The 72089-nt window shown below is 43.4% G+C and overlaps 2 protein-coding genes across 3 annotated transcripts; both read left to right on the plus strand.

Moving 5' to 3' along the window:
* The first annotated feature begins 1776 nt into the window (after positions 1-1776).
* On the plus strand, positions 1777-12416 carry LOC110485740 (inactive phospholipase D5). Its single transcript, XM_021556896.2, has 10 exons — positions 1777-2125; positions 5885-6021; positions 6302-6485; positions 6755-6863; positions 7835-7962; positions 8637-8834; positions 9925-10076; positions 10404-10569; positions 10903-10993; positions 11243-12416. The coding sequence occupies exons 1-10, from the start codon at positions 2087-2089 to the stop codon at positions 11470-11472; spliced, it is 1434 nt and encodes a 477-aa protein (XP_021412571.2). The 5' UTR covers positions 1777-2086; the 3' UTR covers positions 11473-12416.
* A 1200-nt stretch (positions 12417-13616) lies between these two features.
* Positions 13617-44622, plus strand: LOC110487292 (girdin). 2 transcript variants are annotated; one of them, XM_036940399.1, is made up of 29 exons: positions 13617-14397; positions 14505-14596; positions 16980-17085; positions 19328-19397; positions 20235-20293; positions 20529-20612; positions 22888-23007; positions 23633-23802; positions 25172-25253; positions 26250-26408; positions 26751-26897; positions 27240-27384; positions 27632-27816; positions 27993-28500; positions 28804-29077; positions 30921-31047; positions 31359-31489; positions 31740-31881; positions 32045-32218; positions 33913-34074; positions 34509-34786; positions 36758-36901; positions 37145-37331; positions 38059-38204; positions 39115-39207; positions 39382-39614; positions 41361-41606; positions 41900-41965; positions 42405-44622. In XM_036940399.1, the coding sequence occupies exons 1-29, from the start codon at positions 14335-14337 to the stop codon at positions 43583-43585; spliced, it is 5574 nt and encodes a 1857-aa protein (XP_036796294.1). In that variant the 5' UTR covers positions 13617-14334; the 3' UTR covers positions 43586-44622. The 2 variants fall into 2 exon arrangements, with proteins under 2 accessions (XP_036796294.1, XP_036796295.1); XM_036940400.1 differs by lacking the exon at positions 41361-41606.
* The last annotated feature ends 27467 nt before the right edge of the window (positions 44623-72089 follow it).

Raw genomic sequence — 72089 nt, forward strand, 5'->3', positions numbered from 1 at the left:
TTAGTTTCTGCCCTATACCCAGTGGGTATGTTTCTTTAGTTTCTGCCCTATACCCAGTGGGTATGTTTCTTTAGTTTCTGCCCTATACCCAGTGGGTATGTTTCTTTAGTTTCTGCCCTATACCCAGTGGGTATGTTTCTTTAGTTTCTGCCCTATACCCAGTGGGTATGTTTCTTTAGTTTCTGCCCTATACCCAGTGGGTATATTTCTTTAGTTTCTGCCCTATACCCAGTGGGTATGTTTCTTTAGTTTCTGCCCTATACCCAGTGGGTATGTTTCTTTAGTTTCTGCCCTATACCCAGTGGGTATGTTTCTTTAGTTTCTGCCCTATACCCAGTGGGTATGTTTCTTTAGTTTCTGCCCTATACCCAGTGGGTATATTTCTTTAGTTTCTGCCCTATACCCAGTGGGTATGTTTCTTTAGTTTCCGCCCTATACCCAGTGGGTATGTTTCTTTAGTTTCTGCCCTATACCCAGTGGGTATGTTTCTTTAGTTTCTGCCCTATACCCAGTGGGTATATTTCTTTAGTTTCTGCCCTATACCCAGTGGTATGTTTCTTTAGTTTCTGCCCTATACCCAGTGGGTATGTTTCTTTAGTTTCTGCCCTATACCCAGTGGGTATGTTTCTTTAGTTTCTGCCCTATACCCAGTGGGTATGTTTCTTTAGTTTCTGCCCTATACCCAGTGGGTATGTTTCTTTAGTTTCTGCCCTATACCCAGTGGGTATGTTTCTTTAGTTTCTGCCCTATACCCAGTGGGTATGTTTCTTTAGTTTCTGCCCTATACCCAGTGGGTATGTTTCTTTAGTTTCTGCCCTATACCCAGTGGGTATGTTTCTTTAGTTTCTGCCCTATACCCAGTGGGTATGTTTCTTTAGTTTCTGCCCTATACCCAGTGGGTATATTTCTTTAGTTTCTGCCCTATACCCAGTGGGTATGTTTCTTTAGTTTCTGCCCTATACCCAGTGGGTATGTTTCTTTAGTTTCTGCCCTATACCCAGTGGGTATGTTTCTTTAGTTTCTGCCCTATACCCAGTGGGTATGTTTCTTTAGTTTCTGCCCTATACCCAGTGGGTATATTTCTTTAGTTTCTGCCCTATACCCAGTCGGTATGTTTCTTAAGTTTCTGCCCTATACCCAGTGGGTATATTTCTTTAGTTTCTGCCCTATACCCAGTGGGTATGTTTCTTTAGTTTCTGCCCTATACCCAGTGGGTATGTTTCTTTAGTTTCTGCCCTATACCCAGTGGGTATGTTTCTTTAGTTTCTGCCCTATACCCAGTGGGTATGTTTCTTTAGTTTCTGCCCTATACCCAGTGGGTATGTTTCTTTAGTTTCTGCCCTATACCCAGTCGGTATGTTTCTTAAGTTTCTGCCCTATACCCAGTGGGTATGTTTCTTTAGTTTCTGCCCAGTGGGTATGTGGGTATGTACCCAGTGGGAACGTTTGGGGATTTCATTCTCGTCACTAGCAAGGTCCATTTGCTTTCTGCCGGTTGAGTTTTGCTTCACAGGGCAGGTAGGAAGGAATAAATTAAGGGAGAGGAGCGGGTTGGAAGGAAGAAGAGGGGAGGGAGGGAGGGAGGGAGGGAGGGAGGGAGGGAGGGAGGGAGGGAGGGAGGGAGGGAGGGAGGGAGGGAGGGAGGGAGGGAGGAGGCTCAGCTTGGAGAGAGCTTTCACATTGGATGTTTGGACTGAAGGGGTGGGCACAGTCCTGTTCCTACTCTATCTCTCCCTCTGCTTCTGTCAGTGTGGAGGGGAGTAGAGAGAGCACACACACACATCCAAACACACACACATCGAAACACGCACACTTTCACACTATCACTGTGGACAGAGTAGAAGAACACACAAAGGAAGAGCCAGAGAGGAAGTGGAGAGACCATGTCAGGGCTTACCGGGACAGACCTCGGATTACACCACGCATCACACACACTGTCGGGACCAGAGCAACAGCATTATGAGGACAAGGGGACACTGTGAGGACAGGGTCATGGTTTATTAGGTCACTGAGACTGGAGAATGTCTAATGTGACTAACCATTAGTTGACCGTTAGTTGACCAGGTGTGTGAAGTTTAAAGGACTCATGGCAGCACCAACTACACAGCCACAGGAGCCTATGAAGGTGAGTTTGAGATTGACCAATGATGTACTCCTTCATCACCTTCCTTTTTTATTATTTAGAATGATTTGTGTACATTATTACTCATTATATTGTACAGAATTGGGTGTTAATGTCCTTACAGAACATACTGGCTCATTTCGGCTGAGTAACTTTTCTCACTGAGATTTTAATGCTTGATCATAATGAGATTTGATTGGTTGATTATAATATCCAGAATTGTAGGCTTTACTTGTAATTCGTTGCATACAGATACAATTGGTCACCGAGAATAGTGTTTTTTAAATTATATAATTAAATAACATTTTGCTGTGGAATTAAAAATGATACCAGAAAATGTAATTCTGGGTTTATGCCGGGATAGTGTCTGACAGGTCTGGCTTGTATTTATTGCGGATGAATTTCCCCATGGGTATTAACACCAGCGAAACGTGGCGAGGTCCTTGACTCCGCTAAATTAATTGAAGGGAGGAGCGGTTCCCTCGTTCCCTTGGCGCGACAGACGAGTGCAAAGTGCATCCGGGCTGTTTTTCCTTCGTTCCGCATGAGCGCTCGAGACAGACAGGGAGGAGAGTAGATGATGGCCCGGGTTTGAAATTGACTTGACAATATTTTTCTATGTGGACTGGCCATTCTCAACATGTTATAGCTGAGGAGTGACACTTTTTGTTTCACTAGCTGTCAAAAGTTGTATCGTTTTTTCTGACTTCGACCAGTCTTTGTTTTGCTTCACTGGCAAAAGTTTCATAGGTTGTGAATGATGGTAAATGTCTGACTACTTGAAGTTATAAAAACCTGCTGGAAAAAGGGGGACATTTGCACTGCTCCTTCATCCAAAGGCACTGAACAAGCTGACAAGGGGCCAGAGAGGGATGGTGATGAAAATACTAAATCTAGCTGTCAGAAGTTTTATTGGTTGTAATGGTGGCAAATTCTTGACTACATAGAATCTTTAAAAAACTACAGTTGTGGAAGAAGGGTTCAGGGCAAAGCTCCCTCACCCATAGACAGTAAACAAGCTGGCAGGGGCCAAGGGAGGATGTTGATTCAAATACAAAATGGGAGAAGAAAAGAGAGAAAGATAATACATAATGTGATGGTGACAGCCACAGACAGCGCAACACTGATACAGGCACCGTCAACAGTCGTGCCAAAGGGCCAAACAACCGAGAGAATCAGATTGCAGGAGTGTCGAACTAAGCGAAACAGAACTGCCGGCCTGCACTTTTAAATGAAAAAAAAAAGGGTACTTCTTGAGGATATCTTTCAGAAGAGAGATCTGTAATTCTGACCATTCACCACATTGACTTGGCCCTCAATTAAAGCTACATACATCCAACCCACTAGGAGAAGAAAATGTTCATCTTTACTGTCCCCCAAGGGGATGTGTCGTCACAATACTGTTGTATAAAATAGATGCTTACACTCAGGGGCGCAACTCTCACTGGGGCATGTCCCCCCCCCCAACATTCTGCGTTTGCATTTTTGTCCTCCCAGTTTTATCATTGGAATGTGATACAAAACGAGGCAGCGGCGTACTTTAGGACCATGCGGACGCCTCCGAGTAGGCTGTTTAGAGTGTTTATCGGATTGGGTAAAAAAAATATATGATACAAAATAAATGATGATAATGATGTCCCCCCACTTCTGAAACCAAAGTTCCACCCCTTATACTATTAAACATGTAATTTACATCTACTACATCTACTAACAAACAACAAAAAGACCCCAAAAAGAGGTACACGGTCTCAATACAGCAAAGTAGCCGGTTTAAGGTTGAACAAAATCCTTTCAGCCTGGATGCGCCTGAACAATTCAGGCGGGCGTAGGGCAGCTGTTGAAAGGCCCTACTACATACCTAAGCCCCTGTTCTTTTACTTCAATAGAACAGTGTTTTCCTTCTTTCTTTCCTTTAAACATAGTTTTTCTGTGAATCAAATTTGCCTTCATTTTGGTTTGGAAGTGTAAGGTTCTGTATTTATTTTCTTAGTCAACCTCGTGTTCTGTTTCGTTGTGTTCTTGAACGTAGCCCTGTTTCTTCGTGTTCTTGAACGTAGCCCTGTCTTTCATTTTTGTTCATTGATTTCACCTGTGTTAGTTACTCACCTGGTCTCATCAGCTCCTTATTTAGTTCAGTTCATTCTGTTTGTGCCTTTGTGAGGTATTGTTTGTTCTGACTCTACTAAGCATGCTCCTAGCTCGTTTGTGAGAACCAGTTATAGCCTTCAGTCCTAGTTTTGTTTCTCCTGCCTGTTAATGACCATTGCCTGCCTTTGACCACGATTCCTGCCTTCTACGAAGGCCAAATAAACACCTGCCGTGCTCTGTGTGGGAATCTACACCTTTTCTCCCTGAGTATTCATTACAGGAAGACTGTTCCACTTCACTTGTCCCCTCAGCTTCTTCTTAGCATAAAGTAGGATTTGAGAGATATTGGCCGTGTGTGTGTTGATCCCCAGGGAAAAGGAATCCATGGACCAAACGCACATTTCATCAATGACTTGTGATCCCTACATCCTCATTCAAAACTGACCATATAGTACAAGACCCCTAAAGATGTAGGATCTTCATTTGATCACCCTTTGTGGCTGAGAATTTTTAGGACTACTGTATACTGTACACAGGTCAAGTATTTGAAATTATTTCAACTCAAGAGGAACCAGTTTGCAAAGTGTCGTGACTATCAAAGAGATGGGGCCTAGTTCAGCTGTCCTCAAGTCAAAATGTGACACTATATAAAAATGTTAATAGTTTGTTTTTAAATGCCATGCAATGGAGCGTTATAACAGCCTCTCCAACCTAAACTCAAGTGTTCCACTGCAGCATATACTGTATCGTGTGTTGGAGGATGGCAGGATCTCTAGAATAGGACATCCACCATCAATATTCAATATATTACCATTAGACCGGTAAGCTAGCATCTTCTATTCTCAGCCCATTCATTTGGAATGCCTGGAGCTAGCCACCGGAGGATTGCAGCCGAGGAAATGTGCTTTGCAGCCTCCAATGAGAATTGATTACATCCAATGTCCGGCTCAGACGCACTCAATGCCTGCTTTAAATATGGACCATTACCTTCCTCTGTCACATCTGATGTCTGACTGCACAGTACAATGACGTTCTATTTGGGTTATTGATTCGTAAAATCCTGACTGCTATTCAAATGTATTGATGATTGATATACAAATCTAATGAAGGATGATTTTCTTGTTGTGTAATTCCTGAGACCTAATGGACTTGTCAATAGTTCATCAAGTCAGTTTTGCTTCTTGGCTGAGATTAGTCCTAGTCAGGAAAGAAGAGATTGAGGTGCATTTAATAAATCCATTGAGGTTCCTTTTAAAAAACGGTTTGTTGTCAGTTTTGCTCCCTTGGCTGCATTTCTATTAGTCATGATCTGGGATGTAAACAAATTACCAGGGGACAGATGAGAGGTGCATTTATGGGTTGATGTGGATAATGTTCTTTAGGGCATACGTTTTAAATGATTTTACAATGGAAAACAAGTATTTGTGTCGAATTCACTAGGGCACACCATATCTAAGTATTTGCAACAGAAAACAAACATTACGTCTGTTAACGTCTGTTTGCTGCCATAACGTCTGTTTGCTGCCTAATGAACACAACCCTGATTTGATGTGTTGTGTTTGTCTCTCTGTCTTTCGGTCCCAACAGAAGTCCACTTTAGTCATCCATATTTCATTCTATTTTCTTCCATTTGGTGTCTAATGATCATGATGTGTGTTCCTCCCTGTCTTCCAGTCTCAGCAGAAGTGCATAGCCATCTTTGCTCTGCTGTGCTGCTTCGCTGTGCTGGTGGCTCTCACCTTCTCCGCTGTAGACGTCTGGGGGGAGGACGAGGATGGAATCACAGAAGAGAACTGTAACAGACACTGTCGGTAAGAGGTACAGGAACTATAATAAAGGAACCCAGAACCAAATACTTGCGCTAGCTAAATGAAAGTCATTACAAAGGTCCAAAACAGTCAGCAGGGCTACCTATCTGTAACAAGTAAATCCACACGCCTACAACATTGTTAGAATTGACAGGAGTCAAAATCTTCCAAGGCCCTAAGATGCTTTCATAAACATATGTCTTAGATGTCTGCATCATCGATTTCAGAGATCTGAAATTATGTACATGATTTTTATGATTGAAACTGTATGCTTTCTCAACAGCATTGTCCTTGTGGAGAACATTCCGGAGGACCTCCCCCTTTCCGTAGATGGTACAACCCACGTGCCCCTCTCCACAGGTCTCAACAGCCTGTTGGACCAGGCCAAGCACTCAGTGGAGGTGGTATCTCCCGTCTGGAACCTCAACTCATGGGACCAAGAGACATGGCCCAACTCTGGCAAACAGGTATCATGTAACAATAATGCCACTCCTTCATCTTCATCTTATTCTACTTCTTCTTCTTCTTCATCATCATATATCGCAAACTATAAAACTATGGACCGTTCTACAAATGCTCTACTTTGGCAAAGTGCTATTCCATTATATCAGCATTGCGCCCAGCAGCAGAAATTGATACTAAGCCACACAAAACCTGCAACAGTCTTTGGATAAGGACATTCACCGAGCAGAGGGAATAATAACAGTCATACTGTACATATCCTTTTATGTCTCAGGGCCAGCTCCTGTTCCAGAGACTGCTCAACCTCAAGATTCGGGAGGTTAAATTGAAGATTGCCAGCAGTCTCACAGACTCTGCTGAACTGCAGAAACTAACAGAGCATGGTAAGTGACACTTCATTCATATCACTCCACATAATATTTAAAAACAGCAATGTGTTATTCATTGATGGCCTATAGTACTGTGTTTGCCCAATTATGCATACAGATGTAAGAGCTTAATTGAATAACTATTTTGTTGTGGAGAATTTTCCTGCAGAGCAGAAATGCAAACTTGTAGTGCATTTGAGTTTTTAAAAGGCTTCTAAAATTGATCATTTCCACATTGAAAATTCAGACTTGATTTGGCCTAACAAAAAATATATCAACCCCTACAAAAATGTCCATTAATTATAATCCACATAATGATTCAAATTTCCTCTTGCTGCAGGATTATTTTCCTGCTGTAGCAAACGTCCTCAAATTTAGACCCTACATCTGTAGGCTACAGTGTCTCATATTTATCTTAAGGAAAGCAGATACAGCACTTTATATAACATTTTGTCATACCCGTGGTATACTGTCTGATATACTACCGCTGTCAGCCAATCAGCATTTAGGGTTCGAACCACCCAGTTTATACAACATTTTATACAACATCCATCACTGTATGAGCTCCACTCTCACTCCTTGAGCTCTCCGGCAAACTTGAGTCCACAAGGTCAAACAACATGAATGTGCAAATGGATCCAACTTAACTGCTTCCTTGTCAAATTGCCTCCTGCCTCCAAGGCTGCCTGTATGTCTTTCTGTCAGCCACAGGCCACATTGGCCTTTCTTCTCGAATGTGGCCGTGATTTAAGGGGCCAATAGAAACAGGGCTTTAGAAGCCTAAATGTTTGTCTGGAGGTTGTGCCCTTCAGCAAGGTGCTTTACTGCTCCCTTCTGAACTGCTCCTGGGGTTCTACACTGAGGCCGTCCCTGTGCTTCCAATCCCTTGGAGTTGGGCTGATTAAGCAAAAAGACCCATTTCCATTCTCTCCAAGAAAATGGACAATAAAGTATTCTTCTTCCCTGACTTCATTTTCCCCCTGCAGGTGCCGAGGTTCGCTTTGTGAATATGTCAGCTCTGACCAGAGGCGGACTGCACTCCAATTTCTGGGTTGTTGATAGGAAGCATGTGTTCATTGGCAGTGCCAGCATGGACTGGCGATCACTGTCCAAGGTACCAGTTCTAGACTAGGGTTTCCCAAACTCGGTCCCGGGTCCCCCCTGGGTGCATGTTTTGGTTTTTGCCCTAGCACTACACAGCTGATTCAAATAGCCAACTCATCATCAACCTTTGATTATTTGAATCAGCCGTGTGGTGTTAGGGCAAATACCAAAACGTGCACCCAGGGTGGGCCCCAGGACTGGGTTTGGCAAACCCTGATCTAGTCCATTAGTGATTAGAGAAGTGATTACCTGGCACTTTCATGCCGTAATGCCAGCTGGTGGTAGAACTCCCATTGAATGTAATTAACATATTGGCCAATGAGGAGTCAACACACACACACACACACACACACACACACACACACACACACAGTGCAAGACAACAGAAATCTACACACTCTAGCAGAAATGTCAGCAGAGAACAGAAATTTCTCAAGGTCCTGTACATGCAATAATGAGCTGTCAGCAGTCTTTGTCAGCTGAAATAAACAGGTATATAGTCCACAAACACTGAAACAAACAATGTTTTCATCAGACAAGTATTCACTTATAGTGCACATAACTAGTGTGTTTGAGGAGTCTCTCAGCCGTCCAGTCAACACACTCATTCTCCCTTTAATAACCAGACTGTCAACCACATTGCCTCTTCCTCTCCCTCCGTCTCTTCTCTGCATCTCTCCACAGAGGAAGGAGTTGGGGGTGCTGGTTTATAACTGCAGCTGTCTGGCTATAGACCTCCATAGGGTCTTCTCCTTTTACTGGCAGCTCCAGTACAGAGACTACGTCCCTTCTATCTGGTCTAAGAGAGTCACGGCCCTCTACGGCAAGGACAACCCCGTAACGCTGTACCTCAATGATACAGAGGTTACCGCTTATGTGTCGGTGAGGATTCTTTGTTATGTACTGTGTATTACATAGAGTAGATTAGGGGAGGCTGGTGGAGGGAGGAATCGGAGTACGGGCTGCGTTCCATTTCTTCCATCCCAGGCATTACAATGAGCCTGTCCTCCGATGTATAGTGACACCAGCCACCACTGGTCTACAAACCATAACATTGTCTTGCTATAGGAGTTTTGGAGTTATGTTTTTCACTCTTGTTGAAATGGAGTAGAATAACCCTTACTAACCCTAATCCTAATTTACACTAATTTACCCTAACCATAGCCCTAACTAACCCTAACCAAACCTAACTAGCCCTAACCCTAACCATAACTACCCACAATCAGTTTTACTAGACATATTATTACTTGACCATGCAGCTGATATTTACAAAAGGTTCTTGTACCCTAGAATGTCCTGAACTAGATGGACAAAATCTTTACAAAACGTTATGACACCCATAACAGATTGCTTTATCAATTATTAAACCGACACCCATCCGGGTGATTAATCATGTAAATGTTACGCAGAGAAACAAATGAAACGTCTCCGTTGGACGCGTCAGCGTCTAATTTGACAGTAATGAATCTCTCCATCCCCCTAGGGATGATGTGTTGATCAGCTACAGAGAACACATTCATCATCGTAACAGGAAGTAATGATGGTACGGCGTCCTACTGTGATGCTGCTGTTGGCAAAACCTTGCCCTCCTCCTCTGCCTCCGCTCCCCTCCGCTCCCCTCAGCTCACTTCTGACAATGACGCATGTTGGGGTTATGTCCGTCCTCGTTTCGCCCGCTACTCCCCCCCCCCCCCCACGTCTCAGACTATGTTAAGTATTGATACTGCTTAAAATGTAGGAAATGGGAAATTGGAAAATAACCTTTGTTTTGAAAGTGTGAAATACAGGCTAAAAGGCTGTCACATAGAAGGCAGTAATAAAGTGAAGCTATGAAACGCTGAAGCTCTACTTATTGAAACAGTTGACTGTCTTTAATATAACCTGCAATCAAAACAAGTCAAATTGAATCATTTGAATGTGTGTTCTCATCTTGATTATGATTCCTTTCTTGGTTCCTTCCTTCCCTCCTCAGACCTCTCCTGACCTCTTCTGTCCAAAGGATCGGGCCAAGGACATAGATGTCATACAGCATGTGATGCAGGAGGCCAAGTTGTTCATCTACATCTCTGTCACAGACTACCTTCCCCTACTCACCAGAAGGTCTGGAGGGTCTTTAGTTTCAAGGTGATGCTTCCTAATATCCAATAATGAGCCTATTCATCTTTTCACAATGTGCTCATTATAGTGGGACCAATGACATAATATATGTCATACAAGCTGTAGCTATACCTTCTGCAATCTGCAATCTGAGCGCAGCCGTAGTTTGCATCCGTGCCTTGATTTATGAATTTGAGAGCCCAAACCCTCCGCTTTGTAGCAAACCAAGTGGCAGGGGTGCCATTGGCTGAAACACACATGAAGGATTGTGGCTCAACGTGTTCTTCTAACACCCTGTGGTCCTCTGCTGTGCATCTCATTTCCTGTGACTTTGTGACCCTTCCATCGACACAGATACTGGTCTCCTATCGATGAGATGATACGTGAGGCTGTGGTCCTGCGAGGGGTCAAAGTTCGCATGCTCATTAGTTTCTGGAAGCAGACCCACCCGCTCACCTTTAACTTCGTGATGTCCCTCGAGTCACTGTGCATGGAGCTGGCCAACTGCTCCCTAGAAGTGGTGAGTGAATGAAAAGAAAGACTGTGAAAGGCCTATTAAAGAGATGTACTGTATATTACACTCCAAAATACCACGTACTGTAGCTGGTTTTACACAATCAAGGGTGTGGGTGATTTCATCTCGACATTAGAGTACTTTTGACTACTTCTAAAACTTCTAAAAACATTGATCTTGGACTGTAATATTCCTTTCAGAATAAAGTGGCTCAGGAATTCAGATGCATGATGGCTCATAGAGTTTTAAAGCAACTTGAAGCCGTACAGTGCACTAGCATTGCCTCTGTTGCGGTGGATATCAATTTGGTTTTATGACTTTAATCTTCTATTCCTGCAGAAGTTTTTTAGCAGGAGAGAGCAGATGGCTAATAGTCAACCAGGAGTCAACCACAATAAGTACATGGTGACCGACAGTGCTGTGTACATAGGTCAGTGATCCAGATGTCACTGGGAATCTACTGTATCATTGATTATACAAAAATATTGATACGGAGAAGACATATTATCCTTTACTCTTAAACCCCCTACCCACACACACACACACACACACACACATTTTGGAGATTAGCAAAGGTTCCAACCACAATTCAGCACTCCCTAGAGCTAGTTTGGAATGCAGTACCTTGCTCATGGCACAATGGTATGATATCTGATGTGCGTTGCCTCTATTTCCTCAGGTAATCACGATTGGGTGGGGAGTGAGTTTGTCTATAACGCTGGGACCGGACTCGTCATCAAACCAACACAAACTCTCAAGGAGAGGGGCGCCACATTCCTGGAACAGGTGAAGGCTGTATTCGAGAGAGACTGGCATTCGCGCTACGCTAAAACCCTACAGGCCAGTAACAGGACTCCAGAGGGTAGCAAATACAGGAACCTCCACAACAACCAGAGGTCAAGAGTCTGACGGATAACAAGGAGGGCAAAGAGACCTGGAATGAGTCTAACGACCCCTATTAATAAACTATCAGCACAACTTTCCCTTTAACTTGTCATGAAACAAGGGTGTATTCACTAGGAACTAAACTGACGCAAACAGGCCAAAAGGGGGTGGGACCGAGTTAAAATTGTCCAATATGAAACTCTCGTTTTCGTAGCAAAAATGTTTCTGTTGCAAAACGTTTTGCTGCGGTTTGCTGTGGTGCGTACTAATGAATGCACCCCATGTTTGATGACGGCCAAATATGGATTACCCCGAAGATGCACAAATCTGGTTATGTGGACCATTATATGCACTATTATACGCATGAGCGGCATGGAGGTCGAACATAAACGACTATTCTAATGGTGTCATTTCTTTCAGGACCTCTACATTTACACACACTGAAGTATGTATGCATTTTGTATTGTCTGATTATGCATTCAGTTTGACAAGAATACCTCAGTATTTTAACCTTTTCTAATAATCTATATAACCACTAAAAAAATCATAGTAAACATAAAATGCTTTACCTTAATTATATTTCACATGCTTACATGGAGACGACCTCTCTTTCTAGACTTATTGTCATATAAACAAATTACAATATAACTGGTAGGATGTTACCTGTGTGCAATTGCATGGCATGCCTTTTGGGGGAACTGCCAAAATGCCCAGCGCCCCCCCCCCCCCCCCCCCCCCCCCTCCTCCTTCTCAGTACACATACACGCTCAAGGAGAAGAGGATAATTTAACCTAGAACAGAAGAATATCATTATACAGAAGCCAGTAGGCCTATGCAAGTAGGAATGATTCATTAACATACATGGAATGTACACTATATTTATGATATATTTATGATACAGTTTCGCCTTGTTGATTCATAATATAATGTGAACTTATTTTATACTTGACTGTAATAAAAACGATACCTCATCCTTATTTCCACTGTTCTGAAACAATTCCAACCGGAAGTAGCAGAAAACAAAGGATATAATGGCCACCACTTCGGCCTAGTAAAGGGGAGAAGTGTAGGAAAATGAACCATGGGGCTTACTTTTCCCATCAGGGCTGTTATTCCCATCAGGGCTGTTTTTTTTGTTTGTTTTTTTGGGGGGGGGACAGTTAACTTCATGCCTAAAATCTATGTTTTATAATGCTATTCTACACATTTTGTCATGAGGCTATGAGAAAATGTTGCAGTTTTAAAGTAAATTGCCTACTATTTACACATTTTGCCATGAGGCTGAGAAAGAATTCAGCAGTTTATAGATAATTTCCTGCAATTCTACCGATTTTGCTATCATACGCTCCTCCCCCCCAACAAGAAAAAGTTGTGAATGATAATTTGGTTGGCGGCCCCCTGGAGATCGGGGCCCAGGGCACGTGCCTTGCGTTCGTGCCGGGCACCACATGAAGCAACATCAGGAGTGTGGTAGTACTTATTTTGAACACATGATGGTGCTATAGTATTATATTAGATATCAAATGGCTCTGGGTTGACACTGTGTAAATGGATTCAATGAGAGATGAGGATTACTTTTTCATGTTCAGTTAGTTGTATGTTGACCGCAAAGTTTGATATCAACATTTTTAGTAAGTTTTATTATAGACTATTCAAGTTGAAATTACAGCCTAGGCTTAGTCGTGTGGTAAATTGTTATAAACATGTAATGGGGCCTATCGTTTGATAGTTTTTTCCCCTCAACTTGCATTATACAATGTTTTGCACTTTTTCTGTCCAAATTATATTTTGTTATAAGGGAATAGCCTTTATGTAGCCTATGATGGTGATATGGAATGGGAAACGTGCTTTCCATTCCTGCTTCTTCTAGTGAAGAGTTGCGTGGCTTTAGCATTATCCCTGTGTTGTTTATGGTCGCTTTGTGATGAAAAAGGACCTGCCCCTCCCAGCGATGAGGAGAGGAGGGGATGGAGAGGGTGGGGTGGGCGGGTGCCGTTGTCAGGGCAACAGATTAAGGTCAAAGATATTTTAGACAGCTCTATTAGCACTTTTTGCTCCTGCGGATTAGCACCAACTCAGGATTATTTGACATGGGTGGTGGCATCAGGGATGTGCGATGGTTTGACTGAGGTTAGTGTGTTATCAGTCTCGTTTTGTCATGACACAGATACGGACCGGTGCACAGATACGATGTATTCAGTGAGAGATCATTGTAACTTTTTTTGCACACTTAGTGTAGCTACTTTCCCGGCACTGCGTCACTCGTAGGTTGAGTGTCCCGCAACAGAACGTCAAATTGTAGCTGGTGGATACTGATACGCGCGTGCATGTGTTTTTGTACGGGAAAGAGAGTGAGGAGTGGAGAGAAAGAGGGAGGTAAGGTTAGGTATGTGCCACCTGACTGCCTGCAGATGCCTTTGCAGCAGCAGGGAATGGATCTTCCAAGGGATGTAGGTGACATAATACATTTGCGGGGGAAATGCCAATGGAATTTTTTTTGAACAATGCGTGTCCACGGCTACATATCGACATCTTTTCAAAACAAATGATGTAGCATGTTAGTTTGTGTACTAGCGACAAAAGTGCGTACGGGGTTATTATGCAGTCTCACTGCGGCTGCAGCAGGGAGCTACTTGAATTCTCAAATAGTTTTACTAAAGCGACGGGATCTTTGCCGACCACAAGAAATGCTGCAGGCTTTCCCACGGTGACAGTGGCTGTGTCCTGCGTTTCATTCACCTCTAGGGATAGGACGAATGTTTGAATAAAGAGTGTTCTCTGTTTATCAAGCAAACGATCTCTCTTTTGACGTCTACAGAAGTCATCATCAAATCCAATATGCTTTGCTGAATAAGGATCGATCAATCATCAAGGACACCGATCAAGATGGCAAGCGAGGTTTTTCTTCCCCATCTGGAGCAATTTATGCTCAGCCCGCTTGTCATTTGGGTAAGTACCCTTCTGCATGTTAAAAATGTAGCTATGATAAATGTCCGTGGCGTTGATTTTCCTATTAATAAGCAAATCATTCTGTTTTTTTTTATTTATTTTTTTAGGTGAAGACATTTGGGCAAAACGATGCGAACATGACATTGGATTATTCCGAGTTACTGGATGGGGTCATTTTGAACAAGATCATGATTCAAATGTAAGTTTAGTCTGTTTTTGTTTTGTTTAGTTGCACATTTTGCCCTATGCACTGCAGCCAATAAGGAAGTTGGCTCTATGCCGGCCTGGTGTAGCCTAATCCAAGCCAATGAGCAGCACTGTCCAGATAAAACAGTTAGTGTAGCTGGAATTTGACACATTTTGACCCAGTAGCCCACGTCAATGATTGGCTTATCACCCGCTTCTGTTCATCTGACCGCAAGCTACAGTGTTGCTCACAATGTTGCTGTGATCATCCATGCTAATAAGGAGAGACGTTACATAATAATAGGATATTTAACTTGGTTGTATTTTGACTATAATCTGAGTGCCAGTTTCTCTGCTATCATGCTAACTCCTTGTCAGTAGTGGTCATGTTTGGTGTGACAATGACATCAGTGGAGTTAAGAACAGATCTGGGACCAGGCTGTTTTGACACCATTTTGACTCCATTTTGACTCCATTCTGTACAAAGTGATATAACACTTAACTTGTTTGTACTCCAGTCCTCTCAGAATTTAGCTGCATTTTAGGAATGCTATTTTTAGAACTCTAAGTTGTGCTGGGTCGGTCAGGGTCATTCTGCCTGAAATTTTGTGTTTTCAGAATGAAGTTGTGTTCTTGTCTGTTTCTGCGTGTTGGCTAGTGGATACAGCTGTTACTAATACAGCACAGAGCTGCTGAAGTTCTTGTTAACTAGATGCTGTCACTCACTTGCGCTGAAGGAGTTCATTGTTGTCTGTCTGTCTGTCTCGGTCAAGAATATGTACTGTAACGTTTCTAATTGGTTTCCAGAAAAGGTTGAGTCTGAGTCCCAGATCACTTCGTGCCGTCTTTCCAGGTCCCATTGCTGATGTGACAATGACGGCGACGAAGTTGACAAGACATTACGAAACAGATCTGGGACAAAATAGGTCCATAACCATCAAAGTCTTAAAGGAAGTCTTCAAGAGCTTACTGAGTAGCTTATTGTTGGGGTACCTTATGGCTGGGAGAATTATCATCATCACCCACCTAATCATCACAAACTGATGTCCCCTCTGACAGACAGTCATCAGTGTGGCGGGGGGGGTTTGTTAGACCCAGGCTGTCCAATGAAAAGGCACTATAACCCCATAGAACAGCTTTTATTATGGGTAGACATAGCCTAGTTCTGAACCCGAGGTACATGCCTTTTTGGGTGTGTAATATCCATTTCTAGGACTAATGTGTTTTGTTTGAAGGGACCCAAATAACTAGAGGTTCAAACAAATATACATATCCTGTCTTCTTGGGGATAAGAGCGTCTGTCACAGTCTGGCTAAAAAACAATACACCCCACACACACACACACACACACACACACACACACACACACACACACATACATACATACACACACACACACCACACGCATTAATTACACACACTCACATACACACACACACAATGCTGGGGCATGCCGGTGGGTTAGGTTTAGGATAATCCCTTGGATTGCATGGAGACCCTCTGGATTAGGGGCTTGTTGATAGTGTTTAGTTTTATGTGGAGAGCGAGACAGATGGCAGGGAGGGAGACAGTAGTGGCTCAGAGACCTACAGGAGACTGTGGGGTCATCCTCATTAGGGCTCACAGTAGTGAAACATTTTGCAACGGGAATCGAACATATGTGTTTCTTATTGGACCAGTTCAGGTAGTCCCTCCCTGTTTTGGAATGTTTGCTTCCATTTTCTACCTAATGAATACAGCCATGGACAGATACCAGGGTACATCCTACCTGTCACAGGAGGCTGAGGCCAAATAGGTTTAGGTCACTGTGTCAGTCAGATTGCCAGTCGTTGGGGAAATTGAAATGGCTGGGAAGGGAGTGGATGAGTGAAGGGAGGGCTCTTTTAGGTGCTAGAGTGGAGTGTTGCTAGCCTGGTCCCAGATCTGTTTGTGCTGTCTTTCCAACTCGCACGTGTCAAGGACCATAGGAGTTAGAAAAACTGAGCAAACAGATCTTGGACCAGGCTAGAGTGGAGCAGGCTGATGCTATGGCTAGAGAGCAGCTACCATTTGGCTGTGAATTCATCACGCCATGAGCCTGACAGAGGGAATGATGTAATGGGGCAGAAAAAGAGGGAGAAACAGAGAGAGCTAGAAGCAGGTTTGATGGGAGTTAAAGCCAAATTTAGTCAGATGTACTATATCTTTATAGCACCTGGCTTACCACATAACTCACCACCTCTTTGGCTGTAGAAATAGCATCTAATACATCTTAGAAATAGCATTTATATTTAATGTCATTTCATTTCCTTCAGAAATCACACGGGTAACACTTTACCATCTTTGTGGCTGTAGCTGAAATACGTTGTTGTAATTAAGTTGCTATAACGTTATTATAATGTTTTCATTCTCCTCAGAAATCCCAAAGCGACTCTTCAGAGCGTCAACAAAGTGAACAACGACCCCAGTCAGAGGATTCTGAACCTGACCGTTCTCATCCGTCAAATCAAAACCTATTACCTAGTGAGTTACAGTTATGGATGTTCCCACCATTAAACATTCCTCCCTTTTATACTGTGTGGAACATTTGAGTTTGAAAGATTGGCAAGTCAAACCACATTCATTCTAGGGAAGGGACACGCACACACACACTCACAGTCTCAAGAAATGCATGATGGGAAGGGTTAATACCCTCTAAGTGAGGAGAGCAGCTCTCTGCACATCTGGTCCACGGCCCTGGCCTGATCTGGTCGGCCACCAGGCCACCCACCAGACTGTCAACCAGGCTCTTCTTAAGACGACTGCCCTAAATATCACCACATCCATCATGTAAACATCTGTTCCATCAGTGTGTGTCGTTAGGCAGGCTACAGTAATGCCTGTGCCATCAGTGTGTGTCCTTAGGCAGTCTACAGTAATGCCTGTGCCAGACCTACAAGGCTTTGGAATGACCCATTTGGGGTGGGATCACGACAGAGAGCGAGAGAGTCCCTCTCAGTCACGACTGTCTATCTGTCTAATGCTGCGGTTTGGATGTAAAAACAGAGCAATTATACAGACATAAGATCAGTAGGGATTGGGAAATAGAGAATTAAGGTTTTCTTCCGGTGGGTTAGAATATATAGTACGTTGTGAATGTGTGATAGCCCCGAGACATACTTTATATTGTTATATTTCCAGTATGGAGATCATTTTGAAACCGAATGTATGTAGCTAGTTTGTTTGTATGAAACACAATTATTCTAGTGTGTATTTATTTACAGGGCATGCATTTGTACAAACCCTCATCATACAGCACACACAGTGTGTCATTACAGTACACCATCTAGAAAAATACATGAAGAATGATAGTCTTTTGAAATGATATTGTCGTAGTTTATACGTAAAAGGGTCTGTGGTGTGTTTACCAGCAATCTACTTTCCCAAGGGTTTGATTTGGATTCCGGAGGGAGAGTTCAATCACTTCTAATTCTTGCTCAGCAAAAAAAAAAAAAAAAACAGGAAAGAAACACCAAGAACAATCAAGATATCTAATGAATTCCCCTCAGAATTCCCTATGGGCCCCGGTCAAAAAGGAGTGGATTGAAATTTGGGAGGTATGCTAAGATGGCAAATGAAGACGGCAGCTCTCCTCTCTCTGCAGTAATGTAGGCTACAATGCTTGATCAAGAGATCAAATGGAGTCTGTTTCCCAGACACTATCATTTCAGGACAGATTCAAATTCTGTCATATTTAAACATAATTCTTTTGGGATGGAATTGGCCTAGTTTGTGTTAGTCTTAGATTTGTGCATTTTGTGACAGGAGTTTTAAAGCTATATTATTTTTTGTCATATTCAGCTGCAATGTTGCAGCTGTAATCTCTATGTCAAATTGATCCAAGTCTTATTTTGTGTGTAGTGCACCAATCACTGGTTGAAGAGATGATTTTATCTCAACTCTGCTATAAACCGCAGTCAGAAAAATTGACTTCACTTCATAATCAGATTTTAGCTCGAGGGGGAAATCAAAGTGACCCCAGAGCCCAGTCCCTTGAACATTCCTCACTGGAACTGGGTCGCGGTCACTGGAAAAATTGACTGGTTGGTTGGATGGCAGTGGTTGATTTTACTGCATCACAGCTGCATGGCTCGCCAGACTGGAACTCTCTTACTAGGGACTTTACTAATTGTTTCCTGAACTGAAGAGGGGGCCTGGTTTTCCCAATGGGAAATTAAACACTGCATTACACATTCACACCACATTAGCCTAGCTAGCCACTGTAGCGACCAACAAACAGACATGGGTTCAAATAGTATTTAGTGTCTTTCCAATACTTTCGCTGTGCTCGATTGAGCTTACCCTGGAACCAATGGAATAGTCCCTAAAGTGCAAACCCCTCCCACCTGGCACTCGACGCAGGCTAAATAAAATGTGCTACATATTTGAAAGAAAATACAAAATATTTTATTTGAACTCCGGGTCTGGTCAACAATTCCCCAGACTGGAAAGTGCCTTGGCACCACTGGCATTATAGGCTGAAAGGTTTATGTATAAAGAACCACCAAAGAAACTGGCCATTTCTTACAGCCATTCTGGTCCCTCTCCGTCTGTTGGCACCAAGTCGACATATTTAAATGCCTGACTATACAATCCCAACCCTACTCATTCAGATAGCATTGGCCAGATCCCAACAGTGTTTTTTTTGTCCTCCTGTCTCACTCTTTCGTTGTCCTTTTCTGTACCCATACTCCCTCTTTCATCCCCCCTTTTCTCTCTTTCCTAGGAGACTCTGAGGCAGCTGATCATGATGCCCTTACCCAGCGTGTTGGTGCTTGGCAGGACTCCTCACTGTGGTGTGTTTACCCACCATGCCCACACCGTCTTACATTCTGTTGAGAAACCCAAAGAGATAACAGTACACCCTTTGAATTCTACCGGTGGCCGTTGAATTCTATAACTACAGTAGTACTATAGTTCCACAGATGTAGCATCTTGATTTAATCACCCTGTTGTTGCCGGAAATGTCAAACTTTTATTGTATTCAATGTTTAAAAAGGCTTTTAAAGTTGGTCATATCCACTTAAAATGTCCGACTTGATTTGCCCCAACATTTTTATCAACCCCTACAAAAATGTTCATAAATTATAATCCACACAATAATTCACATTTCCTGTTGCTGCAGGATTCTTTTCCTTCTATGAGTAAGTGGTCAAATGACGAACGTACCTGTAGACTTGGTTTGCCAGTCACACACGTCTGTTGAGAGACTAGAAATACCAACTGTATCTGTGCTGCATAGTTAAGTACAGTTTGTAAGATGATTGACACCATCTTAGCGTTTGCAGTATCATCCTTCCATTTGTTGTCCATGACATACCATGACATAATATAATTATTCAAATGAGTAAACTGAACTCAAACCAGACCAGTTAATTTGCAATGCTGCCCTATAAATTGACCTCAAAACTCTTATAAGACAGACTTTGAGGGCCTTCGCTGTCTGTATCTTCAGCAGATGTGTAATTCAATAGCACACCATCAGTCTGATAGATGTGCTAGCCTTGGTGACAGGCTCTGGCCTGATGAGTGACCCAAATTCACACAGCAGCCTGCATCAAGTTAGACTACATCTGAATCTCCTTTAATCTGAATTTAATGTAAGGGTTGTATTTTGGGGGTTTTCTCCTCAGAGCAAAGTTTGGAGGAAATGAAGAAATTACTTCTTCTCTTATTGGGATGTGCTGTCCAGGTAGGAGGAGTTGGAGGGGTGTGTGTAGTTGTGTGTCACTGTGTGTGTAGTTGTGTGTGTTTGCTTGCTTTTATTTGTCTGAAATTCAAATGGAAAGATGTTGTTTTAGCTGGCTCATAATTGAGGATTTGAGGGGGACCCCTGTTTCACCTCACCAACAGGATGTCCGTCCCCCAGGCTAGGCTACACACACTCATTAAGACTCTAATCTACTATACCCACTGTGTGTTTTCAGTGTGAGAAGAAAGAGGAGTACGTCGAACGCATCCAGACCCTCGACTTTGACACGAAAGCAGCAATAGCCGCTCATATCCAAGAGGTAGAGTATCTCGTTCCACGTTGCGCTTGTCCCTGGTCTGTGCGTGACAATGACAGCAGTAGAGTCGGCAAGACAGATCTGGGACTCAGGCTAGCTTGTTCCACATTCAGTAACATGCATGTTTCTCTTATGTGGAAGTATTAGTCATCGAGGCCATGATAAGGGCAGGCTAGCCATTTGCAAACTGTTTATAACAACATGCACCAAACTGTGTTGTGATTTAAATAATGATCCTTTTAAAAAAAGCATTACAAACATTCATTTTACAATAATCCATTAAAGGTCCTATATAACCACCAGGCTTTTAGTAATTAACAACAACATAATAAACCCATTTGGCATGTGTAAATACATTTTACATGTGGGTGGTCCCGGGAATCGAACTCAATACCCTGGCATCACAAGCACCACATACCAATTGAGCTACAAAGGACTACATGGTTAGCTTTTATATCACATTTATCCCACATGTATTTATTTAGGAGCACATTGTATTTAGTTCATATTAGAAATTACGTTATTATTTCCCCCAAGTAATAGAAGTTCACATGGAATTTAAGGTCATAGGTCATTTTGTAATTTTTATTAGGATCCCCATTAGCTAACCCCGTAACGCTAGCTAATCTTCCTGGGGTCCAACACCAATTAACAAGACATTACAAACAATCACAATCAAGTCTTCACAAACATTCAACAAGTAGACAATACAGACAATTCAAATACCTGACAGGAAACACATTTAACATTCAGTTGATGCTTTCTATTTCCTGTCCAGTCATATGGTCTATCACATTAGATGTTATTTTATTTTATTCTTGAAGGTGGATTTACTTTTTGCCTGAGAAATATGGATTGGTAAAGAGTTCCATTCAGCTATGGCTCTATATAAAACTGTAGAGTTAAGGCGATTTGTCCTTGGGTTAGGTTGTTTTAGCTGCCCTGAATTTGCCTGTCTGGTTTGGTGGTTATGCGTGTTGTTAGTATGTAATAACTGGACTGAAAAATGCAGTGTGTTTTTAAAAAATAGAACATTCCTAAAGAAAATCAGAAGACTGGATAGTAATTTGTTTTGAACGTGAAGCCATGAGAGATTCTGATGCATTTGGATAATATTCATACGGTTAGATCAATGAAGAGAATCTGGCTGCCCTGTTAGGAGCCATTTGGATAATTTTTAGATCTTTCTTTGCTGCAGATGACCATATAACTGGACAGTACTCTAAGTGTGATAGGACCAGGGATTGACCATGTAACTGGACAGTATTCTAAGTGTGATAGGACCAGGGATTGACCATGTAACTGGACAGTACTCTAAGTGTGATAGGACCAGGGATTGACCATATAACCAGACAGTACTCTAAGTGTGATAGGATCAGGGATTGACCATATAACCAGACAGTACTCTAAGTGTGATAGGACCAGGGATTGACCATATAACTGGACAGTACTCTAAGTGTGATAGGATCAGGGATTGACCATATAACTGGACAGTAAGTGTGATAGGGGACCAGGGATTGACCATATAACTGGACAGTAAGTGTGATAGGGGACCAGGGATTGACCATAAAACTGGACAGTACTCTACGTGTGATAGGATCAGGGATTGAATCACATGATTCAGTGTGCTAGATGTTACATACTCTGAACAGGTCACGAGCAATGCAAACTAAATGAAAAGGCTTTCGGATTCCCCAGGAACGAATACCAAAGGAACGTTCTAGCACGTGTTGTCTTGTCTGCGTGACAACAATACACAGTGTTCTGTCACTGTTACACAGCACGATCATCAAGCGCTTATTGGGTACAGTGTGCAATGAAAAATGAAAAACTGTCATTGCATTGCCAGTCTTCCATTGTAGCCAATCTAGTCACAGAGGCACTCCTACTTGGTTGCCAATAACATGGTCCAAACATTGTCATTTGAAACACATGTGCTGGGTGTTTCGCAACATTAGAGGATGTGTCTAATAACACACATAGATGCTGCTAAAAGACCTGCACAATATTTCACTATACTTGACTACACACACTAACATGTTTTTAGGGTAATTTATTATGGAGTGGTACCTATGTACAGTATCATTCCACATACTGCTTTGAGGTACATATATAGGGAGAACGGAGTGAATGGAATGGCGTCAAACCATGTGTTTGATTTATTTGATCAAATTCCACTCGTTCTGCTGCAGCCTTTACCACGAGCCCGTCCTCACCAACCTACGGTGCTGTAAATCATTGTGACCGCAACTCTCTGTTCCTCCCTGTGATTGGTCAGGTTACCCACAGTCAGGACAGTGTACTGGACCTCCACTGGCTGGAGGCCAGCGAGCTCTGTGCTGAGGACCTGGAGACCCTGTTCAGGCGCCTGGTGGACCAGAGAGACACACAGCTGGAGGTAGGGGGTTATAAATGGGTTATGGAGGGGTTATGAAGGGTTATGAATGTGTTATGTTATCCTTATGTAGGCCTGGTGGGCCAGAGAGACACACAGCTGGAGGTAGGGGGTTATAAATGGGTTATGGAGGGGTTATGAAGGGTTATGAATGTGTTATGTTATCCTTATGTAGGCCTGGTGGGCCAGAGAGACACACAGCTGGAGGTAGGGGGTTATAAATGGGTTATGGAGGGGTTATGAAGGGTTATGAATGTGTTATGTTATCCTTATGTAGGCCGGGTGGGCCAGAGAGACACACAGCTGGAGGAAGGGGCCACTGTTGACACACTGCACAGTGTTTATAGGTTTGACCTTGCTGAGTCATACAAGATATTGCTGTGCCATAAAATTCTGTAATTTGACGATAATGTATTTCAATGGAATATCTTTGAGCATTGTCTTACTAGGCTTTTATAGCAGTAGTTACTGATTGACTTTTTATATTGATCTGTGATGAAATGGAGGAACTTGAAATGGAGGAACTTGAAAGGGAGGAAGTTGCACTTGAAATGACAGGTGAAGGAGTGTCATTTCCTGTCCTATTTTAATCTTTCCTCCCTCTGTTCTTTTCTCCTCCCCACCCCAGACTATTTTAGAGCTAATGCAGGAGAGAGAGTCCACCCCGTCACCTTCTCCGCCCAGCGCCCAGTCCCCCAGTGACTGTCCCAGCATGCAACAGCAGGCGGCCTCCCACCAGCACCTGTCTGTGGAGCTGGCCGACTCCAAGGCCAAGGTCAGACGGCTGCGCCAGGAGCTGTGAGTAGTCAGATAAGGACACTCCCAGTCCCAACCCTCCCACTCAGTGGTCATAAAGTAACCTGGGCATGACAATGACAGCAATGGGGTTGGCAAGACGACATAAACAGATCTTGAATGCAGGCTAAGCATAAATGTATTTGAAAGGCACAATCTGTCATTTCAACAGTAATGCAGTACTGCTTCAGGACTTTCTGAGTCATCTTCCACCCAACTGCTCATTGTGTTTAGAGGATACATATGTCATTTCCCTAACCCAGCGTTAGAGGATATACTGTATGTAAGCCTTCTTTAAATACCTCAAAAGCACCCTAGGGCACCTTAATTCCTTGTTTTATATTCTGTACATTTGAAATAGCATGAATAAGACCAACTCGTTTTTTAAGAATTAATTGAAAGCAAATTCTGTAAGTGCTTTTTTTTTTTCTCAGGTTGTCTCCACATATGTTTGGAGGTTAAACAGTTGAGCTGGGAGACAAGGCAAACGGTCGAGAGAGAGAGAGAGAGAAAGAGAGAGAGAGAGAGAGTCTTCCTGAACGGATACAGGAGAAGGTGTCTGGGGATAGTTTGGCCCAGATTCTCTCCCTGGCCTGCCTTGGCATGAACCTCCAGGGCCTTGCATCGCCATTGTCCCACATTCGCCCTCTGCCACCCCCCAGACCTGATTCAGCCCTCCATCTCTCCTCCTCTTCTCTCTTTTATCGCTTTCATTGTCTAACTGGGATATGCTGACTCAAGCCCCCAGACTGACAGCAGTATCCTCATAATGCAACCCAACACTATCTGTTCTGTCCCTAGAAATGCTTTAGGTTGTAGTGCACACTTGATGTCAACAAAGTGATAGGTTTGTGAGAAAACATGTACAAGAGAAGCTTTTCTCCTAGGGTTCTAAAAAATAGTAATGGATGGGATGCCGTAGTACTGGCCAGTATGTTGCTACTTCCCAGAGAAACTGGGGGTGGAGGAAGTGATGGTCTGCGTGCTGCAGTGTGTGGTGGAATGTGGCCAAGCAAGCAGGAGCCAGGCATCCCATATCTGCACTCTTTAAAAAAAAGGGTCCCAAAAGGGTTCTACAGGGAACCAAAAGGGGTTCTTCAAATGGTTCTCTTATATAATATTAAATTGAACATGTTAAATGTCTTCTCCAAGAGCTGTATATAATGGCTGTATGACTTGACCTACTGTATCTGTCTGAGTGGATGGGGGGTAGAAGTCGGGACTGTGCGTGTGGCGTGCATGCGTTTGTGCGGCATCATTAAGAAAAGCTCTGCATACTTACACCATCCCTCTCCATCTCTTTCCCTCCCTCCCTCCCTCCCTCCCTCCCTCCCTCCCTCCCTCCCTCCCTCCCTCCCTCCCTCCCGCTCAGAGAGGAGAAGAGTGAGCAGGTACTGGACTGTAGACAGGAGCTGGAGAACATGGAGGCTGAGTTCAACAGGATTCAACAGGAGGTAGAGAGAAGTGACGCACGCACACACACACACACAGACACACACACACAGACACACACACACATACACGCACACAGACACACACACAGACACACACACATGGACCTCCTCTCTAACCCTCAGTAACATGACACACAGTATCCTTACTGCTATCAGAGATTATTCAGATGAATGTACACTGTGCTTTAGTGTAGATAAAGCCTTAGTGTTTAGCTAGTGACAGTTTTCTACAACAGTACGAAAGCTGCAGCTTGATCTCCTGAGTTCCTAAATCTGTTTTCCTGAAAGGAGAAAGAGAGATTTCCTATTTATTTCCATGCCTAAAACATGGTTCTACATCAACTGGGTTACATGGTCAGGGAAACCTCTCATACATTCAGTGAAATTCAAAGACTTTAATCTTCAAAAGATAAACACAGTGTAGATAGTTTTGTTTAAACTGTAGATTTATTATAAGACAGGAGCTACTTCCCAGCATTTTCCTCTCCCCACTTGAGAGAACTTTTGCTGTATATTTACCTCACGACGGTGTCCCATGTATGCTAAAACCCTTTCCCGTGTCGGTGTCCGTATATTTACCTCACGACGGTGTCCCATGTATGTTAAAACCCTTTCCCGTGTCGGTGTCCGTATATTTACCTCACGACGGTGTCCCATGTATGCTAAAACCCTTTCCCGTGTCGGTGTCCGTATATTTACCTCATGACGGTGTCCCATGTATGTTAAAACCCTTTCCCGTGTCGGTGTCCGTATATTTACCTCACGACGGTGTCCCATGTATGCTAAAACCCTTTCCCGTGTCGGTGTCTGTATATTTACCTCACGACGGTGTCCCATGTATGTTAAAACCCTTTCCCGTGTCGGTGTCCGTATATTTACCTCACGACGGTGTCCCATGTATGCTAAAACCCTTTCCCGTGTCGGTGTCCGTATATTTACCTCACGACGGTGTCCCATGTATGTTAAAACCCTTTCCCGTGTCGGTGTCCGTATCAGAACTCTGTGTTGCTAGCGGAGGCCCGGTCAGCCCGTACGTACCGTGACGAGCTGGATGCCCTGAGAGAGAGGGCCACCAGGGCTGACAAGCTGGAGAGCGAGGTGGGACGATACCGCGAGAAGCTACACAACATGGAGTTCTACAAGGCCAAAGTGGAGGTACGGTAGCGTACGGAGAAACACATTCAATACTCAGACTATAGCATGATAAACAGCCACAATGAAAACAAAATGCGGTTTTACCTTCAAATGTGCATTTTGTCCACTGTTAAATTTATATCAGAACGTTTCAGAATGCAAAGCACCACAGCTACTAATATTTCAAATCAATTGTTAAGGTTTTACAAATGACTGTTATCGCACTTTGCAAAAAACTTAGCTAGATCTCAAACAATACTTCACGTATTTCATCATTTACCAATTGACATTAATCTGCTGTTATCATCACCCGACAGGGGTTTCTTTGTTTGTAACAGCCTTGATTTGTGTCTCATCTTGTAGGAGCTGAAGGAGGATAACTCTGTGTTGCTGGAGACCAAGGCTGTACTACAGCAGCAGCTGGAGGGGTGGAGGGCCCGCTCTGATAAACTACACCAGCTAGAGAAACACAGTCTGCTGCTCAACGCCAGGGTCCACGTCATGGAACAGGTAGAAAACATGGAGTATTATGCAGTGGATTACATGTATGTAAACGGTGGTCAATATCAACATTGTGGGGAAACAGGTTAAAGGTTAAGGGAAGGATGGGAAAGGGACTGGTCTTAGTGCAGGGGAGGATGTGTATTGGAAGATACATGCGATGGAACAGGTTGATGGACAAAGAGGATCATACATGCTTGGATTATGTTGGGGACATGTGTGTGCCGTGGTCAAAAGGTCATACGTTCAACGAAGATCAGATCGAGAAATAGGAAGTTGAATATCTTTAGAATAACAACGTCATCTCCCCCTCGTCCTCTCTCTCTCTCTCTCTCTCTCGGCCCTTCCCAGGAGAAGGTGGTGGACAGGAGGCGCATGGAGGAGCTGCAGGAGGAGAACCTGGCCCTGGAGCTGGCCCAGAGAAGGAGCATGGAGGAGTCACAGCACCTGGGATGGGAGCTGGAGCAGCTGTCCAGGAGCCCCGACAACTCACAGGGTAAAGGCTGACAGACTCTTTCTACCCACTTCCTCTGCCCTGTGGGAGCTGTGGTTCTTATGGGAAGAAAAGTGACATGTGAAATATCATTCTAACGTTATGGGCTATTCTATATGGCACAAAAAGGATAACTTCAAATAGATTATTCAGTCAGTCAGTCATTATCTCACCTGTCTGTTCACAGTGGAGGTTATGTAACAGCTAGTTCGTATTCCTGTCATCCTTTCGGTCTGATGGTTGTGTTCAGGTCAGAAGTCTCTGGGTGAGGAGGTGGTTGACGGGACCAGGAGTCGTCTGCTGAGGCTGGAGAGAGAGAACCAAAGCCTGCTCAGGACCATAGAGGAACTGAGAGCTGCTGACCTCAGCCTGGGACCGCAGCACAACCATAACCATGAGCACACGTGGAGGGACGGCCAGCGACCCACAAACACGGTAACTAGCCAGGCACCACGACCCAAACATGAACACAATAGCCACACACAGCTGCTCAGGCAGCACACGTACAACCATCAACCCACACATTCGGATTCCGGCGACTCTATTGAACTATTGCAGTGAACGGTGCTATTTCCATGTGAAAATGTTGGTCGTGTTTCCTTGTTTATTAGGCTGAGGTGGTTAGAGAGTACCTTGGCAGTTTAGACAACACCTCCTGGGAGCAGTCTGAATTGGTCATCAAAGAGGATTGTGACATTGACATAGACACATCACATCACAGGGACCCAAAATGCAACGGAGTGTCGGATGACCTAGAGGGAGAGATTGACCGACTGGAGAGAGAGAGCGAGACCCTCAAGGAGAAGATGGATCTTCAGAAGCAAGAGAAAGGCCAACTCGAAGACGGAGAGTCTTGCGATCTGAGTGACCCCATGGCTGACCTGGAAGCAGAAGCTAAAGACAACACCCGCAATCTCCTTCAACCAGGCGCTTCAGTGTCTCTGACTCGTGATACCTCACCCTGCTCTAAGAACAAGAGTCCACGTCGGGAGAACAGAAGCACGGGGCTGCAGACGAGGGCTTCCTCTTCATCCACAAAGCACACAGAGCGTCTGGAGGCGAAGTGTAGAGCCCTGGACACAGAGAACCAGCGGCTTCAGGCTGCCCTGGACAACACAGGTTGGTCTTCTGGGAGAATGTTGTGGTACTGCTGTCTCTTTGTAGCGTTTGGCTCTGTTGCGTTAGATACAGGGGCATTGAATGGGCAATGTGATGCTCTTTATTTGTTCAGGGATCCATTTGCTTGTTGATTTTTGTGCTCTGTATGCCAGCTAACCTAATAATTGATGATTGGTGATGAATTATTTTTATTTTTTTATCCACCTACCCACGCGCATGCCCATCCATCCATCCATCCATCCAACCACCTATCCATCCACCCCACCTCCACACCCTTCCATCCATACATCCACTCACCTCCAGGCCGGAAGCTCCATCGGCTGGAGGCCGAGGTCCACGAGCTGGAGGCTGAGAACCAGAACCTGCAGGCTGGGCTGGAGGAGCTGAGGATCTCCTCGCGGCGCATGGAGCAGCTAGGTCAGGAGAAGCAGACCCTGGAGCAGGAGGCTTCTTGCCTGGAGAGAGACAAGAGGAGGCTGGAGAAGGAGAACCGCAGGCTGAGGCAACAGGCAGAGATCCAGGACTCTACCCTGGACGGGAGCAACCTGAGGGTGGCTAGTCTGGAGAGAGAGAACAGGTATGATGCTAATGGTCACCATGGTATGATCGGGGTGCTAGCAACGTCAGGGTTGTGGGTTTGATTCTCGCTAGGATCACATGTACAGTTGAAACTGGAAGTTTACATACACCAACTACTTTTAAACTCAGTTTTTCACAATTCCTGCCATTTAATCCGAGTAAAAATTCCCTGTCTTAGGTCAGTTAGGATCATCACTTTATTTTAGGAATGTTAAATGTCAGAATAATAGTTGAAAGAATGATTTATTTCAGCTTTTATTTATTTCATCACATTCCCAGTGGGTCAGAAGTTTGCATACACTCAATTAGTATTTGGTAGCATTGCCTTTAAATTGTTTAACTTGGGTCAAATGTTTCAGGTAGCCTTCCACAAGCTTCCCACAATAAGTTGGGTGAATTTTGGCCCATGCCTCCTGACAGAGCTGGTATGACTGAGTCAGGTTTGTAGGCCTCCTTGCTCGCACACACTTTTTCAGTTCTGCCCACAAATTTTCTATAGGATTGAGGTCAGGGCTTTGTGATGGCCACTCCAATACCTTGACTTTGTTGTACTAAGCCATTTTGCCACAACTTTGGAAGTATGCTTGGGGTCATTGTTCATTTGGAAGACCCATTTGCAACAAAGCTATAACTGACTGATGTCTTCAATATATCTACAGAATTTTCCTTCCTCATGATTCCATCTATTTTGTGAAGTGCACCAGTCCCTCCTGCAACAAAGCACCCCCACAACAAGTTGATGCTGCCACCCCCGTGCTTCACGGTTGGGATGGTGTTCTTCGGCTTGCAAGCCTCCCGCTTTTTCCTCCAAACGTAACGATGGTCATTATAGCCAAACAGTTCCATTTTTGTTTCATCAGACTAGAGGACATTTCTCCAAAAAGTACGATCTTTGTCCACATGTGCAGTTGCAAACCGTAGTCTGGCTTTTTTATGGTGGTTTTAGAGCAGTGGCTTCTTCCCTGCTGAGCGGCCTTTCAGGTTACGTCGATATAGGACTTGTTTTACTGTGGATATAGATACTTTTGTACCGGTTTCCTCCAGCATCTTCACAAGGTCCTTTGCTGTTGTTCTGGGATTTATTTGCACTTTTCGCACCAAAGTACATTAATCTCTAGGAGACAGAACGCATCTCCTTCCTGAGCGGTATGGCGGCTGCGTGGTCCCATGGTGTTTATACTTGCGTACTATTGTTTGTACAGATGAACGTGGTACCTTCAGGCGTTTGGAAATTGCTCCCAAGGATGAACCAGATTTGTGCAGGTCTACAATTTTTTTTCTGAGGTCTTGGCTGATTTCTTTAGATTTTCCCATGATGTCAAGCAAAGAGGCACTGAGTTTGTAGGTAGGCCTTGGAATACATCCACAGGTACACCTCCAATTGACCCAGATGATGACAAATAGCCTATCAGAAGCTTCTAAAGCCATGACATCATTTTCTGGAATTTTCCAAGCTGTTTAAAGGCACAGTCAACTTAGTGTATGTAAACCTCTGACCCACTGGAATTGTGATACAGTGAATTATAAGTGAAATAATCTGTTTGTAAACCATTTTTGGAAAAATTACTTTTGTCATGCTCAAAGTAGATGTCCTAACAGACTTGCCAAAACAAGAGTTTGTTAACAGGACATTTGTGGTGTGGTTGAAAAACAAGTTTTAATGAATATAACCTAAGTGTATGTAAACTTCCGACTTCAACTGTATAAAAAAGTATGCACTCGTATACAAATGTATCTAATATACAATATAATATACACAAATGTGTGCCCTGACTGTACTGTAAGTCGCTTTGGATTAAAGCATCTGATAAATGGTTTATATTTCTATGAAATTATAACAGGGGGATGGGGAAGGAGGTGGAGAGGCTGAAGGAGGTGGAGGAGAGGGTCAAGGGGCTGGAGAGGGATAACAGAGAGCTGGCCAAGCAGGGAGCGATCAACCAGAGGGCCCTGGTCACCCTGAGAGAGGTGAAGCCACTCAGATCAGCATTAGCTTCTTATGTGTGATGCTCATGTATTTCAGTGTGCCTGACATGACAGATTTGTACGTTTCCTTATGGAAAGATCAAGTTAAGCGAGCTTGGAGTCGTGGAGGTTTAGATCACATGTCATGAATATATATATATCAATTGTGTTTGATTTAACAGCTCTCTGATAAAGAGGTCATTGATAAATAAGTAAATGGTCACAAGAGCTTTACATGGCAGCAAGAGGAGTCACTGAACTGAAATATGTGATGATACAAAAAGCGGATATGTCTGACCGTCGTTCCTCTGTAGGAGTTGGTGAGTGACAAGCTGAAGACCCAGCAGAGGGAGAATGAGCTGGAGAGGCTGGCCCACGAGCTGGAGATGAGAGTCCTCAACCAGGACACATCACCACAGAGTGACGAGGAAACTCCAGACAACAGGTAAAACACTGGACACAGCGAGGTTCATGCAACTGATTTAGTCTACCCCCCACAAACCAGGGTTAGGTGATAGTTACACAAATCTTCAATTAAGTTTGAATGGCTGTGTTATACATATGACAATAGATTGGTGAGTTATTTCTCAAGGAAATCAATTACAATCAGTGACAAAATACAGAAAAATATGTCTACTTTTCCCTCCCCCACGTGTTGTTCTAAATCCCCATTTATTTTATTTCCCTCTCCCCAGTAGATTCAAGATGTTGGAGTCTGAGCTGGAGTCGTCTCTGAAGAGGTCCCTGCAGATCAAAGAAGACAAGATGGCTGCCGTTGAGGCTCGTCTGCAGGAGTCCTCCACCCTCAACCAGCAGCTACGTCAAGAGCTCAAGACTGTGAGTCTGGCCTAAAGTTCCTCGGTTTCAAAGGGAAACTATACCTTGTCTACATTCATTCACTTTTAAATTGGAATTCTTTGTCAAAGCATATTGAAGTCCGAAGTTGAAAAATGGCCTCGCTCAGTAGCAATATCTGACCTTTGATCTTGACCCCCTACAGGTACGTCTGAACTACGAAGCCCTGCTGCAGAGGGAGGAGGAGGAGCATGCGGCCCGTAGCCCCACCCCTCAGAGGGAGAGTGACAGGGCGGTAAGCGAATGGCAGTGGGAGAGCCAGGAGGCCACCAGGGAGCTGCTGAGGGTCAAGGACCGCCTCATCGAGGTGGAGAGGAACGTGAGTGGAGAACTTTGTGTCATCATGTTGTGACTAAGCACTAAATTTGATGCTCTTATTTCAATTTGTATATTTTCTGACATGCATCTGCCTTGTTTAAAGGCCTCCCAATAATGATTATGGGATGATAGAAATCAAACCTACTTTACATTTTAGTCATTTAGCAGACGCTTCATTATTTCATTACATTACATTGTCACGTTAATACAAATGCTATCCATCTCAACTAGAGGTCGACCGACTAATCGGAATGGCCGATTAATTAGGGCCGATATCAAGTTTTCATAACAGCCGGAAATCTATTTTTTTTAATATATTTTTTTACACCTTTATTTAATCTTTATTTAACTAGGCAAGTCAGTTAAGAACACATTCTTATTTTCAATGACGGCCTAGGAACGGTGTGTTAACTGCCTCGTTCAGATTTTCACATTGTCAGCTCGGGGATCCAATCTTGCAACCTTACCGTTAACCTATCCAACGCATAACGACCTGCCTCTCTCTCGTTGCACTCCACAAGGAGACTGCCTGTTACGCGAATGCAGCAATCCAAGGTAAGTTGCTAGCTAGCATTAAACTTATCTTATAAAAAACAATCAATCAATCATAATCACTAGTTAACTACACATGGTTGATGATATTACTAGATATTATCTAGCGTGTCCTGCGTTGCATATAATCTGACTGAGCATACAAGTATCTAAGTATCTGACTGAGCGGTGGTAGGCAGAAGCAGGCGCGTAAACATTCATTCAAACAGCACTTTGTTGCGTTTTGCCAGCAGCTCTTCGTTGTGCGTCAAGCATTGAAATGACTATCTAGTTAGTGCGCGCTAATAGTGTTTCAAACTTCACTCGCTCTGAGCCTTGCAGTGGTTGTTTCCTTTGCTCTGCATGGGTAACGCTGATTTGAGGGTGGGTGTTGTCGTTGGTTCGAGCCCAGGGAGGAGCGAGGAGAGGGACGGAAGCTAAACTGTTACACTGGCAATACTAAAGTGCCAATACTAAAGTGCAGGTCGTTCTGCCCCTGAACAAGCAGTTAACCCACTGTTCCTAGGCCGTCATTGAAAATAAGAATTTGTTCTTAACTGACTTGCCTAGTAAAATAAAGGTAAAACATTTTTTTTTTAAATAAAAAAAAATAAGAACGTCCAATAGTCAAAGGTTAATGAAATACAAATGGTATAGAGGGAAATAGTCCTATAATTCCTATAATAACTACAACCTAAAATTTCTTACCTGGGAATATTGAAGACTCATGTTAAAAGGAACCACCAGCTTTCATATGTTGTCATGTTCTGAGCAAGGAACTTAAACGTTAGCTTTCTTACATAGCACATATTGCACTTTTACTTTCTTCTCCAACATTTGTTTTTGCATTATTTAAACCAAATTAAAAATGTTTCATTATTTATTTGAGGTTAAATTGATTTTTATTGATGTATTATATTAAGTTGAAGTAAGTGTTCATTCAGTATTGTTGTAATTGTCATTATTACAAATAAATAAATAAAAATCTGCCGATTAATCGGTATCGGCTTTTTTGGTCCTCCAATAATCGGTATCGGTATCGGCGTTGAAAAATCATAATCGGTCGACCTCTAATCTCAACCATACTGTTACTATGGATCAACACCAGCTTCACATTTTTTCTATGTATTATTGACTTGTCCCTCTTTTCCCCCCCTGCTGCAGAATGCCACACTGCAGGCAGAGCGTCAGGCACTGCAGGCCCAGCTCAGACAGCTGGAGACCCAGTCAGACGGCCTGCAGGCTCAGATCCTGGCCCTGCAGAGACAGACCGCTTCCCTGCAGGAGAACAACACGGCTCTCCAGACACACAACGCTAACCTGCAGGTTAGAGGAGCAACATTCCTGATATACTAATATACTCCTAGTATACTGATAAGATACTCAAAATACAGAAATACCCACACACTGATTTAATGCTTCCAAAATATGAACTTTTATTTTGAAATTAGTACTTTTATTTTGAAGTTAAATCTGTATGCAGATATCCATTCTGCATTGGATTTATCTTGTTTTTATACCTAGGACAGACCCCACTCAAGTTGCCTCCTATAATGCCATTCTAGTAGAACCTGATACTGTAAGGCTGGTGTTTACTTGAAGCAGTTTGAATGCAACTTTAGTTGATTTGTTAAATGTGAACTATAGAGTCCTTTCATACATGGTATGAGTAGTAGTTCATCTTATACAGTATAAACTCATACCTTTAAATTACAACCTTTTCATGCATAATAATCATCTCCACGCCTATCCATCCACAGGTGGAGAAGTCCACTCTGAACTCCCAGAGTGCATCACTCCTGGCCCAGAACGCTCAGCTCCAATGCCAACAATCCAGCACCGAGGGTGATAAGGAGGTGGCCATGCGTGAGCGAGAGGAGCTGCGCGGCATGCACGACCAGCTCCTGAGGGACCACGAGAGGCTGGCGGCGCTGCACGAGAGACAAGCCATGGACTACGAGGCCCTGATGGGAAAACAGGGCTGTCTGAAGAACGCCCACCGCACTTTGGAGCTGGAGCATAGAACGCTGGAGGACAGGTAGAGGAAGGGGACCAGAGACCATATATCATTGTTCATGATATACAATTTGAATGCTTGAGTAATGGTTGCTTAAATTCCACCTCTCAACATAAAAGTACATTTTTTTTGTGTAGCTATGTTATGTTCTCGTGCAACAATGAGGATGGATATCTGTTGTGCCACCAAGTCAAATGGATCTTGAAAAATCATGTGGATTTTAGAACTACAGTATATACAGTGCCTTGCGAAAGTATTCGCCCCCCTTGAACTTTGCAACCTTTTGCCACATTTCAGGCTTCAAACATAAAGATATAAAACTGTATTTTTTTGTGAAGAATCAACAACAAGTGGGACACAATCATGAAGTGGAACGACATTTATTGAATATTTCAAACTTTTTTAACAAATCAAAAACTGAAAAATTGGGCGTGCAAAATTATTCAGCCCCCTTAAGTTAATACTTTGTAGCGCCACCTTTTGCTGCGATTACAGCTGTAAGTCGCTTGGGGTATATCTCTATCAGTTTTGCACATCAAGAGACTGAAAATGCTTTCCATTCCTCCTTGCAAAACAGCTCGAGCTCAGTGAGGTTGGATGGAGAGCATTTGTGAACAGCAGTTTTCAGTTCTTTCCACAGATTCTCGATTGGATTCAGGTCTGGACTTTGACTTGGCCATTCTAACACCTGGATATGTTTATTTTTGAACCATTCCATTGTAGATTTTGCTTTATGTTTTGGATCATTGTCTTGTTGGAAGACAAATATCCGCCCCAGTCTCAGGTCTTTTGCAGACTCCATCAGGTTTTCTTCCAGAATGGTCCTGTATTTGGCTCCATCCATCTTCCCATCAATTTTAACCATCTTCCCTGTCCCTGCTGAAGAAAAGCAGGCCCAAACCATGATGCTGCCTCCACCATGTTTGACAGTGGGGATGGTGTGTTCAGCTGTGTTGCTTTTACGCCAAACATAACGTTTTGCATTGTTGCCAAAAAGTTCAATTTTGGTTTCATCTGACCAGAGCACCTTCTTCCACATGTTTGGTGTGTCTCCCAGGTGGCTTGTGGCAAACTTTAAACGACACTTTTTATGGATATCTTTAAGAAATGGCTTTCTTCTTGCCACTCTTCCATAAAGGCCAGATTTGTGCAATATACGACTGATTGTTGTCCTATGGACAGAGTCTCCCACCTCAGCTGTAGATCTCTGCAGTTCATCCAGAGTGATCATGGGCCTCTTGGCTGCATCTCTGATCAGTCTTCTCCTTGTATGAGCTGAAAGTTTAGAGGGACAGCCAGGTCTTGGTAGATTTGCAGTGGTCTGATACTCCTTCCATTTCAATATTATCGGTTGCACAGTGCTCCTTGGGATGTTTAAAGCTTGGGAAATCTTTTTGTATCCAAATCCGACTTTAAACTTCTTCACAACAGTATCTCGGACCTGCCTGGTGTGTTCCTTGTTCTTCATGATGCTCTCTGCGCTTTTAACGGACCTCTGAGACTATCACAGTGCAGGTGCATTTATACGGAGACTTGATTACACACAGGTGGATTGTATTTATCATCATTAGTCATTTAGGTCAACATTGGATCATTCAGAGATCCTCACTGAACTTCTGGAGAGAGTTTGCTGCACTGAAAGTAAAGGGGCTGAATAATTTTGCACGCCCAATTTTTCAGTTTTTGATTTGTTAAAAAAGTTTGAAATATCCAATGAATGTCATTCCACTTCATGATTGTGTCCCACTTGTTGTTGATTCTTCACAAAAAACAGTTTTATATCTTTATGTTTGAAGCCTGAAATGTGGCAAAAGGTCGCAAAGTTCAAGGGGGCCGAATACTTTCGCAAGGCACTGTAGGTTCTACCCGTTCATATTTTATCAAAGACACTCATCAATGGCTGTGACACTCATTTCCCATCCATGCAACAACAATGAAAACAGCAACCGAGAGGAAAGCTCTCTAAGTAACCACGATGGTGTGTTGCTGTAGGTACAAATTCCTGCTGCAGCAGAAGGCCAAACTAGAGGGTCTGGAGAAGGCTCTGAGAGAGGAGCAGGACAAGATGTCTGTGGAGAAGGAGCAGCACAGGACCACCGCCTCAGAGTGTCGACAGCTCCGGGATGAGAAGGACTGGTGAGGGGCGCACATAGCATAACATACACACACACACACAGCATCTCCTAAAGATGACAAAGACTCCCTCTACACACAGCATAGCTCACCACACACATAAGCTCACAATAAAGATAGTTACAGGCCGATAGCTTTTACCTAGAATTCAGAGAACTTTGCTTGTCTAACTGTTGTTCTTATCAATATGTTTTCGCCTTACTTTGTCAGACTGTTTCTTCTATGTATATTTCTATGTGCCCCCAGGCTGAACCAGACGTACCGTCAGCTGTTGAAGGATCAGGAGGAGCTCCAGGCGGACCATAAGAACATGAAGACCCTGCTGAACAGCACTAAGCTGGAGCAGACCAAGCTCGAGTCTGACTTCAGCAAGCTCAGAGAGCAGTACCAACAGCTAGACATCACCAGCACCAAGCTTACCAACCAGTGTGAGGTATGAAGGATATATTTAAGCAATAAGGCTCGAGGGGGTTTGGTAAATTACCAATATACCCACGGCTAAGGGCTCTTTCAAGGCATGACGCAACGTGGAGTGCCTTGATACAGCCCTTAGCCGTGATATATTGGCCATATACCACAAACCCCCGAGGTGCCTTATTGCTATTATAAACTGGTTACAAACGTAATTAGACCAGTAAAATACCCGTGGTATGCGGTCTGATATACCACAGCTGTCAGCCAATCAAAGTTCAGGGCTCGAACCACCCAGTTTCTAATAATACTTTCACCATCCAGGTTAATTTTAGTTATAATTAAAAATATATTTACCTAAAAGCATCCATTTTAATCAATCAAACTTGATAACATATCCAATATGCTGTACAGTTGAAGGTGTTGTTGATCGTATTGTAATGAAACAGTCGGGGAGTGCGGCTCGAACCCTCCACCTTCTGACCCGAAGCCCAGTGCACCATCGACTGTGCCACAGAAGAATGCTCGTGTGGCAAAGTCGATTCTCCACCCTTATTAACCCAGGGTCGTTACAGCATTGCCGGCAAAGTAATTGGATTCTGTATTCCCCAAGCACTATACGAAGAGGCTATGTGAGGATATACGCATTCGCATCTGCTCTCAAAGCAGTTTTAGTGCCAGATTGATGTGTTGTAGTGATTCTATCATTAAAGAAGTAATTGACATATACTATGTGCTCTTGTGTCTAGCTGCTGAGTCAGTTGAAGGGGAACCTGGAGGAGGAGAACCGGCACCTGCTGGACCAGATCCAGACCCTGATGCTGCAGAACCGCACCCTGCTAGAACAGACCATGGAGAGCAAGGACCTGTTCCACGTAGAACAGAGACAGCACATGTAAGGGACCCGTCTATCTGGCTGAAGGCCGAGTCGTAGAGCTTTAACCCCTTGCGGTTAATGGACTGAATTAGAAGTTAACTGAACCAAGTGAAATAGATGTTCCACCACAAGCAGCAGACTCTGTACAGTATATCTGCAGTATATAAGAGCAGAGTTTGTACAATAGTAGCTACAGCCACAGTATAGTTCTTCTCATAATGATCGACTTATGGAATGTATTCACATTATGCTAAAACAATGGGCTTCACATAGGACACAAGGCATTCCAGAGCAGCACAAAACAAAAGGCATTGATTCAGCTATAGAGCACCGTTGCACCAAAAACACAGTGCATCCCATCATATTTAGAGCACCAAAACCACTGGGCCTCTTGAGGTTGACAGAGCATGGATTATTGATGTCGTCTGCCATCTGTAGTGCCAGTTTAGAAAAAAAGTTGGCTGACCTAAAGAAAAATCCTCTCTCTGCTAGTGTAAACGTTGGCCTATATGGAATAAATTCCCCTCCATTTTGAGTTTATCTTCTGGACATATGGGGCATACTAAGCTATGTGTAATATGTAGGAAAGTATGGAAATATAACATTCACATTCTTTTAACTTGGGTCGTATTCATTGCGGCATGCAACGGAAAACGCTTTGCAACGGGAAATGGAAATGAGAGTTCCTTATTGGACGAGTACATGTAGTCCCTCACTGTTTCAGTCCATTTTCTTTCCGTTTGCTGCCTAATAAATACGACCTTGGGGTTTGATGGTGTTTAAAGGTGCCGGGTGCGACAGTGTGACGGTTGAGACAGTTCAGTCAGAGTTTATTCTGAGACGTAAACACACCAGCCATCTTTGCAGCAGCGACACCTCTTCTGTTGATGCTACCTCTCTGTGTTTTTCTCTCTCTCCTCTCTCTCAGAGACAAGCTGAATGAGCTGAGGAGACAGAAGGAGAAGTTGGAGGAGAAGATCATGGACCAGTACAAGTTCTATGACCCCTCACCCCCACGGAGGTACAGTGCCGTTTGGAGAGGAAATCAATTCACTTTGACAGTGACAAGATGTATTAGTTTGGATACAGTATTAGTTAGTTTTACCTGTTTATTTTTAAGACAGTTTTCCCATCAGGGATAATAAAGTTTATTCTATTCTATAGCGATTTTAACATATCTATTATATTTCCCGAGGCGTGGGAACTGGATCGCCCTGAAGATGAGGAAGCTGATGAAGCCGAGGAGCCGCGAGCGTTGTGGCCCCGCCTCCTCTTCTGACCACCATCGCTCCCTCACCCCCACACGCTCCGGCTCCTTCGAGGCCCTCCCGCCCACCTCCCCCTCTGCTTCCTGTTGCCAGGACAACGGCTCCTTCGTGGGTTCGGACGGCTCGGGTGGGTCCACCACTTCCCCCCGGAGGAGCAGCAGTGAGTATGACCTCCTTATCCCCTCCCATTGGTCCCGTCTGAGAGCCCTGATAGGCCAGTCAGAAACAGGCTGTCCAATCACCCTCCACCATCACCGCAGGCCCACCCGCCCTGCTACGAGCTATAGGCCAAGAAGAGAGAGCGACAGCTAGGCCCCTTCCCCCGCCACGGCCAACCCCGCAGCCACGGCCAGCAGGGATAGGACAGAAAAATTTGGGCGGAGCCAGTTACTGCAGGGAACCTCCCCCAGCCACCACTGATTCGACAGGGAGACAGAAGTCACTCAATTGCTACATCTTTATTTGACGTCCCTACAAGACAGACTCTTCCTATTTGTATCAAGATAGAACCGCCTCCCAGGCTCTTTAGAGATCTATGAGAAGGAATAAAAATAATCTGTTGGAAACTCATCTGTTGCTGTGCCATTGTATAGGAGTCTCCTGGGTATGAAATCATCATACACACTTGACTTCTGAAGTGGTAAGATGTAGGGCCGCTCTGTCTGTATCTACCCTGTATAGCAGGATAACTCACCTCTGACCCTACGAGGTCCCGGAGCCTGCTGGTTTTCTGTTCTACATAGTAATTAATTGAACCCACCTGGTGTCCCAGGTCTAAATCAGTCCCTGATTAGAGGGGAACAATTAAAAAATGCAGTGGAACTGGCTTGGAGGGCCAGAGTGTAGTTTGAGGGCTGTGTAGTATAAGTGGGTTTCTATGACAGACAGTGCATGCAGAAACACTTGTTACTTAGTGTTGCACTACGGATGTGTCTGCATGTTTCTTTATGTGGATCCTTCCCTCAATAAGGCCAAACTTGTGTTTTGTCTATTTCTGTCTATCCCCATGTCTGTTTTGTGTGTGTTAACGTGTTCTCCCCCCCCCCCCCCCCCCTCATCCTCCCCTGTTTCTCCCTCCCCTGTCCCTTGTTGTCCCACACTGTGAAGTGTCCACTCTGAAAATCTTTCCCCTTATGAGGAACAGACTGAAGGATAAGGACAAAGTCAAGTCCCTCTTTCGTCGTTCCGTGTGTAAGAAACATGATGGGTCGATGTCTCGTGACTACCTCATCTTGGCTGCGACCTGCCTATTTTCTCATCATTAGCGAACTATTAGCCTGGGTCCCAGATCTGTTTGTGCCGTCTTGCCAACTTCTTAGGATTGACAATTCCATACGAAGTTGGCAAGACAGCACAAACAGATCTGGGACCCAGGCTAGTGAACTATGCTTTACCTTATTCTTTAGTCTACCATTGTTTTAAGGAATGCAGCAGAAATCCTCCGAGACAATACTCATGGAATTACGTGTAGAGTTCTGCAAAGTGTGCAGCTTGGCATCCTTCCTATGATTGAGTTCAGCCAGAATATTGCTATATATTGCAATTTTGATACCCATACCCACTCTTTCTCACTGTTAGCATAAGCATCCGCCACCATAGATATTTTCACTCTTCTGTTCTCCATGCAGTTCTGTAGAGTTACCCAAGAGGTCAGGGGAATGCTGCATTGCAGAACACTGGTACTGCAGAATGTTTTAGTTTCTCAGGACCACATTGCTGGAAGGCAGGAAGACTCTGGCGGAGGTTGTGAGGCTTAAACCGTAGTTATTGATCAACGTCATACTTTTCAAGTGAAGCGTGTAGAATCTTCTCTCCTTTGAATGAAAGACAGGAAGGGAAAGAAAACATAGGACTTACCCATTAACCAGAGGCAACTCAAGTCATCTCTCTCCACCTCCACCCCCAGCCCTGAATGACCTGGACAAACTGAATGACTTGGTGTACCCCTCAACCCTGTCTGAGGACCCTGAGCAGCTAGAGGGTTCAGGGGTCACAAATGACAGATCCAGGAAGGAGTCTATGACCTCATCCATGAGCGACTCCATCTTGTCCATCATCAATCATCAACACCAGCCCACCACCACTCCTTTGTTTTATCCCACCACCACGGCTGCTGCCGCTGCCACTGATGGCAACGAGCGATGTTTGACAGGTAGAGTGATTCCACCATCCATATTACGTCCTTCCATTTGACATCTTCATCTGCTAGTTTTAAGAATCATGCTACAAGGGTACATTTGCCAAGGGGTTTGAGCTACAACGTCTCTATAGGGATTGTGTTGCTTCATACATCTGCAATTCCGTTTGCTTGAATGAACACTACCACTTCCCATATGCTTCTCTTGCTTTTAACCTGACCAGTTTGACCGCAAACACCCCCTCGCTCCTGGATACCCCATACCGTGTCGTCTCATTTTCTGTCCCGTGCCATTTTGTGTTGCACAGACAAGGATTGTAATGACAGTGCTGTGGCGGCTGACTTTGACGACGGGGATGAACTACAAAACCGCGGTAAGCAACATCCCGCTAACTCATTATTTGAGGGTTCCCAAATGGCACCCTGTTCAATAGACAGTGCACTACTTTTGACCAGAGCCCTATAAAGAGAGTTAGGGTGCCATTTGGGATGCAGACTAATGTATGCAGGTGTATAAGGAGTTCAAATGAAGAATACATCAATATCTGTTACCGTGGCCTTTTTTCAAGTGAATCTCTTATTTTGCTCAAAGTAGGCATTAGTCTGAACAGCTTGATAATACTGCCCTCTATAGGCAGAAATAATGTTACATGCATTTACTAGCTTGTATTGTCACTTATGCTATGTTTATTTGACATGGAAAATGTTTATAATACACTGTGAAAATGCATACATTTTCCAGACAGTTGTAATCAAGAGTGTAGCCTGCTATTGGTGTAACCTAAAGAGACGTTCTCTCTGCGGTTCCCCCAGGTCTGAATGGCGTGCCGAGCCGTGCCCAGAGCCAGAGCAGTGGAGAGTTCAGCCTCAGCCTAGACAATGAACCCTGGTCCAACGGCAGTAGTCCGGTCCAGCCGCCTCCGTCATCCCGCCGCTCCTCTTCCTCCTGCCTTCCGCCTAGCGATACCTCCACCCCGCGACATACACGGCAGAACCCCTCGCCGACCACACACACACAGCAGCGATCCACTTCCTTAACACACACCAGCAGCAACAAACACAGAGAGAGGGTAGGAGTAAAGAACTCCTCACCTATTGCCATAGCAAACACCCAGGGTTCAGTTCCCTGTAGGGGGAGGGAGGTGGGTAGCACCCAGGACCCCTGGCCCAGAAGGAGTGTCCTCAGGAGGTGCGCCAGCGGCAGCAGAGCCCCCCAGCGCCCTTCCGATGGGAATGTCCCCAAAACAGCCGTACTACCTCGATCTGGATTAGGTCTGAACAAAGCTCCGGAGACCATCACCACCCGAGCCTCAGCCATGTCCCCGACCACGGTGCTCTATGTCCAGGGTGAATCTTCCTCTGTGTCTGGGTGTCTCAACTGTTTCTCCACCCCGTTGGGGAAGGAGGCGCGTCTGAGAGGGCCATGGTCTCCTGCCTCTCTACCCCGGGCCAGTAGCGTCATCTCAACAGCCGAGGGTTCCTCGCGACGATCCAGTGTCAACAGTGACTCTAGGGTGATGGCGAAGGTAGATCCCTTACCTATCATGGAATCTGATGGGAGCCCGAATCAGGAGACGGACACGGTTAATCAGGTTCAGAACAAGCAGAACAATACAGAAGAACCAGACACTGATAATCAACCACCACCACCGAGCAAACCCCCCAGAGACCCAGCGGTAGCCACCGATCGACCCAAATCCACCTGCCAGGAATCCCTCTTCGGTGGCACCCCGTTCAATCTAGACTCTGTCTTCTCAGACACTATCTTTAGCGAGTCGGTAGTCACCACCACTACTAGTAACAACAGCAATAATAACGATAAGAACCAGACTTTCCTCTGTCTGAACCCAGAACTGGAGCGTACCGTCAGTTTCCCACCCCTGAGTCAGGAGTCCACTAACGGCACGGCACTGGGACGCATGGACAATGTACAGAGCCAAAATGGAGGACAAGAAGACTGTGAGAGTAATACTGTGGAAATCACTCCGTGCTGATTGCTGATGACAAGCAGTTTGTAGTTGCATGTATACGGTCCTGTATTGAGTTCTGCAATAGAAACAGGGAGTTGTGGATGTCAGTACCAACATAGTACCAACCATTACCAACGTAGAACTAATCATTACCAATGTAGTACCAACATTGTTTAAAAGAGATGCAAACATAATTATTTCCTATTGTGTTGATGCAATAACTGTTCTTCTTCTTATAGGTGCTTTTGAAGTAGTGATGTTTTGGTTTTAGGCACTTTTCACAAGTCATTATAACTCTGTGTTATACAGTATTATAAGATCTCTGTTTCTGGGCTGAGATTATAGACTGTATATAATGATAAGATGAACTGAAAACATACAAAGACACATTCACATACTACACTTGTTTCTCTAATGTACAGATTTTTTATATTTAGTCCAAATGAAGATATAAATAGAATGTACTTTTAGGGAATAAGTTGTTGTTTTCAAAAAAGCACATTGACAATCTTCCTTTGTTGTTTGACAAAAGTTTTCAGTATTATGTTTTTATTAGTATTTATATAAGTCTGTGTTGATATTTGTGTTTTAATTTGTGTTAATAGGCCGTGTCACTCTACAAATGCTTCAACTCCCTATTCATATGTACTTTTTGTTGTCCCATACAGTAGATCTAGTTATAAACATAAATCCTTCAACTGAAAAACCATAGCTCTCTGTCCAGAGTGTTGATATTACATACAGACTAGTAGACAACATGTACATTACATTACCATGTTAGTTCAGAACGTTGGACATTACAGTGAACTTATAATAACAAACACAATCAGTAATCATCTGATTAGGAAAAACGCACCAATATGGTTCTTCGGGTCATGTGTCATGTCACATATCATGTGGGGACTGAGTTTTTGTTTGGTTTGTTCAGTTTGTTTATTTGTTTGCTTTTCATTGTCTCTGCTTCATTGTCTCTGCTAAAATCCGATACTGAGATTGTCCTCAGTGAAGATGGAACCTTGTAAATGTAAATGTGTGCAGGGACTTCAGGAGCCACCGTTGAATAAAGCACTTTTCATTCCTTTAATATATTACGTTGAGTCGGTTTTCATTTCTGATTCTAGAAGTAATGAGTGAGAACGCATGTCATTCTCAAGAAAATGTGCAGACAAAAATATAAACGCAACATGCAACAATTTGAAAGATTTGACTGAGGTGCAGTTCACATAAGGAAATCAAACAATTGAAATAAATTAATTAGGTCCTGGGCAGGGGTGCTGCCATGGGAGGGCCTTGGATGGCATAGGCCCACCCACCTGGCAGCCAGACCCACCCACTGGGGAGCTAGGCCCAGCTAATCAGAATGAGTTTTTCCCTACAAACGGGCTTTATTACAGACAGAAATACTCCTCAGCCCCTGGTGTGGTCTGCCAAATTCGCTAAAACGACATTGGAAAGTTTATGGTAAAGAAATTAACATTGACTTCTCTAGTAATGGCTCTGGTGAACATTTCCGCAGTCAGCATGCCAATTGCACGCTCCCTCAAAACTTCTGACATCTGTGGCATTGTGTTGTGTGACAAAACTGCTCATTTTAAAGTGGCCTCTTCTTTTCCCCAGTGCAAGATGCACCTGTGTAATGATCATGCAGTTTAATCAGCTTCTTGATATGCCACACCTGGCAGGTGGATGGATTATCTTGGCCAAGGAGAAATGCTCACTAACAGGGATGTAAACACAACATTTCAGAGAAATAACCTTTTTGTACATATGGAACACTTCTGGGATTTTATTTCAGCTCATGAAACATGGGACCAATACTTTACATGTTGCGCTAATATTTTTGTTCAGTGTAGTTACATTGTAACCAAATGTCAGCAAAAGTTTTCAGTTTTTCCACAATGTTACATGTTTCTGAAGGTCACAGTGCAGTTACTCATTGACAAGTACTGAAGTTGAACTGCTAAACCACTGCATTTGTTGTTGAATTCTACGATATTTGATGATAAATCTAGATGTGTAACATGAGTGACCCTCATTAGAGATGTATTGTGGGTTTTAATGAAGATCCAAAACACATTCAAATAAAATTCTACAAAGTTTACTGAAGATAGAAATGGATGGGGTGGGGGCTTAGGGATCAGGGTTGGGGTCAATTCATTTTCAATTCAGTCAATTCAGTAAGTAAACTGAAATTCCAATAGCAATTCAAATTTACCTCATTGCCTCCTATGAGAAACAATTGGAATTGGAATTTTAGTTGACTTGCTGAATTGACTGAATATATCTGGAATTCACCCCAACCCTGGTAGGGTTTGGTGTGGGGGAGAGGGGCAGGGGTGTAGGTGGCGTTGAGGAGAAACAGAAGCATCATTCTGGATGCCTTCAGCAGTGAGTGAGTGCCCTCAGTGGGTGACTTCAGCATTGAGGCGGTCAACCAAGTGAATGTGCTCCTTCTTGGAAGCCACTTTAGCCTGAAAACAGACAAGTAGACAACAGAGAAAAATATTTTAAAGACAACCATTAACACTGGATATTAGTATAACAATAGTTAATAAATGATAACATATTACAGTACAAAAGATTATATAAGTATATAAGTATTACTGACAGGCATCCTGTTCTTTCTTGTGAACAGTCTCCGTAGAGATGAGACGAATCCGCCCCTTGTTTCCTTCTGATTGGCTACAGCAGTGGATGAAACAATGTGGCCATCAGCGGTAGAGGTAGACATTTTCTCAGCAGAGTGCTCCAGGCTGGTAGCAATAGCATCAACCTCATGGACCGAAGCATTGCAACTCTCGGTTGAAAACATAGAAATAGTGATGACTAGTCTACTTCTCTTGGTTGAGACATCAGCCACATGGACCTCAGGTTGGTTGGAGTCTCTCAGTGTGGAATCATCACGATCCTTCACTCTAGCGTCACTGCTGGACAGAACCTGAGACACTAGGCCTGCAGCAGACTGGATCAGGTCATTCTCCACGATGGTAACACTGGTGGACAGAACCTGAGACACTAGGCCTGCAGCAGACTGGATCAGGTTGTCTTCCTCGATGGAAACACTGGTGGACAGAACCTGAGACACTAGGCCTGCAGCAGACTGGATCAGGTCATTCTCCACGATGGTAACACTGGTGGACAGAACCTGAGACACTAGGCCTGCAGCAGACTGGATCAGGTCATTCTCCACGATGGCAACACTGGTGGACAGAACCTGAGACACTAGGACTGCAGCAGACTGGATCAGGTCATTCTCCACGATGGAAACACTGGTGGACATAACCTGAGACACTAGGCCTGCAGCAGACTGGATCAGGTCATTCTCCATGATGGTAACACTGGTGGACAGAACCTGAGACACTAGGACTGCAGCAGACTGGATCAGGTCATTCTCCATGATGGTAACACTGGTGGACAGAACCTGAGACACTAGGCCTGCAGCAGACTGGATCAGGTTGTCTTCCTCGATGAAAACACTGGTGGACAGAACCTGAGACACTAGGACTGCAGCAGACTGGATCAGGTCATTCTCCACGATGGAAACACTGGTGGACAGAACCTGAGACACTAGGCCTGCAGCAGACTGAATCAGGTCATTCTCCACGATGGAAACACTGGTGGACAGAACCTGAGACACTAGGACTGCAGCAGACTGGATCAGGTCATTCTCCACGATGGAAACACTGGTAGACAGAACCTGAGACACTAGGCCTGCAGCAGACTGGATCAGGTCATTCTCCACGATGGTAACACTGGTAGACAGAAGCTGAGACACTAGGCCTGCAGCAGACTGGATCCGGTTGTCTTCCTCGATGGAAACACTGGTGGACAGAACCTGAGAAGTCTGCAGGAGTGTCAGTGGCTCCCACTCATCCAGGAAGAAGCTCTCGACAGAAGGGAAGCTTCTTCCTTTCAGAGCTGGGGGAATGTAGGGGGTGTACCCAACAGTCCAGAGCAGAGAGCTGTCGATGGCATTCTCGTAGTGGTACTTGTCACCAAGTACCTCTGCAAAGCTCTGAACAATTTTCCGACTCTCTGACTCTGGACCACCAAGGGCGTTGAGTTGGGTCACCGTTGACATCCACCCTGACAGAAACACCAACACAGGGTTAACTAAACTGATTTCAGCATTACAATTAAGGGAAATTCTTCATTGCATTCTTCATATTCTTCATGCATCCCAATAACATCTCATTTCTGCTGAAGTGTGCACTCATTCACCACTTCCCACAAATCTAAAAACATTCGGCTAGTAGGGGCTAGGTAGAGTTTTAGCCATATTTAATATACCAGTCATTTCCTTTCAAATCAGTAAAGGGAGGTGAACAAGTGCACATTTTGGGTGGAAGAGAGAGAGATAATTGGGACATAAAGCATTTTCATTGGCCAAAATAAAACCATTGTCAGCTGGAAAACTTCATTTCGCATGGTTACATTGTTTGGTAACTAACAACAAACCCCTAAAGCCGTATCTTCTATGTTGTTTTTTATTTCCTTTCCAGTAGGAATTACACCTTCAATTAATATTTGTATTTACAGACGGAAATGTATGTTATTGTTCATACCTGAATTGACTTCGTTGTCCTTAATGGAACAACGTCTGTCTTCAGGGAAGATGAATGAAAAGCTTGCCATAATAATGCTGTCTCTCTCGTTGTTTGTCGATCAAGAACTGACGATTTATTGAGAGTTCTGGACATATCTCTTGGGTTCTGGAGTTCCATGTGAAGCGTCGGCATTGTGACCCTCTCGGTCGCATAGAGATGGAACACGTCATTGCACATTGTTTCGAATCAGAATGGAATTCTAATTCGCTTTACCACAAGCTATAGCCATAAACAAAATGTAAACAAGTTTAATTTCTTATTTTTAATTGATTATAAAATATAGAGTAATCTAGTGTCATAACACCATAACAACGTTTATGCATTACTGCAAAGAGACCGTGCGTAAAAGCGCAGGACGTGCGCACTGTCACAGAAATGAGTGTCCTCAGCCCTGCACTTTTCCTCACCTGGGCAGTGTAGGCGTACCCGCGCCTATAGTCATTTTGCCCTATCTCTCCAGTTCAGTGCCTTGTACACACACTTGCACATGTGTACAAAGCATTCAGAAAACAATAAAAAAAAAATCACCATATTCGACTATTGAGTGAAATAGAGCTCTCAGAAAAGGATGCTACGAATAGAGAATTTAAAGAACTGTACAGGCAGTCTTCTATTACAATACACGGTTCTGGCTATAGGCATTATATGATGGTTAGACAAACAGAAGGACAATTTGATATACGCTTGAGTCCTATTGTCTGTTATTTATCAAACAAAACTGACATTCACCAAGAACAATCAGAAAACACTATTATTTTTGACGAAGGCTCAATACTTTCTGCCAATTCAATGGTACATGACTGAGGCTCCACACACGTGTGTAGTAGAGTTTTTGTTCAGGTAACATTGTACTGTGATATATATGAACATTAGAGAGGCTGCAGTATGGAGCCAGTCATTTTTCCCGAGTTGTCCACTCACTGCTGATGATGTAACAGAGCATCTACATGATGTAGCCAGCACAACATTTCAGGTTTCAGGTTTCAATTTCAATACCATGACTCAGTCATGTCTCAAAGGAGATCACCGCAATAAGCCAGCAGAACAAGCAGAACAATACAGAAGAACCAGACACTGAAAATCAACCACCACCACCAAGCAAACCCCCCAGAGACCCAGAGGTAGCCACCGATCGACCCAAATCCACCTGCCAGGAATCCCTCTTCGGTGGCACCTTGTTCAACCTAGACTCTGTCTTCTCAGACACTATCTTTAGCGAGTCGGTAGTCACCACCACTACTAGTAACAACAGCAATAATAACGATAAGAACCAGACTTTCCTCTGTCTGAACCCAGAACTGGAGCGTAACGTCCGTTTCCCGGCCCTGAGTCAGGAGTCCACTAACGGCACGGCACTGGGACGCATGGACAATGTACAGAGCCAAAATGGAGGACAAGAAGACTGTGAGAGTAATACTGTGGAAATCACTCCGTGCTGATTGCTGTTGACAAGCAGTTTGTAGTTGCATGTATACGGTCCTGTATTGAGTTCTGCAATAGAAACAGGGAGTTGTGGATGTCAGTACCAACATAGTACCAACCATTACCAACGTAGAACTAATCATTACCAATGTAGTACCAACATTGTTTAAAAGAGATGCAAACATAATTATTTCCTATTGTGTTGATGCAATAACTGTTCTTCTTCTTATAGGTGCTTTTGAAGTAGTGATGTTTTGGTTTTAGGCACTTTTCACAAGTCATTATAACTCTGTGTTATACAGTATTATAAGATCTCTGTTTCTGGGCTGAGATTATAGACTGTATATAATGATAAGATGAACTGAAAACATACAAAGACACATTCACATACTACACTTGTTTCTCTAATGTACAGATTTTTTATATTTAGTCCAAATGAAGATATAAATAGAATGTACTTTTAGGGAATAAGTTGTTGTTTTCAAAAAAGCACATTGACAATCTTCCTTTGTTGTTTGACAAAAGTTTTCAGTATTATGTTTTTATTAGTATTTATATAAGTCTGTGTTGATATTTGTGTTTTAATTTGTGTTAATAGGCCGTGTCACTCTACAAATGCTTCAACTCCCTATTCATATGTACTTTTTGTTGTCCCATACAGTAGATCTAGTTATACACATAAATCCTTCTACCGAAAAACCATAGCTCTCTGTCCAGAGTGTTGATATTACATACAGACTAGTAGACAACATGTACATTACATTACCATGTTAGTTCAGAACGTTGGACATTACAGTGAACTTATAATAACAAACACAATCAGTAATCATCTGATTAGGAAAAACGCACCAATATGGTTCTTCGGGTCATGTGTCATGTCACATATCATGTGGGGACTGAGTTTTTGTTTGGTTTGTTCAGTTTGTTTATTTGTTTGCTTTTCATTGTCTCTGCTTCATTGTCTCTGCTAAAATCCGATACTGAGATTGTCCTCAGTGAAGATGGAACCTTGTAAATGTAAATGTGTGCAGGGACTTCAGGAGCCACCGTTGAATAAAGCCCTTTTCATTCCTTTAATATATTACGTTGAGTCGGTTTTCATTTCTGATTCTAGAAGTAATGAGTGAGAACGCATGTCATTCTCAAGAAAATGTGCAGACAAAAATATAAACGCAACATGCAACAATTTGAAAGATTTGACTGAGGTGCAGTTCACATAAGGAAATCAAACAATTGAAATAAATTAATTAGGTCCTGGGCAGGGGTGCTGCCATGGGAGGGCCTTGGATGGCATAGGCCCACCCACCTGGCAGCCAGACCCACCCACTGGGGAGCTAGGCCCAGCTAATCAGAATGAGTTTTTCCCTACAAACGGGCTTTATTACAGACAGAAATACTCCTCAGCCCCTGGTGTGGTCTGCCAAATTCGCTAAAACGACATTGGAAAGTTTATGGTAAAGAAATTAACATTGACTTCTCTAGTAATGGCTCTGGTGAACATTTCCGCAGTCAGCATGCCAATTGCACACTCCCTCAAAACTTCTGACATCTGTGGCATTGTGTTGTGTGACAAAACTGCTCATTTTAAAGTGGCCTCTTCTTTTCCCCAGTACAAGATGCACCTGTGTAATGATCATGCAGTTTAATCAGCTTCTTGATATGCCACACCTGGCAGGTGGATGGATTATCTTGGCCAAGGAGAAATGCTCACTAACAGGGATGTAAACACAACATTTCAGAGAAATAACCTTTTTGTACATATGGAACACTTCTGGGATTTTATTTCAGCTCATGAAACATGGGACCAATACTTTACATGTTGCGCTAATATTTTTGTTCAGTGTAGTTACATTGTAACCAAATGTCAGCAAAAGTTTTCAGTTTTTCCACAATGTTACATGTTTCTGAAGGTCACAGTGCAGTTACTCACTGACAAGTACTGAAGTTGAACTGCTAAACCACTGCATTTGTTGTTGAATTCTACGATATTTGATGATAAATCTAGATGTGTAACATGAGTGACCCTCATTAGAGATGTATTGTGGGTTTTAATGAAGATCCAAAACACATTCAAATAAAATTCTACAAAGTTTACTGAAGATAGAAATGGATGGGGTGGGGGCTTAGGGATCAGGGTTGGGGTCAATTCATTTTCAATTCAGTCAATTCAGTAAGTAAACTGAAATTCCAATAGCAATTCAAATTTACCTCATTGCCTCCTATGAGAAACAATTGGAATTGGAATTTTAGTTGACTTGCTGAATTGACTGAATATATCTGGAATTCACCCCAACCCTGGTAGGGTTTGGTGTGGGGGAGAGGGGCAGGGGTGTAGGTGGCGTTGAGGAGAAACAGAAGCATCATTCTGGATGCCTTCAGCAGTGAGTGAGTGCCCTCAGTGGGTGACTTCAGCATTGAGGCGGTCAACCAAGTGAATGTGCTCCTTCTTGGAAGCCACTTTAGCCTGAAAACAGACAAGTAGACAACAGAGAAAAATATTTTAAAGACAACCATTAACACTGGATATTAGTATAACAATAGTTAATAAATGATAACATATTACAGTACAAAAGATTATATAAGTATATAAGTATTACTGACAGGCATCCTGTTCTTTCTTGTGAACAGTCTCCGTAGAGAAGAGACGAATCCGCCCCTTGTTTCCTTCTGATTGGCTACAGCAGTGGATGAAACAATGTGGCCATCAGCGGTAGAGGTAGACATTTTCTCAGCAGAGTGCTCCAGGCTGGTAGCAATAGCATCAACCTCATGGACCGAAGCATTGCAACTCTCGGTTGAAAACATAGAAATAGTGATGACTAGTCTACTTCTCTTGGTTGAGACATCAGCCACATGGACCTCAGGTTGGTTGGAGTCTCTCAGTGTGGAATCATCACGATCCTTCACTCTAGCGTCACTGCTGGACAGAACCTGAGACACTAGGCCTGCAGCAGACTGGATCAGGTCATTCTCCACGATGGTAACACTGGTGGACAGAACCTGAGACACTAGGCCTGCAGCAGACTGGATCAGGTTGTCTTCCTCGATGGAAACACTGGTGGACAGAACCTGAGACACTAGGCCTGCAGCAGACTGGATCAGGTCATTCTCCACGATGGTAACACTGGTGGACAGAACCTGAGACACTAGGCCTGCAGCAGACTGGATCAGGTCATTCTCCACGATGGCAACACTGGTGGACAGAACCTGAGACACTAGGACTGCAGCAGACTGGATCAGGTCTTTCTCCACGATGGAAACACTGGTGGACATAACCTGAGACACTAGGCCTGCAGCAGACTGGATCAGGTCATTCTCCATGATGGTAACACTGGTGGACAGAACCTGAGACACTAGGACTGCAGCAGACTGGATCAGGTCATTCTCCATGATGGTAACACTGGTGGACAGAACCTGAGACACTAGGCCTGCAGCAGACTGGATCAGGTTGTCTTCCTCGATGGAAACACTGGTGGACAGAACCTGAGACACTAGGACTGCAGCAGACTGGATCAGGTCATTCTCCACGATGGAAACACTGGTGGACAGAACCTGAGACACTAGGCCTGCAGCAGACTGAATCAGGTCATTCTCCACGATGGCAACACTGGTGGACAGAACCTGAGACACTAGGACTGCAGCAGACTGGATCAGGTCATTCTCCACGATGGAAACACTGGTGGACAGAACCTGAGACACTAGGCCTGCAGCAGACTGGATCAGGTCATTCTCCACGATGGAAACACTGGTGGACAGAACCTGAGACACTAGGCCTGCAGCAGACTGGATCCGGTTGTCTTCCTCGATGGAAACACTGGTGGACAGAACCTGAGAAGTCTGCAGGAGTGTCAGTGGCTCCCACTCATCCAGGAAGAAGCTCTCGACAGAAGGGAAGCTTCTTCCTTTCAGAGCTGGGGGAATGTAGGGGGTGTACCCAACAGTCCAGAGCAGAGAGCTGTCGATGGCATTCTCGTAGTGGTACTTGTCACCAAGTACCTCTGCAAAGCTCTGAACAATTTTCCGACTCTCTGACTCTGGACCACCAAGGGCGTTGAGTTGGGTCACCGTTGACATCCACCCTGACAGAAACACCAACACAGGGTTAACTAAACTGATTTCAGCATTACAATTAAGGGATATTCTTCATTGCATTCTTCATATTCTTCATGCATCCCAATAACATCTCATTTCTGCTGAAGTGTGCACTCATTCACCACTTCCCACAAATCTAAAAACATTCGGCTAGTAGGGGCTAGGTAGAGTTTTAGCCATATTTAATATACCAGTCATTTCCTTTCAAATCAGTAAAGGGAGGGGAACAAGTGCACATTTTGGGTGGAAGAGAGAGAGATAATTGGGACATAAAGCATTTTCATTGGCCAAAATAAAACCATTGTCAGCTGGAAAACTTCATTTCGCATGGTTACATTGTTTGGTAACTAACAACAAACCCCTAAAGCCGTATCTTCTATGTTGTTTTTTATTTCCTTTCCAGTAGGAATTACACCTTCAATTAATATTTGTATTTACAGACGGAAATGTATGTTATTGTTCATACCTGAATTGACTTCGTTGTCCTTAATGGAACAACGTCTGTCTTCAGGGAAGATGAATGAAAAGCTTGCCATAATAATGCTGTCTCTCTCGTTGTTTGTCGATCAAGAACTGACGATTTATTGAGAGTTCTGGACATATCTCTTGGGTTCTGGAGTTCCATGTGAAGCGTCGGCATTGTGACCCTCTCGGTCGCATAGAGATGGAACACGTCATTGCACATTGTTTCGAATCAGAATGGAATTCTAATTCGCTTTACCACAAGCTATAGCCATAAACAAAATGTAAACAAGTTTAATTTCTTATTTTTAATTGATTATAAAATATAGAGTAATCTAGTGTCATAACACCATAACAACGTTTATGCATTACTGCAAAGAGACCGTGCGTAAAAGCGCAGGACGTGCGCACTGTCACAGAAATGAGTGTCCTCAGCCCTGTACTTTTTCTCACCTGGGCAGTGTAGGCGTACCCGCGCCTATAGTCATTTTGCCCTATCTCTCCAGTTCAGTGCCTTGTACACACACTTGCACATGTGTACAAAGCATTCAGAAAACAATAAAAAAAAAATCACCATATTCGACTATTGAGTGAAATAGAGCTCTCAGAAAAGGATGCTACGAATAGAGAATTTAAAGAACTGTACAGGCAGTCTTCTATTACAATACACGGTTCTGGCTATAGGCATTATATGATGGTTAGACAAACAGAAGGACAATTTGATATACGCTTGAGTCCTATTGTCTGTTATTTATCAAACAAAACTGACATTCACCAAGAACAATCAGAAAACACTATTATTTTTGACGAAGGCTCAATACTTTCTGCCAATTCAATGGTACATGACTGAGGCTCCACACACATGTGTAGTAGAGTTTTTGTTCAGGTAACATTGTACTGTGATATATATGAACATTAGAGAGGCTGCAGTATGGAGCCAGTCATTTTTCCCGAGTTGTCCACTCACTGCTGATGATGTAACAGAGCATCTACATGATGTAGCCAGCACAACATTTCAGGTTTCAGGTTTCAATTTCAATACCATGACTCAGTCATGTCTCAAAGGAGATCACCGCAATAAGCCAGCAGAACAAGCAGAACAATACAGAAGAACCAGACACTGAAAATCAACCACCACCACCAAGCAAACCCCAGGAGACCCAGAGGTAGCCACCGATCGGCCCAAATCCACCTGCCAGGAATCCCTCTTCGGTGGCACCTTGTTCAACCTAGACTCTGTCTTCTCAGACACTATCTTTAGCGAGTCGGTAGTCACCACCACTACTAGTAACAACAGCAATAATAACGATAAGAACCAGACTTTCCTCTGTCTGAACCCAGAACTGGAGCGTAACGTCCGTTTCCCGGCCCTGAGTCAGGAGTCCACTAACGGCACGGCACTGGGACGCATGGACAATGTACAGAGCCAAAATGGAGGACAAGAAGACTGTGAGAGTAATACTGTGGAAATCACTCCGTGCTGATTGCTGATGACAAGCAGTTTGTAGTTGCATGTATACGGTCCTGTATTGAGTTCTGCAATAGAAACAGGGAGTTGTGGATGTCAGTACCAACATAGTACCAACCATTACCAACGTAGAACTAATCATTACCAATGTAGTACCAACATTGTTTAAAAGAGATGCAAACATAATGATTTCCTATTGTGTTGATGCAATAACTGTTCTTCTTCTTATAGGTGCTTTTGAAGTAGTGATGTTTTGGTTTTAGGCACTTTTCACAAGTCATTATAACTCTGTGTTATACAGTATTATAAGATCTCTGTTTCTGGGCTGAGATTATAGACTGTATATAATGATAAGATGAACTGAAAACATACAAAGACACATTCACATACTACACTTGTTTCTCTAATGTACAGATTTTTTATATTTAGTCCAAATGAAGATGTAAATAGAATGTACTTTTAGGGAATAAGTTGTTGTTTTCAAAAAAGAACATCGACAATCTTCCTTTGTTGTTTGACAAAAGTTTTCAGTATTATGTTTTTATTAGTATTTATATAAGTCTGTGTTGATATTTGTGTTTTAATTTGTGTTAATAGGCCGTGTCACTCTACAAATGCTTCAACTCCCTATTCATATGTACTTTTTGTTGTCCCATACAGTAGATCTAGTTATACACATAAATCCTTCAACCGAAAAACCATAGCTCTCTGTCCAGAGTGTTGATATCACATACAGACTAGTAGACAACATGTACATTACATTACCATGTTAGTTCAGAACGTTGGACATTACAGTGAACTTATAATAACAAACACAATCAGTAATCATCTGATTAGGAAAAACGCACCAATATGGTTCTTCGGGTCATGTGTCATGTCACATATCATGTGGGGACTGAGTTTTTGTTTGGTTTGTTCAGTTTGTTAATTTGTTTGCTTTTCATTGTCTCTGCTTCATTGTCTCTGCTAAAATCCGATACTGAGATTGTCCTCAGTGAAGATGGAACCTTGTAAATGTAAATGTGTGCAGGGACTTCAGGAGCCACCGTTGAATAAAGCCCTTTTCATTCCTTTAATATATTACGTTGAGTCGGTTTTCATTTCTGATTCTAGAAGTAATGAGTGAGAACGCATGTCATTCTCAAGAAAATGTGCAGACAAAAATATAAACGCAACATGCAACAATTTGAAAGATTTTACTGAGGTGCAGTTCACATAAGGAAATCAAACAATTGAAATAAATTAATTAGGTCCTGGGCAGGGGTGCTGCCATGGGAGGGCCTTGGATGGCATAGGCCCACCCACCTGGCAGCCAGACCCACCCACTGGGGAGCTAGGCCCAGCTAATCAAAATGAGTTTTTCCCTACAAACGGGCTTTATTACAGACAGAAATACTCCTCAGCCCCTGGTGTGGTCTGCCAAATTCGCTAAAACGACATTGGAAAGTTTATGGTAAAGAAATTAACATTGACTTCTCTAGTAATGGCTCTGGTGAACATTTCCGCAGTCAGCATGCCAATTGCACGCTCCCTCAAAACTTCTGACATCTGTGGCATTGTGTTGTGTGACAAAACTGCTCATTTTAAAGTGGCCTCTTCTTTTCCCCAGTACAAGATGCACCTGTGTAATGATCATGCAGTTTAATCAGCTTCTTGATATGCCACACCTGGCAGGTGGATGGATTATCTTGGCCAAGGAGAAATGCTCACTAACAGGGATGTAAACACAACATTTCAGAGAAATAACCTTTTTGTACATATGGAACACTTCTGGGATTTTATTTCAGCTCATGAAACATGGGACCAATACTTTACATGTTGCGCTAATATTTTTGTTCAGTGTAGTTACATTGTAACCAAATGTCAGCAAAAGTTTTCAGTTTTTCCACAATGTTACATGTTTCTGAAGGTCACAGTGCAGTTACTCATTGACAAGTACTGAAGTTGAACTGCTAAACCACTGCATTTGTTGTTGAATTCTACGATATTTGATGATAAATCTAGATGTGTAACATGAGTGACCCTCATTAGAGATGTATTGTGGGTTTTAATGAAGATCCAAAACACATTCAAATAAAATTCTACAAAGTTTACTGAAGATAGAAATGGATGGGGTGGGGGCTTAGGGATCAGGGTTGGGGTCAATTCATTTTCAATTCAGTCAATTCAGTAAGTAAACTGAAATTCCAATAGCAATTCAAATTTACCTCATTGCCTCCTATGAGAAACAATTGGAATTGGAATTTTAGTTGACTTGCTGAATTGACTGAATATATCTGGAATTCACCCCAACACTGGTAGGGTTTGGTGTGGGGGAGAGGGGCAGGGGTGTAGGTGGCGTTGAGGAGAAACAGAAGCATCATTCTGGATGCCTTCAGCAGTGAGTGAGTGCCCTCAGTGGGTGACTTCAGCATTGAGGCGGTCAACCAAGTGAATGTGCTCCTTCTTGGAAGCCACTTTAGCCTGAAAACAGACAAGTAGACAACAGAGAAAAATATTTTAAAGACAACCATTAACACTGGATATTAGTATAACAATAGTTAATAAATGATAACATATTACAGTACAAAAGATTATATAAGTATATAAGTATTACTGACAGGCATCCTGTTCTTTCTTGTGAACAGTCTCCGTAGAGATGAGACGAATCCGCCCCTTGTTTCCTTCTGATTGGCTACAGCAGTGGATGAAACAATGTGGCCATCAGCGGTAGAGGTAGACATTTTCTCAGCAGAGTGCTCCAGGCTGGTAGCAATAGCATCAACCTCATGGACCGAAGCATTGCAACTCTCGGTTGAAAACATAGGAATAGTGATGACTAGTCTACTTCTCTTGGTTGAGACATCAGCCACATGGACCTCAGGTTGGTTGGAGTCTCTCAGTGTGGAATCATCACGATCCTTCACTCTAGCGTCACTGCTGGACAGAACCTGAGACACTAGGCCTGCAGCAGACTGGATCAGGTCATTCTCCACGATGGTAACACTGGTGGACAGAACCTGAGACACTAGGCCTGCAGCAGACTGGATCAGGTTGTCTTCCTCGATGGAAACACTGGTGGACAGAACCTGAGACACTAGGCCTGCAGCAGACTGGATCAGGTCATTCTCCACGATGGTAACACTGGTGGACAGAACCTGAGACACTAGGCCTGCAGCAGACTGGATCAGGTCATTCTCCACGATGGCAACACTGGTGGACAGAACCTGAGACACTAGGACTGCAGCAGACTGGATCAGGTCATTCTCCACGATGGAAACACTGGTGGACATAACCTGAGACACTAGGCCTGCAGCAGACTGGATCAGGTCATTCTCCACGATGGCAACACTGGTGGACAGTACCTGAGACACTAGGCCTGCAGCAGACTGGATCAGGTCATTCTCCATGATGGTAACACTGGTGGACAGAACCTGAGACACTAGGACTGCAGCAGACTGGATCAGGTCATTCTCCATGATGGTAACACTGGTGGACAGAACCTGAGACACTAGGCCTGCAGCAGACTGGATCAGGTTGTCTTCCTCGATGGAAACACTGGTGGACAGAACCTGACACACTAGGACTGCAGCAGACTGGATCAGGTCATTCTCCACGATGGAAACACTGGTGGACAGAACCTGAGACACTAGGCCTGCAGCAGACTGAATCAGGTCATTCTCCACGATGGAAACACTGGTGGACAGAACCTGAGACACTAGGACTGCAGCAGACTGGATCAGGTCATTCTCCACGATGGAAACACTGGTAGACAGAACCTGAGACACTAGGCCTGCAGCAGACTGGATCAGGTCATTCTCCACGATGGTAACACTGGTAGACAGAAGCTGAGACACTAGGCCTGCAGCAGACTGGATCCGGTTGTCTTCCTCGATGGAAACACTGGTGGACAGAACCTGAGAAGTCTGCAGGAGTGTCAGTGGCTCCCACTCATCCAGGAAGAAGCTCTCGACAGAAGGGAAGCTTCTTCCTTTCAGAGCTGGGGGAATGTAGGGGGTGTACCCAACAGTCCAGAGCAGAGAGCTGTCGATGGCATTCTCGTAGTGGTACTTGTCACCAAGTACCTCTGCAAAGCTCTGAACAATTTTCCGACTCTCTGACTCTGGACCACCAAGGGCGTTGAGTTGGGTCACCGTTGACATCCACCCTGACAGAAACACCAACACAGGGTTAACTAAACTGATTTCAGCATTACAATTAAGGGATATTCTTCATTGCATTCTTCATATTCTTCATGCATCCCAATAACATCTCATTTCTGCTGAAGTGTGCACTCATTCACCACTTCCCACAAATCTAAAAACATTCGGCTAGTAGGGGCTAGGTAGAGTTTTAGCCATATTTAATATACCAGTCATTTCCTTTCAAATCAGTAAAGGGAGGTGAACAAGTGCACATTTTGGGTGGAAGAGAGAGAGATAATTGGGACATAAAGCATTTTCATTGGCCAAAATAAAACCATTGTCAGCTGGAAAACTTCATTTCGCATGGTTACATTGTTTGGTAACTAACAACAAACCCCTAAAGCCGTATCTTCTATGTTGTTTTTTATTTCCTTTCCAGTAGGAATTACACCTTCAATTAATATTTGTATTTACAGACGGAAATGTATGTTATTGTTCATACCTGAATTGACTTCGTTGTCCTTAATGGAACAACGTCTGTCTTCAGGGAAGATGAATGAAAAGCTTGCCATAATAATGCTGTCTCTCTCGTTGTTTGTCGATCAAGAACTGACGATTTATTGAGAGTTCTGGACATATCTCTTGGGTTCTGGAGTTCCATGTGAAGCGTAGGCATTGTGACCCTCTCGGTCGCATAGAGATGGAACACGTCATTGCACATTGTTTCGAATCAGAATGGAATTCTAATTCGCTTTACCACAAGCTATAGCCATAAACAAAATGTAAACAAGTTTAATTTCTTATTTTTAATTGATTATAAAATATAGAGTAATCTAGTGTCATAACACCATAACAACGTTTATGCATTACTGCAAAGAGACCGTGCGTAAAAGCGCAGGACGTGCGCACTGTCACAGAAATGAGTGTCCTCAGCCCTGCACTTTTCCTCACCTGGGCAGTGTAGGCGTACCCGCGCCTATAGTCATTTTGCCCTATCTCTCCAGTTCAGTGCCTTGTACACACACTTGCACATGTGTACAAAGCATTCAGAAAACAATAAAAAAAAATTCACCATATTCGACTATTGAGTGAAATAGAGCTCTCAGAAAAGGATGCTACGAATAGAGAATTTAAAGAACTGTACAGGCAGTCTTCTATTACAATACACGGTTCTGGCTATAGGCATTATATGATGGTTAGACAAACAGAAGGACAATTTGATATACGCTTGAGTCCTATTGTCTGTTATTTATCAAACAAAACTGACATTCACCAAGAACAATCAGAAAATACTATTATTTTTGACGAAGGCTCAATACTTTCTGCCAATTCAATGGTACATGACTGAGGCTCCACACACATGTGTAGTAGAGTTTTTGTTCAGGTAACATTGTACTGTGATATATATGAACATTAGAGAGGCTGCAGTATGGAGCCAGTCATTTTTCCCGAGTTGTCCACTCACTGCTGATGATGTAACAGAGCATCTACATGATGTAGCCAGCACAACATTTCAGGTTTCAGGTTTCAATTTCAATACCATGACTCAGTCATGTCTCAAAGGAGATCACCGCAATAAGCCAGCAGAACAAGCAGAACAATACAGAAGAACCAGACACTGAAAATCAACCACCACCACCAAGCAAACCCCAGGAGACCCAGAGGTAGCCACCGATCGGCCCAAATCCACCTGCCAGGAATCCCTCTTCGGTGGCACCTTGTTCAACCTAGACTCTGTCTTCTCAGACACTATCTTTAGCGAGTCGGTAGTCACCACCACTACTAGTAACAACAGCAATAATAACGATAAGAACCAGACTTTCCTCTGTCTGAACCCAGAACTGGAGCGTAACGTCCGTTTCCCGGCCCTGAGTCAGGAGTCCACTAACGGCACGGCACTGGGACGCATGGACAATGTACAGAGCCAAAATGGAGGACAAGAAGACTGTGAGAGTAATACTGTGGAAATCACTCCGTGCTGATTGCTGATGACAAGCAGTTTGTAGTTGCATGTATACGGTCCTGTATTGAGTTCTGCAATAGAAACAGGGAGTTGTGGATGTCAGTACCAACATAGTACCAACCATTACCAACGTAGAACTAATCATTACCAATGTAGTACCAACATTGTTTAAAAGAGATGCAAACATAATTATTTCCTATTGTGTTGATGCAATAACTGTTCTTCTTCTTATAGGTGCTTTTGAAGTAGTGATGTTTTGGTTTTAGGCACTTTTCACAAGTCATTATAACTCTGTGTTATACAGTATTATAAGATCTCTGTTTCTGGGCTGAGATTATAGACTGTATATAATGATAAGATGAACTGAAAACATACAAAGACACATTCACATACTACACTTGTTTCTCTAATGTACAGATTTTTTATATTTAGTCCAAATGAAGATATAAATAGAATGTACTTTTAGGGAATAAGTTGTTGTTTTCAAAAAAGCACATCGACAATCTTCCTTTGTTGTTTGACAAAAGTTTTCAGTATTATGTTTTTATTAGTATTTATATAAGTCTGTGTTGATATTTGTGTTTTAATTTGTTGTTAATAGGCCGTGTCAATCTACAAATGCTTCAACTCCCTATTCATATGTACTTTTTGTTGTCCCATACAGTAGATCTAGTTATACACATAAATCCTTCAACCGAAAAACCATAGCTCTCTGTCCAGAGTGTTGATATCACATACAGACTAGTAGACAACATGTACATTACATTACCATGTTAGTTCAGAACGTTGGACATTACAGTGAACTTATAATAACAAACACAATCAGTAATCATCTGATTAGGAAAAACGCACCAATATGGTTCTTCGGGTCATGTGTCATGTCACATATCATGTGGGGACTGAGTTTTTGTTTGGTTTGTTCAGTTTGTTAATTTGTTTGCTTTTCATTGTCTCTGCTTCATTGTCTCTGCTAAAATCCGATACTGAGACTGTCCTCAGTGAAGATGGAACCTTGTAAATGTAAATGTGTGCAGGGACTTCAGGAGCCACCGTTGAATAAAGCCCTTTTCATTCCTTTAATATATTACGTTGAGTCGGTTTTCATTTCTGATTCTAGAAGTAATGAGTGAGAACGCATGTCATTCTCAAGAAAATGTGCAGACAAAAATATAAACGCAACATGCAACAATTTGAAAGACTTGACTGAGGTGCAGTTCACATAAGGAAATCAAACAATTGAAATAAATTAATTAGGTCCTGGGCAGGGGTGCTGCCATGGGAGGGCCTTGGATGGCATAGGCCCACCCACCTGGCAGCCAGACCCACCCACTGGGGAGCTAGGCCCAGCTAATCAGAATGAGTTTTTCCCTACAAACGGGCTTTATTACAGACAGAAATACTCCTCAGACCCTGGTGTGGTCTGCCAAATTCGCTAAAACGACATTGGAAAGTTTATGGTAAAGAAATTAACATTGACTTCTCTAGTAATGGCTCTGGTGAACATTTCCGCAGTCAGCATGCCAATTGCACGCTCCCTCAAAACTTCTGACATCTGTGGCATTGTGTTGTGTGACAAAACTGCTCATTTTAAAGTGGCCTCTTCTTTTCCCCAGTACAAGATGCACCTGTGTAATGATCATGCAGTTTAATCAGCTTCTTGATATGCCACACCTGGCAGGTGGATGGATTATCTTGGCCAAGGAGAAATGCTCACTAACAGGGATGTAAACACAACATTTGAGAGAAATAACCTTTTTGTACATATGGAACACTTCTGGGATTTTATTTCAGCTCATGAAACATGGGACCAATACTTTACATGTTGCGCTAATATTTTTGTTCAGTGTAGTTACATTGTAACCAAATGTCAGCAAAAGTTTTCAGTTTTTCCACAATGTTACATGTTTCTGAAGGTCACAGTGCAGTTACTCATTGACAAGTACTGAAGTTGAACTGCTAAACCACTGCATTTGTTGTTGAATTCTACGATATTTGATGATAAATCTAGATGTGTAACATGAGTGACCCTCATTAGAGATGTATTGTGGGTTTTAATGAAGATCCAAAACACATTCAAATAAAATTCTACAAAGTTTACTGAAGATAGAAATGGATGGGGTGGGGGCTTAGGGATCAGGGTTGGGGTCAATTCATTTTCAATTCAGTCAATTCAGTAAGTAAACTGAAATTCCAATAGCAATTCAAATTTACCTCATTGCCTCCTATGAGAAACAATTGGAATTGGAATTTTAGTTGACTTGCTGAATTGACTGAATATATCTGGAATTCACCCCAACCCTGGTAGGGTTTGGTGTGGGGGAGAGGGGCAGGGGTGTAGGTGGCGTTGAGGAGAAACAGAAGCATCATTCTGGATGCCTTCAGCAGTGAGTGAGTGCCCTCAGTGGGTGACTTCAGCATTGAGGCGGTCAACCAAGTGAATGTGCTCCTTCTTGGAAGCCACTTTAGCCTGAAAACAGACAAGTAGACAACAGAGAAAAATATTTTAAAGACAACCATTAACACTGGATATTAGTATAACAATAGTTAATAAATGATAACATATTACAGTACAAAAGATTATATAAGTATATAAGTATTACTGACAGGCATCCTGTTCTTTCTTGTGAACAGTCTCCGTAGAGATGAGACGAATCCGCCCCTTGTTTCCTTCTGATTGGCTACAGCAGTGGATGAAACAATGTGGCCATCAGCGGTAGAGGTAGACATTTTCTCAGCAGAGTGCTCCAGGCTGGTAGCAATAGCATCAACCTCATGGACCGAAGCATTGCAACTCTCGGTTGAAAACATAGAAATAGTGATGACTAGTCTACTTCTCTTGGTTGAGACATCAGCCACATGGACCTCAGGTTGGTTGGAGTCTCTCAGTGTGGAATCATCACGATCCTTCACTCTAGCGTCACTGCTGGACAGAACTTGAGACACTAGGCCTGCAGCAGACTGGATCAGGTTGTCTTCCTCGATGGAAACACTGGTGGACAGAACCTGAGACACTAGGCCTGCAGCAGACTGGATCAGGTCATTCTCCACGATGGTAACACTGGTGGACAGAACCTGAGACACTAGGCCTGCAGCAGACTGGATCAGGTCATTCTCCACGATGGAAACACTGGTGGACAGAACCTGAGACACTAGGACTGCAGCAGACTGGATCAGGTTGTCTTCCTCGATGGTAACACTGGTAGACAGAACCTGAGACACTAGGACTGCAGCAGACTGGATCAGGTCATTCTCCACGATGGAAACACTGGTGGACAGAACCTGAGACACTAGGCCTGCAGCAGACTGGATCAGGTCATTCTCCACGATGGAAACACTGGTGGACAGAACCTGAGACACTAGGCCTGCAGCAGACTGGATCAGGTCATTCTCCACGATGGAAACACTGGTGGACAGAACCTGAGACACTAGGCCTGCAGCAGACTGGATCAGGTCATTCTCCACGATGGAAACACTGGTGGACAGAACTTGAGACACTAGGACTGCAGCAGACTGGATCAGGTCATTCTCCACGATGGAAACACTGGTAGACAGAACCTGAGACACTAGGACTGCAGCAGACTGGATCAGGTCATTCTCCACGATGGAAACACTGGTGGACAGAACCTGAGACACTAGGCCTGCAGCAGACTGGATCAGGTCATTCTCCACGATGGAAACACTGGTGGACAGAACTTGAGACACTAGGACTGCAGCAGACTGGATCAGGTCATTCTCCACGATGGAAACACTGGTAGACAGAACCTGAGACACTAGGCCTGCAGCAGACTGGATCAGGTCATTCTCCACGATGGAAACACTGGTGGACAGAATCTGAGACACTAGGCCTACAGCAGACTGGATCAGGTCATTCTCCACGATGGAAACACTGGTGGACAGAACCTGAGACACTAGGCCTGCAGCAGACTGGATCAGGTCATTCTCCACGATGGAAACACTGGTGGACAGAATCTGAGACACTAGGCCTGCAGCAGACTGGATCAGGTCATTCTCCACGATGGAAACACTGGTGGACAGAACCTGAGACACTAGGCCTGCAGCAGACTGGATCAGGTCATTCTCCACGATGGCAACACTGGTGGACAGAACCTGAGACACTAGGACTGCAGCAGACTGGATCAGGTTGTCTTCCTCGATGGTAACACTGGTAGACAGAACCTGAGACACTAGGACTGCAGCAGACTGGATCAGGTCATTCTCCATGATGGTAACACTGGTGGACAGAACCTGAGACACTAGGCCTGCAGCAGACTGGATCAGGTCATTCTCCACGATGGTAACACTGGTAGACTGAAGCTGAGACACTAGGCCTGCAGCAGACTGGATCCGGTTCTCTTCCTCGATTGAAACACTGGTGTACAGAACCTGAGAAGTCTGCAGGAGTGTCAGTGGCTCCCACTCATCCAGGAAGAAGCTCTCGACAGAAGGGAAGCTTCTTCCTTTCAGAGCTGGGGGAATGTAGGGGGTGTACCCAACAGTCCAGAGCAGAGAGCTGTCGATGGCATTCTCGTAGTGGTACTTGTCACCAAGTACCTCTGCAAAGCTCTGAACAATTTTCCGACTCTCTGACTCTGGACCACCAAGGGCGTTGAGTTGGGTCACCGTTGACATCCACCCTGACAGAAACACCAACACAGGGTTAACTAAACTGATTTCAGCATTACAATTAAGGGATATTCTTCATTGCATTCTTCATATTCTTCATGCATCCCAATAACATCTCATTTCTGCTGAAGTGTGCACTCATTCACCACTTCCCACAAATCTAAAAACATTCGGCTAGTAGGGGCTAGGTAGAGTTTTAGCCATATTTAATATACCAGTCATTTCCTTTCAAATCAGTAAAGGGAGGTGAACAAGTGCACATTTTGGGTGGAAGAGAGAGAGATAATTGGGACATAAAGCATTTTCATTGGCCAAAATAAAACCATTGTCAGCTGGAAAACTTCATTTCGCATGGTTACATTGTTTGGTAACTAACAACAAACCCCTAAAGCCGTATCTTCTATGTTGTTTTTTATTTCCTTTCCAGTAGGAATTACACCTTCAATTAATATTTGTATTTACAGACGGAAATGTATGTTATTGTTCATACCTGAATTGACTTCGTTGTCCTTAATGGAACAACGTCTGTCTTCAGGGAAGATGCATGAAAAGCTTGCCATAATAATGCTGTCTCTCTCGTTGTTTGTCGATCAAGAACTGACGATTTATTGAGAGTTCTGGACATATCTCTTGGGTTCTGGAGTTCCATGTGAAGCGTCGGCATTGTGACCCTCTCGGTCGCATAGAGATGGAACACGTCATTGCACATTGTTTCGAATCAGAATGGAATTCTAATTCGCTTTACCACAAGCTATAGCCATAAACAAAATGTAAACAAGTTTAATTTCTTATTTTTAATTGATTATAAAATATAGAGTAATCTAGTGTCATAACACCATAACAACGTTTATGCATTACTGCAAAGAGACCGTGCGTAAAAGCGCAGGACGTGCGCACTGTCACAGAAATGAGTGTCCTCAGCCCTGCACTTTTCCTCACCTGGGCAGTGTAGGCGTACCCGCGCCTATAGTCATTTTGCCCTATCTCTCCAGTTCAGTGCCTTGTACACACACTTGCACATGTGTACAAAGCATTCAGAAAACAATAAAAAAAAAATCACCATATTCGACTATTGAGTGAAATAGAGCTCTCAGAAAAGGATGCTACGAATAGAGAATTTAAAGAACTGTACAGGCAGTCTTCTATTACAATACACGGTTCTGGCTATAGGCATTATATGATGGTTAGACAAACAGAAGGACAATTTGATATACGCTTGAGTCCTATTGTCTGTTATTTATCAAACAAAACTGACATTCACCAAGAACAATCAGAAAATACTATTATTTTTGACGAAGGCTCAATACTTTCTGCCAATTCAATGGTACATGACTGAGGCTCCACACACATGTGTAGTAGAGTTTTTGTTCAGGTAACATTGTACTGTGATATATATGAACATTAGAGAGGCTGCAGTATGGAGCCAGTCATTTTTCCCGAGTTGTCCACTCACTGCTGATGATGTAACAGAGCATCTACATGATGTAGCCAGCACAACATTTCAGGTTTCAGGTTTCAATTTCAATACCATGACTCAGTCATGTCTCAAAGGAGATCACTGCAATAAGCCAGCAGAACAAGCAGAACAATCCAGAAGAACCAGACACTGAAAATCAACCACCACCACCAAGCAAACCCCAGGAGACCCAGAGGTAGCCACCGATCGGCCCAAATCCACCTGCCAGGAATCCCTCTTCGGTGGCACCTTGTTCAACCTAGACTCTGTCTTCTCAGACACTATCTTTAGCGAGTCGGTAGTCACCACCACTACTAGTAACAACAGCAATAATAACGATAAGAACCAGACTTTCCTCTGTCTGAACCCAGAACTGGAGCGTAACGTCCGTTTCCCGGCCCTGAGTCAGGAGTCCACTAACGGCACGGCACTGGGACGCATGGACAATGTACAGAGCCAAAATGGAGGACAAGAAGACTGTGAGAGTAATACTGTGGAAATCACTCCGTGCTGATTGCTGATGACAAGCAGTTTGTAGTTGCATGTATACGGTCCTGTATTGAGTTCTGCAATAGAAACAGGGAGTTGTGGATGTCAGTACCAACATAGTACCAACCATTACCAACGTAGAACTAATCATTACCAATGTAGTACCAACATTGTTTAAAAGAGATGCAAACATAATTATTTCCTATTGTGTTGATGCAATAACTGTTCTTCTTCTTATAGGTGCTTTTGAAGTAGTGATGTTTTGGTTTTAGGCACTTTTCACAAGTCATTATAACTCTGTGTTATACAGTATTATAAGATCTCTGTTTCTGGGCTGAGATTATAGACTGTATATAATGATAAGATGAACTGAAAACATACAAAGACACATTCACATACTACACTTGTTTCTCTAATGTACAGATTTTTTATATTTAGTCCAAATGAAGATGTAAATAGAATGTACTTTTAGGGAATAAGTTGTTGTTTTCAAAAAAGCACATTGACAATCTTCCTTTGTTGTTTGACAAAAGTTTTCAGTATTATGTTTTTATTAGTATTTATATAAGTCTGTGTTGATATTTGTGTTTTAATTTGTTGTTAATAGGCCGTGTCAATCTACAAATGCTTAAACTCCCTATTCATATGTACTTTTTGTTGTCCCATACAGTAGATCTAGTTATACACATAAATCCTTCAACCGAAAAACCATAGCTCTCTGTCCAGAGTGTTGATATCACATACAGACTAGTAGACAACATGTACATTACATTACCATGTTAGTTCAGAACGTTGGACATTACAGTGAACTTATAATAACAAACACAATCAGTAATCATCTGATTAGGAAAAACGCACCAATATGGTTCTTCGGGTCATGTGTCATGTCACATATCATGTGGGGACTGAGTTTTTGTTTGGTTTGTTCAGTTTGTTAATTTGTTTGCTTTTCATTGTCTCTGCTTCATTGTCTCTGCTAAAATCCGATACTGAGACTGTCCTCAGTGAAGATGGAACCTTGTAAATGTAAATGTGTGCAGGGACTTCAGGAGCCACCGTTGAATAAAGCCCTTTTCATTCCTTTAATATATTACGTTGAGTCGGTTTTCATTTCTGATTCTAGAAGTAATGAGTGAGAACGCATGTCATTCTCAAGAAAATGTGCAGACAAAAATATAAACGCAACATGCAACAATTTGAAAGACTTGACTGAGGTGCAGTTCACATAAGGAAATCAAACAATTTAAATAAATTAATTAGGTCCTGGGCAGGGGTGCTGCCATGGGAGGGCCTTGGATGGCATAGGCCCACCCACCTGGCAGCCAGACCCACCCACTGGGGAGCTAGGCCCAGCTAATCAGAATGAGTTTTTCCCTACAAACGGGCTTTATTACAGACAGAAATACTCCTCAGCCCCTGGTGTGGTCTGCCAAATTCGCTAAAACGACATTGGAAAGTTTATGGTAAAGAAATTAACATTGACTTCTCTAGTAATGGCTCTGGTGAACATTTCCGCAGTCAGCATGCCAATTGCACGCTCCCTCAAAACTTCTGACATCTGTGGCATTGTGTTGTGTGACAAAACTGCTCATTTTAAAGTGGCCTCTTCTTTTCCCCAGTACAAGATGCACCTGTGTAATGATCATGCAGTTTAATCAGCTTCTTGATATGCCACACCTGGCAGGTGGATGGATTATCTTGGCCAAGGAGAAATGCTCACTAACAGGGATGTAAACACAACATTTGAGAGAAATAACCTTTTTGTACATATGGAACACTTCTGGGATTTTATTTCAGCTCATGAAACATGGGACCAATACTTTACATGTTGCGCTAATATTTTTGTTCAGTGTAGTTACATTGTAACCAAATGTCAGCAAAAGTTTTCAGTTTTTCCACAATGTTACATGTTTCTGAAGGTCACAGTGCAGTTACTCATTGACAAGTACTGAAGTTGAACTGCTAAACCACTGCATTTGTTGTTGAATTCTACGATATTTGATGATAAATCTAGATGTGTAACATGAGTGACCCTCATTAGAGATGTATTGTGGGTTTTAATGAAGATCCAAAACACATTCAAATAAAATTCTACAAAGTTTACTGAAGATAGAAATGGATGGGGTGGGGGCTTAGGGATCAGGGTTGGGGTCAATTCATTTTCAATTCAGTCAATTCAGTAAGTAAACTGAAATTCCAATAGCAATTCAAATTTACCTCATTGCCTCCTATGAGAAACAATTGGAATTGGAATTTTAGTTGACTTGCTGAATTGACTGAATATATCTGGAATTCACCCCAACCCTGGTAGGGTTTGGTGTGGGGGAGAGGGGCAGGGGTGTAGGTGGCGTTGAGGAGAAACAGAAGCATCATTCTGGATGCCTTCAGCAGTGAGTGAGTGCCCTCAGTGGGTGACTTCAGCATTGAGGCGGTCAACCAAGTGAATGTGCTCCTTCTTGGAAGCCACTTTAGCCTGAAAACAGACAAGTAGACAACAGAGAAAAATATTTTAAAGACAACCATTAACACTGGATATTAGTATAACAATAGTTAATAAATGATAACATATTACAGTACAAAAGATTATATAAGTATATAAGTATTACTGACAGGCATCCTGTTCTTTCTTGTGAACAGTCTCCGTAGAGATGAGACGAATCCGCCCCTTGTTTCCTTCTGATTGGCTACAGCAGTGGATGAAACAATGTGGCCATCAGCGGTAGAGGTAGACATTTTCTCAGCAGAGTGCTCCAGGCTGGTAGCAATAGCATCAACCTCATGGACCGAAGCATTGCAACTCTCGGTTGAAAACATAGAAATAGTGATGACTAGTCTACTTCTCTTGGTTGAGACATCAGCCACATGGACCTCAGGTTGGTTGGAGTCTCTCAGTGTGGAATCATCACGATCCTTCACTCTAGCGTCACTGCTGGACAGAACTTGAGACACTAGGCCTGCAGCAGACTGGATCAGGTTGTCTTCCTCGATGGAAACACTGGTGGACAGAACCTGAGACACTAGGCCTGCAGCAGACTGGATCAGGTCATTCTCCACGATGGTAACACTGGTGGACAGAACCTGAGACACTAGGCCTGCAGCAGACTGGATCAGGTCATTCTCCACGATGGAAACACTGGTGGACAGAACCTGAGACACTAGGACTGCAGCAGACTGGATCAGGTTGTCTTCCTCGATGGTAACACTGGTAGACAGAACCTGAGACACTAGGACTGCAGCAGACTGGATCAGGTCATTCTCCACGATGGAAACACTGGTGGACAGAACCTGAGACACTAGGCCTGCAGCAGACTGGATCAGGTCATTCTCCACGATGGAAACACTGGTGGACAGAACCTGAGACACTAGGCCTGCAGCAGACTGGATCAGGTCATTCTCCACGATGGAAACACTGGTGGACAGAACCTGAGACACTAGGCCTGCAGCAGACTGGATCAGGTCATTCTCCACGATGGAAACACTGGTGGACAGAACTTGAGACACTAGGACTGCAGCAGACTGGATCAGGTCATTCTCCACGATGGAAACACTGGTAGACAGAACCTGAGACACTAGGACTGCAGCAGACTGGATCAGGTCATTCTCCACGATGGAAACACTGGTGGACAGAACCTGAGACACTAGGCCTGCAGCAGACTGGATCAGGTCATTCTCCACGATGGAAACACTGGTGGACAGAACTTGAGACACTAGGACTGCAGCAGACTGGATCAGGTCATTCTCCACGATGGAAACACTGGTAGACAGAACCTGAGACACTAGGCCTGCAGCAGACTGGATCAGGTCATTCTCCACGATGGAAAC

Source organism: Oncorhynchus mykiss, chromosome 13 (assembly GCF_013265735.2).
Source record: "Oncorhynchus mykiss isolate Arlee chromosome 13, USDA_OmykA_1.1, whole genome shotgun sequence".
NCBI lineage: Eukaryota > Metazoa > Chordata > Actinopteri > Salmoniformes > Salmonidae > Oncorhynchus > Oncorhynchus mykiss.

What these genes read in the sequence shown, in the direction of transcription:
- LOC110485740 (XM_021556896.2), top strand. Translation starts at nt 2,087, where the DNA reads ATGGCAGCACCAACTACACAGCCACAGGAGCCTATGAAG. An exon ending in AACTGTAACAGACACTGTCG is followed by an intron (nt 6,022 to 6,301) that starts GTAAGAGGTACA and finishes CTTTCTCAACAG; the next exon opens with CATTGTCCTTGTGGAGAACA. An exon ending in ACTGGCGATCACTGTCCAAG is followed by an intron (nt 7,963 to 8,636) that starts GTACCAGTTCTA and finishes ATCTCTCCACAG; the next exon opens with AGGAAGGAGTTGGGGGTGCT.
- LOC110487292 (XM_036940399.1), top strand. Translation starts at nt 14,335, where the DNA reads ATGGCAAGCGAGGTTTTTCTTCCCCATCTGGAGCAATTTATGCTCAGC. An exon ending in TATTGGGATGTGCTGTCCAG is followed by an intron (nt 20,294 to 20,528) that starts GTAGGAGGAGTT and finishes GTGTGTTTTCAG; the next exon opens with TGTGAGAAGAAAGAGGAGTA. An exon ending in TACGTCAAGAGCTCAAGACT is followed by an intron (nt 31,882 to 32,044) that starts GTGAGTCTGGCC and finishes GACCCCCTACAG; the next exon opens with GTACGTCTGAACTACGAAGC.